Source organism: Triticum dicoccoides, chromosome 2A (assembly GCF_002162155.2).
Source record: "Triticum dicoccoides isolate Atlit2015 ecotype Zavitan chromosome 2A, WEW_v2.0, whole genome shotgun sequence".
In the NCBI taxonomy this organism is placed as follows: domain Eukaryota; kingdom Viridiplantae; phylum Streptophyta; class Magnoliopsida; order Poales; family Poaceae; genus Triticum; species Triticum dicoccoides.
Genome location: NC_041382.1, coordinates 620,126,223 through 620,198,311, shown reverse-complemented (window position 1 = coordinate 620,198,311; position 72,089 = coordinate 620,126,223). Strand labels below are relative to the sequence as shown.

Here is a 72,089-nt window from a genome sequence, read left to right as displayed (position 1 = left end):
TGCACCGGCGACGATGGCGTGGAGGAGGGGGTTGGAGCTGGATCGTCGACTACCACGTTCTCCATTGGGACGTCGTCGTCCTCTGGCTACCTGCGGGCCAGCCAGTCGGCAGCAATGGCTGCCATCTCCATTTGGTCCATTGTTCGCCCGTGCCGAAGAGCGCTGGAGCACGAGAAAACCATGGTGGGAGTGGTGTGGACACGAGAACGGCAACAGAGGCGGATGACTGCGGCTATGGCCGGTGCAGTAGTTTATATAGCAATGGTGGGTGGCAGAGGGACGGACGGGTGGCGCTGGAGTAGCCGCCTCGACAACCGTGTATCATTAATGTGGGCGGCAGACAGACAGACGGACGACACTTGTGTCGTTTGAACGCGGAGCAAACGCCTGCACCGGGAAGTGGCGCGGGTGGCACTGACCGTTTCACGCGGAAAGCACGCGCGGGCGAGGGAGGCGGTCCGGGTGGGCTAGGGCGGTCAGACTCGTGCTTGGCAACGGTCCGGTCCAGCAGCCGGACATGCTGGCTCACCAACGAGCTCACCGAGCTAAGCGACAACAATCAAACGATGGACGTGTCTTCCGACCAGAAGCCGCGCCACCACCCAAGCCGGTCCATGCCGTGTTCACCATAGAGCAGCTGCGGCCGCACTTCGACGCCCTAATGGCGGAAGAGCTACCAACGTAGGAGGACCTGTGCTGCAACCTCTGTCTCCTCAATGAGCACCGACTCGTAGAAAGAAGAATTGTCGTTCAACAAGCGAACGACAATGTCGTCGTGGACATGTGGCCATATGATCCTGGTTTCCTAAATGAGCAGTGGGCGCTGTATCAGACCATCCGTAGGACCCGCGAGGCCCTCTCCATCGTCCTTCGAGTTGTTGCGCTCGCTGTAGCGCTACTGTGCCGCGTTGTCAAGATGGTCAACGAACATGAGGAATCAGGAGGTGACTTTAATTGGAGAGGATGACAATGGGGACCCACCAGGGCCATAGCCGCACGTACGCAATTACCTCCTTATTATATACAACTGTTTTTTGCTTCCTCCTGGTTTCCTGACATCACAGTGCCACACCATTGTCAACCTATATAGTCAATAGACGAGAGAATTGCACAAGGAGCGACCGACAACTGGGGCCCAGCAGCTCGAACAGTATTTGTGTTTTTGAGGTGTGAGCAGAGTTTTTCTTGAGCGGTGTTTTTGTTGTTGTTCAGATGGGGAGGGTATCAACTGGGCGGGCTGTGGTCCGTTTAGCCCAGGCCTTGAGGTATAGCTGGGCTAGCCCAGCCCAGATATTAATTTTTTTCAAGCTGAATATGGTTAGCCTGGCTATAGTTTTTTTAGGAATACCCAGCCCATGTCAACTTGTTATTCCCCGCCCCGCTGGGCTGCAAATCTTTCCTAGGAGGGATGCATTAGGCTTAACAAGAAAATGGGCATTAAGAAATAATAATTGGGATGTAATTATAAAAACTAGGTTGTAACTCTAAAAAATGCACCAAACACGTAATTAGTTAAAAATATATTATTTTTGGATTTTCAAAATTTTAATTTCATTATTTGTTGCGCGCGCAATATTTTATTAGATTTTTACGTAATATAAATTTATTTTGAAATTATATTTAAGCTGACTAGATATTTCGGGATAAAAATATTTCTGATCCAATCAAAATGTGGGAAATTTTATTGAATTCCGTTTTGAGTAGTTGGTTGAAATTATTAATCGTTGTCCTAGCTAGAAAATGGGCTGTAATTTTAATAAACTATAAATGGGTTGTAGTAAATTCCATTAGAATTCAAAAATGGGTTGTGCATTCTTACAAATCGTAATGGGCTATATGTTCTCTGCCACACACTTGTGGGCCTACTAAGTTAACACGTACATAAGGCTTTGTCAACTTATAGTCAACACATGGTTCTAGCAGCAGTGGCTGTTGGATGTCCATCCAATGGATGTCGTGCTTCTTCTTCAATCTCGGATATTCTTGATTCAGCCGCCCAAACCACCGCTACTGCCTCCCGTGGCCAGTTAAGCTACCGCGCGGACTCACCGGCCCACCCTACTCCCATCGCCGTCCAAGCCATTCATCGACTCACCAACACCTCCTATTATTCTCCGGTGACGGCAGCCTCACACTGTAGCCGAACCAGTGAACCCTCGTACTCCCCTCCATGTGGGCATCCACCTGCCTTGTCTTCCCTGGCTCCACGTCGTTCCCTTCCTAGGCCTCGCCATCGTCCACCGCCTGGGTGCTGTCCACGCGGCATGGTTAATGTGGTCAACGAACGACAGCCATCGGAAGAGGACTCTACGCGGTGAGGCTGACAGATGGACCCACTAGCTACATCTTCACATGCAAGGAAGTGCATCCATATTACGGGCAAAAAAATTAATTCTTCTAGCTGACAGCTGGGACCCACCAGCTATATCTTTGCATGCAAGGAAGTGTGTCCATATTTTGGGCAAAAAAAAATTCTTCCCCCTGACAGCTAGGACCCACCAACTTTATCTTCGCACACAAGGAAGTGTGCCCTTATACTCCCTAATAGCTAGGATCCACCCGGTCGAAGCGTACGTAGCGTTTTCTGTCTGGTCGCGAACGTGTACGTACATACTGGTCGACCGGTCTCTCTACAACGATGAACCGTGGCCAAGCAAGCAGCGGCACGTGTAGTAGTAGAGTCCCCGACGTAGCAGTTCATGCAGTCCCTTCTAAACCGTGTAGACATATGTATAGCCAAATGCCAAAAAATACGACCACGTATGTACATACGGGCGGGGTCTCGAACGCCTACTCGCGCATACGTACGACCAGGGCTCGTGTACATGGAAAGGCAACGGATGGCAGCAACGGTGTCACGTTCATCGGGCAACCAACCGGCTGGGTTAGAATGGAGAAACAGCGTCATGTTCATCGGGAGGCAATAGACTGGGTCGAAATGCCTCCTGTTCAACGAGAGCCAACCGGCTTGGACGAAACAGCCGAAACGGGGTTTGGCCCACCGCAAAACGGAGGAAACGGACTTCTGTTGGAGCGCTACGGTTGAAACGGGGGTCCTATTCATCAGGAGGGGTGTGGCATACTGCAAAACGGAGGAAACGGACTTGTGTTGGAGCGCTACGGTCGAAATGGGGGTCCGGTTCAACAGAGACAGAGGAAACGGACTTGTGTTGGAGCGCTACAGTCAAAAAGGGGGTCCTGTTCATCGGAGGGGTGTAGTGGCGTATAGCAAAACGGGACTCCACGGACTACTGTTCACCCACCGTCGACTTCCTTCAGCCTCCACATGCACTGTTCATCCACCGCGTCTTCCTCTAGCCTCCACCAGCTACAGTTCATCCAGCCCTCCACCAGCTACTGTTCATCCACCCCTCCACTGGCTCGGCTGTGGCGGCCTCCTCTCAAGGTCCTGTTCATCCAGCGGCAATGACCTACTACTACTATACCACGGGATCCTATTCATCCAACCCCCACCGGAAACTGTTCATCCAACCCCAACCACGTATGTCTCGAGTCGTTCAACCAACCCCCACGTTCATTGTTCATCAAGAGGAAGCAGGTTCGATCGGCTTCAGTTAGCAGCAGTAGCGAGGGAGTCGCTCGGGTTCAGTTAACAGGATCGACCGCTCGGGTTCAGTAACGTAGCTAGTGCAATCGCTCGGGTTTAGTAAGCGAACGCCTCGCTCGGGTTCAGTTAGAGCCCAACGCCTCGCACACACGCGCGTATGTGTACGAGAGAAACGCGCAATCCCTCAGTGCATCGCTCGGCCCCGACCACCCACAGTAACCGGGAACTCCCCGAAATTTTCCTCACCCTCGCTTCTACTATGATTTTTTCCGTCAAGGACGGCCCAAAAGAATGTCATGTAGGTGCGTCTCCGGCCCACCCAGGATGAAAAACCCATTTTCTGTCATGATTTTTTGTCATAGAAGTAACAGCCCACCACATCTATGATGATACCGGGTTTTGTCATAATTATCATCATAGAAGTGTCATAAGCATGACAGGAAAAAAAATCGTTTGGCCCAAAATGTCACGGATGTGTCTTTTTTTTAGTGCCTACGGGTTCGAGAACTATGTAGACATGACCGAGACACCTCTCCGGTTAATAACCAATAGCGGAATCTGGATGCCCATATTGGCTACTACATATTCTACGAAGATCTTTATCGATTGAACTGTTATAACAACATACATAATTCCCTTTGTCCATCGGTATGTTACTTGCCTGAGATTCGGCCGTCTGTATCTTCATACCTAGTTCAATCTCGTTACTAGCAAGTCTCTTTACTCATTCCATAATACATCACCTCGTGACTAACTCCTTAGTCGTTTGCTTGCAAGCTTATGATGTGTATTACCGAGAGGGCCCAGAGATACCTCTCCGAAACTCAGAGTGACAAATCCTAATCTCGATCTATGCCAACTCAATAAACACCTTCAAAGGTACCTGTAGAGCATCTTTATAATCACCCAGTTACGTTTTGACGTTTGATAACACACAAGGCATTCCTCTGTATTCGGGAGTTGCATAATCTCATAGTCGAAGGAATATGTATTTGACATGAAGAAAGAAATAGCAATGAAACTGAACGATCATTATGCTAAGCTAACAGATGGGTCTTGTCCATCACATCATTCTCCTAATTATGTGATCCCGTTATCAAATGAAAACTCATGTCTATGGTTAGGAAACCTTAACCATCTTTGATCAACGAGCTAGTCTAGTAAAGGCTCACTAGGGACATGGTGTTTGTTTATGTATTCACACATGTATTAAGGTTTCCGATCAATACAATTCTAGCAAGAATAATATACCTTTATCATGAATAAGGAAATATAAAATAACAACTTTATTATTACCTCTAGGGCATATTTCCTTCAGTCTCCCACTTGCACAAGAGTCAATAATCTAGTTCTCGTCACCATGTGATTTAACACCCATAGTTCACATCGCCATGTAACCAACACCCAAAGAGTTTACTAGAGTCAATAATCTAGTTCACATCGCCATATGATTAACACCCAAAGAGCACTAAGGTGTGATCATGTTTTGCTTGTGAGAGAAGTTTAGTCAATGGGTCTGACACATTCAGATCTGTATGTATTTTGCAAATTTCTATGTCTACAACGCTCTGCATGGAGCTATTCTTAGCTAATTGCTCCCACTTTCAATGTGTATCCAGATTGATACTCATAGTCATCTGAATCGGTGTCAAAGCTTGCATCGACGTAACTCTTTACGACAAAGTCTTTATCACCTCCATAACCGAGAAAATATTTCCTTAGTTCTCTAAGGATAATTTTGACCACTGTCCAGTGATCTACTCCTGGATCACTATTGTACCCCCTTGCCAAACTCATGGCAAGGCGCAAAATAGGTCTGGTACATAGCATGGCATACTTTATAGAACCTATGACTGAGGCATAGGGAATGATTTTCATTTTCTCTCTATCTTCTGCCGTAGTCGGGCTTTGAGTCTTACTCAACTTCACACTTTGCAATACAGGCAAGAATCCTTTCTTTGACTGGTCCATTTTGAACTTCTTCAAAATCTTGTCAAGGTATGTGCTTTGTGAAAGTCCTATTAAGCATCTCGATCTATCCCTATAGATATTGAGTCCAATATATAAGTAGCTTCACCGAGGTCTTTCATTGAAAAATTCTTATTCAAGTATCCTTTTATTTTATCCAGAAATTCTATATCATTTCCAATCGATAATATTTCATCCACATATAATATCAGAAATGCTACAGAGCTCCCACTCACTTTCTTGTAAATACAGGCTTTACCGTAAGTCTGTATAAAACTATATGCTTTGATCACCTCATCAAAGCGTATATTCCAACTACGAGATGCTTGCACCAGTCCATAGATGGATCGCTGGAGCTTGCGCACTTTGTTAGCACCTTTAGGATTGACAAAACCTTTTGGTTGCATCATATACAACTCTTCTTTAAAAACTCCAATAAGGAATGCAGTTTTTACATCCATTTGCCAGATTTCATAAAATGCGGCAATTGCTAACATGATTCGTACAGACTTAAGCATCGCTACAGGTGAGAAGGTCTCATCGTAGTCAACCCCTTGAACTGGTCGAAAACCTTTCGCGACAAGTCATGCTTTGTAGATGGTGGCATTACCATCAGCGCCAGTCTTCTTCTTGAAGATCCATTTATTCTCAATGGCTTTCCGATCATCGAGAAGTCCACCAAAGTCCACACTTTGTTCTCATACATGCATCCTATCTCAGATTTCATGGCCTCAAGCCATTTATCGGAATCTAGGCTCATCATAGCTTCTTCATAGTTCGTAGGTTTGCCATGGTCTAGGAACATGACTTCCAGGACATGATTACCGTACCACTCTAGTGCGGAACGTGCTCTGTTCAACCTACGAGGTCCAGTGATAACTTGATCTGAAGTTTCATGATCATCATCATTAGCTTCCTCTCTAGTTGGTGTAGGCATCACGGGAATGGATTTCTCTGATGTGCTACTTTCCAAATTCAGAGAAGGAACAATTACCTCATCAAGTTATACTTTCCTCCCACTCACTTCTTTCGAGAGAAACTCCTTCTCTAGAAATGTTCCATTCTTGGCAACAAAAATCTTGCCTTCGGATCTGTGGCAGAAGGTGTACCCAATTGTTTCCTTAGGGTATCCTATGAAGACGCACTTTTTCGATTTGGGTTCGAGCTTATCGGACTGAAGCCTTTTGACATAAGTGTCACAACCCCAAACTTTAAGAAATGATAGCTTAGGTTTCTTCCCAAACCATAGTTCATACGGTGTCGTCTCAACAGATTTAGACGGTGCCCTATTTAACGTGAATGCAGTTGTATATAATGCATAACCCCAGAACGATAGTGGTAAATCGGTAAGAGACATCATAGATCACACCATATCAAATAAAGTACGGTTACAACGTTAGGACACACCATTATGATGTGGTGTTCCAGGTGAAAGATTGTGGATGTCGCCTAGAGGGGGGTGAATAGGCGCTCAAAAATAATTACGGTTTAGGCTTGAACAAATGTGGAATAAAACCTAGCGGTTAATTTGTCAAACACAAAACCTACAACAACTAGGCTCACCTATGTGCACCAACAACTTATGCTAAGCAATATAAACTACTAGGTGATAGCAAGATATATGACAAGAAACAATATGGCTATCACAAAGTAAAGTGCATAAGTAAAGAGCTCGGTTAAGAGATAACCGAGGCACACGGAGACGATGATGTATCCCGAAGTTCACACCCTTGCGGATGCTAATCTCCGTTTGGAGTGGTGTGGAGGCACAATGCTCCCCAAGAAGCCACTAGGGCCACCGTAATCTCCTCACGCCCTCGCACAATGCAAGATGCCATGATTCCACTAAGGGACCCTTGAGGGCGGTCACCGAACCCGTACAAATGGCAACCCTTGGGGGCGGTCACCGAACCCGTACACTTTGGCAACCCTTGGGGGCGGTCACCGGTACCCGTCAAATTGCTCGGGGTGATCTCCACAACCTAATTGGAGACCCCGATGCTTGCCCGGAGCTTTACACCACAATGATTGAGCTCCGAACACCACCAACCATCTAGGGCGCCCAAGCACCCAAGAGGAACAAGCTCAATGGTACCAAGCACCCAAGAGTAATAAGCTTCTCAACTTGTAACTTCCACGTACCACCATGGAGAACTCAAACCGATGCACCAAATGCAATGGCAAGGGCACACGGAGTGCCCAAGTCCTTCTCTCTCAAATCCCGCCGAAGCAACTAATGATAGGGAGGAAAATGAGAGGAAGAACAATAAGGAGAACACCAAGAACTCCAAGATCTAGATCCAAGGGGTTCCCCTCACATAGAGGAGAAAGTGATTGGTGGAAATGTGGATCTAGATCTCCTCTCTCTTTTCCCTTAAAAACTAGCAAGAATCCATGGAGGGATTGAGAGTTAGCAAGCTCGAAGAAGGTCAACAATGAGGGAAGAACACGAGCTCAAAGGATAAGGTTCATTGGGGAAGAAGACCCCCTTTTATAGGTGGGGAAAAACCAACCGTTATGCTCAGCGCCCGCACCGAGCGGTACTACCGCTCCAAGGAGCGGTACTACCGCTAGGGCAGTAGTAGCTCTTTGAAACACAACAGCGAGGAGGCAAAAAAGCCAGAAGAACCGTCAGAGCGGTAGTACCGCTTGACCTCACAGTACTACCGCTAGGGGTAGCGGTACTACTGCTAAGGGTAGCGGTACTACTGCTTGCGAGCGGTACTAAAAAATTACATCCGTGCCTACCACCGTTGGACTTGTGACGAGTTTTTGGTCCCGAGCGGAAGTAGCCACGGAAGTAGCCGCGGTAGTACTGCTCCAAGCGGTAGTAACAAATTACATCCGCTCCTGTCCGCGGTAGTACCGCTGCAGCCTTTTCAGAACACCAAAGTTGACACAACTTCTGCAAACGGACTCCGAATTCGAAGAAACCAAGTTTGTTGGAAAGCTAGCGACAAGGGCTAACACAATATTGATATAAATACCAATAAGAAGCAAATGAGAAAAGGCCCAAAATAAAATGGTAAGAACCCTTCCTCGGATAATACCGGTAAAACCTCCAACACCGAAAACATCATAGAAGACGCATGTAAACTCCGTTTTCGATGAACTCAAGCTTGTCATCAAGATGGCCATAAGCTCTAAGACTCACAAAGAGAACCAAACAAGAACCAAGAAACGTGATGCAAGGATGCAATGGTTTGAGCTCTTGACGAACGATACGATCAAGCTACTCACTTGAGAGCCCCCCTTGATAGTACGCAATCGATCCTATAACCCGGTCTCCCAACTACCACCATGAGACCAGTAAAATACAAAACCTATCAAGGGTGCACATGATCCACTTGAGCTAGATGAAGACGATCTTGTCCTCCTCAAGATGGACCACCTTTCTTGATTGCGTTGGGTCGATGGAGACTAGATGATTGCTCCCCCATACTCCACTATGGGTGAGCCACTCTTCGGCACATCTTCACAAGTCCATTGACACCACAATGGATGGCAAGCTTCAAGCACTAGATCTCTTCGTGCTTCTCCACTTGAACTTGCACACGGCAATCTTGATGACGATCACCACTTGATGTCATCCTTCCCATGGGTTGTATGATATCATCCTCTTGACGCAAGCCCATGGACACGTACCTAACCCCACATAGACTCTCACATAGACCATGGGTTAGTACACAAAGTGCAATGGACAATGCTTACCATACCATGGGATCACTTGATCCCTCTGGATACATCTTCTACTCTTTGTGAGTTGATCAACTTGATTCACTCTTGACTTAGTCTTGATCAATGTTGAATCTTTCCAACTCTCTTCGTTTGGATGATGTCTTCGAGGTAAACATGAATGATCACACAATCTTCTTCTTCAAGACATGATTGCAATAAGCTCAACACTCACATGACCAATCTTTGGATAATTCCTTAATAGCACCTTGGTCAACCCATAAACTCCTTGAAACCAACACATGGACTTCAAGAAATGCCTATGGAAAAATCCTTCAAATATAACTCAATGCAACCATTAGTCCATAGAGAATGTCATCAATTACCAAAACCACACATGGGGGCACCGCATGTACTTTCAATCTCCCCCATTTTGGTAACTGATGACAATCACTTTCAAGAGAGTTTATATAAGGAATTATGCATCACCATGCAATGCAACAACCAATAATGCATGCGTAGGAGATGCGTATGCTTAGGAACAAACCAAAGCCGGAAGAGACAACTCTCTAAACTTCTCCACAAAACTCTCTGAAACTTCTCCCCCATTGGCATCGATTGCCAAAATGGGCTAAAAGCTTAGAAGGCCAATATAAAATGTGTTCCTCCATAAATTGTGTATTTCTCAACAAGAGAGTGGAACGCAATACACATATCCAACGGTAAATACTTGGAGGAAGACAAACTATATTGAGGCCCAAAGATTGCAAAAGGAAGATATGCCACAAAGACATAATCAAAGAGAGAAACAAGAAATCAAAAGATACCAATTGAAGCAAGCTATCAAAAGATACCAATTGAACCAACTAGGCCAATGATCCTACGAGCCACATGAATAAAGGATATTATGATAAGAGCGGAGCAGTGTTCTAAAGAAACTAGAGAAGCTCCCCATGATTTGTGCACATCAAGAATTTTTGTATTTGGATACAAAGTGCACAAAATAGGATCATAGCTCCCCCAGAATCAATAGAAACTTACAACAAGTGAAAGAGAGCATATAGGAAACTAAGCCTAGTACTTGCAACAAACAAATGGTTGAGCAACAAGTAAGAGAGGCAACTTAAGAGTGGGCTCAACCAAAAAGATGTGTGTGAGTAAAGGCAATGCACTTGAGAAGACTAATGTACAGAAGAGCATTAAGCATCAATAAAGTCTTCAAAGAATGAGGCACACAGTGCAAGGCCTATCATTCCCACACACAACTAGCAAATGGGTTCACAAGCTTACTAATAAGCATAGAGAGAACCTATGCTTGTGACAACCCGCGGTGAAGATAGAAGATGAAAGGCGCATCAAGACGAGGGATGCCAATTAAGATGGCAAAAACCTTGTAAAGATAAGCATGAGGAAAATAATCTTCACCACACAAGAGCGCATCAAGATGCAACGATAGAAGACACGCACTCAAGGCAAAAGCTTTCACGGAGCCACCAAAGAAATACAAGGTGGACGTGAAAGAAAGGATATCATCTAGATATGCAACTTCTCTCAAGTGTATAAGATTCTAGGTAGACAAGATCATGATGATATATATATCTACAAAGAAGGATGTACACCCGAAATAGTTACAACACGAAGGAACAAGATATCCAAAAGGAAGTCATACATATACCAATAAGATATTTGCTTGAGAGCATAGCACATGGCTAGATATGGTCTTATTGTATATAAATGAATTCCAACCACACGAACATCAAAGACATCACAACTAGCAACAAGACATCATTGTTGGGATGCTGTGAGAAAGGAAACAAGTATCACAAGAAAGAATGGATAACATGCCATGATACAACCTACACAAGGTTGATGCAAGAAATGTGTGCATGAAGTATATGGAGATACTTGTTACCGAGATAACATTGGAAGGATGTAGTAGATACCAATTGAAGGTACAAAGTAGTTCATTGATCATCCTAGCTTGACTCCAATAAGCACATGGTGACAACACCTTCCTTGTGAGTGAGCCGAGCATCCAATGCATCTCCACTTGTTCCTAGAACAACAACACAAACTCATTGGGACCAAAGAGTTAGAGAACCAACAACACGTAGGACAAACTCCACATAAATATGTGCATATAGATATGAAAATGAATTTCATGCACATCTCATCCAATTTGAGACTTGGTGGAGTTCCCCCTATATATTGGGTCAAAGAAAGAAAACATGCCAAAGAAACTACAAGAAGTAAATATGCATGCTCAAGACTTTCAAGAACCGAGACCAAAAGACAAAGAAATACCAAGCGAAGAAAAGATACCAAATGAATAAATCATCACTTGGAGGATATCCATAAAAGATACATCAAGGAATGAGATATCCATTGATACACTCAAAAAGAAAGATGTCAAACTCCCAAAACAGAGAATGGTTCCAAACAAACCAAGCCCTCTACAAAGTTTCATGATGGCACAAAGCACCAAAAAGAAACGGCATGCCTTCCACAAACACACACTTGATAAGGATCACAAGATGAGTGTTTTATAGAGAATAGGATAGCTCCCCCAAGACTAGTGCATTATAGAGAATTTGCATTTGAATACAAAATGCACGATGTGGGATCACCACTTTCACTATATCTAGGAAACACTAGACAATGTCAAGAAATTAAGAAGATCCACAAGTGGTATGGAATACAATGGGAGTTGACACAATCCTAGGCAAGAGATAAAGAAAATAAAAGCAAAGGCCAATGTAAAGATGATCAATAATTTCTACCACACATAAGTGAGTACCAATTGTCAAAAGACAAGAAGTATTTGGAAATAATTCCCGGTGGTAGATAACAAGGATATCCGACATCATCTTCACACCAAACAAAAAGCAAATTGCAACTTGTAGAGCTAACATGCCACCTAGGAACAAGATAATTTACAATATCAATTCTAGGTGAAAATAGCTCAAATGTACCCTTTTTCTAGGCTAGTAATATACACATAGCATATTACTCCCCCATAATGTGATACCAACTAAAGATAAACAAGAGGCAAAATAACAATCCAACACGAGATAATTAATGGACAATATAGAATTTGAATTTCTCATGAGAAGACATACCACATAGCGACTAGATAATCTTGAAATATCGATACTAGATGGTATTACTCATGTACACACATATATAGGATTGTGAGGTGCACAAAGCACATCACTCCCCATAATGGGATATTCCATTAATCTCTCACAAGAGCCAACTAAGAAAAGAACAAGATGCAAAAGGCTCAATGCATGACACACACGTACATGATGTGCAAACCAACACACACATACTTGATTGCTCAAGATAATCAAGTTGGAAGCACAACATATACAAACACATGCAAGGAACAAAACCAAACATGCAAAGGGGTAAGTAACTATCAATGTAAACACTTTAAGCACGAGTTACCGCATGGAGAAACATTGGATATAAGATAGTAACTTGATAATTCGAATAACTTGGCTTGAGACAATTAGAATGATGAAGTCCCCTTAATTCTTCATAAAGTAGCCAAGTCTCCAATGCCCTCCAACAACACCTATTGATCAAGTTTGAGCTTGTTGGTCCCCAACCAAGTTGGGTCCTAAGAGGTTAGTCACAATAGGCTTGGCTACCCAAATGGTTCTCTTCTTGACACCACTTTGAGTACCAACAACTTTGGCAAACACATTGCCAACCTTATACTTCCCAAGAGAATAGATATAATCAATAATAATTGGGTTGGATAAGTTACCACTAGTACATGAAGAGGCGAGGTGACCTTTCTCACGACATAAGTAGCAACGTCTACTCTTCACTTTCTTCTCACTTGATTTCTCAACTTGAGAAGAATTAGCTTGAAGATTCTTGGGAAGAGGACTTTCTTCAACTTGTGGTTGAGCATGAGATCGAACTTGTGGCCGCTTCCCTTGTTGCTCGTCACTAATGGCCTTCTTATTCAATGGGCAAGATCTAACATGATGTCCTTCTACTTTGCACTTGAAGCAAACAATCTTGGCCGAATTCTTGACATGTTCTTGGTCCTTATTTTTGTTCATCTTGGACTTCTTCTTCTTCTTGGAGTTGAATCCAAGTCCACCTTTGTCATTGGGGGATTTTTGCACACTCAATATATTGTTGAGTGTGAATTTCCCTTCATGACTCTTTTCCAAGTATTTCTTCAAAGAAGTGACTTGGGACTTGAGCTCTTTGATTTCCTCTACATGGTTAGTCTCAACACAAGTACTAGAGGAAGTATAAGCTTCATTGTTAGAGTAACAAGGCAAGGAAAGAAATTCATCACAAGATGTACCAACATTGTGAGTAGATGAATTACAAGGACTAGCACATGGCAACATAGCATTTTGACTAGAAGTAGTGCTAGTATCCACATGAGGCTCGCTAGATGTTACCTTTGAAATCATGGCCTCATGAGATATCTTTAGCACATTATGGGATACTAGAAGATCATCATGAGAGCTTGAGATCTTTTCATGTCTTTCTTCCAATTTCCCATAGTTGCTAGATAGCAACTCAAGTTGAGCCCATAGCTCAACATTCTCCTTCAAAATGGATGCTTCACAAGTAATAGAGTTAGTAGCACAAGCATTATCATTAACAACAATAGGAGAGAACAACTTGGCAAGCTCTTTTAAATAAGAAGCTTCAAGTTAATCATGAGACTCGGTGAGTTTGATGAGCTCACCCTTGATGACCCGTGAGCCATTTTCGAGGTGCTCAAAATCCTCAAGGAGTCTAGCATGAGCAACTTCAAGCTTAGCATTTTTAGTTTCAAAAACATTGGCCACCTCAAGAGCTCTATCATGAGATTCCTTCACTCTGGATAATTCTAGAGCAAAAGTCTCCTCAAGAGATTCCTTGGTGGTTTGTTCAAGATCAAGAGCTTGAGAGAGGTCCGCAATCTCATTAGCGTAATCACGCTCGTGACCTTGCATTTTATCAATGGTGACCTCATGCTCCTCAAGACGAGATTCCAACACATCAATATAATTCTTGCCCTCAATAGCAATAGACATGATTTCCACGAAGTTGGAACGAGCAATTTTATTCTTATGAAGAGCTTTAAAAATCATTTCCCCCTTAATTTTTAAGGAGGCAACATTATCATTTTCTTCATCATTATCCTCATTAGTATTAGCATCAACATCATCATCAAGAGACATATTGGGGTTCAAGGTAGGAGATACCTTAGAAGCCTTGTCCACAAGGCAAACCGCAATAGATGATGATGTAGGATCCATTGAAGCACCATTTAAGAACACATCTTGTTCCATGGGGTGTTGAGTTTCCTCTACATTGTTAGCACAACAATTCGAGGAAATATATGCATTTTTATCATGGCAACAAGACATAGTAAACATATCATCATGAGATTTAGTCAAGCAATTTCTACATGATATGCAAGGACTATCAACACAAGCATGTGAAACATTTGGAGTGCTCAAAGTGTTAAAGCCCAAAGAAGGAGCATTGCAATAAGATAGAGATGAAGGATCATCCACAATAAGCATACTATCATCATTGCAATGACCGACACTACTCACCATATCATTACCTTGTGGCAAACCACATGTAGGTGAAGTAGAAGAAGTTGAGAAGACTATACAACCGGAGGTGAAGGGAGAACAATCATCCCCACAAATCTTGGACACACCATATTTATCTTGAAGCTTCGTCCACAACTCATGAGCATCCCAGAACGGCATGAGTTGAAATATAACTACATTGATCGAAGCATCGAAAAGCACATTAGAAGCTTGAGCATTGAGATAAGAGTTTTTCTCATCCTCTAAAGATAATCTTTGGGGATCCTTTGGAGGAGAAAAACCCATATCTACAATTCGCTCTAAATTTGGGTCCATGACCCTAAAGAGATTAAGCATGCGAATTACCCAAACATCAAAATTTGTGTCATTGAAACTAAGAGTGTCAGAGAATCCTAATCCCCTACTCGACATCTTTACTCTCTAGGTGGTTAAGCCTAACAAAGAGAGACGAGGCTCTGATACCAATTGAAAGATCGTGGATGTCGCCTAGAGGGGGGTTGAATAGGTGCTTTAAAATAATTATGGTTTAGGCTTGAACAAATGCGGAATAAACCTAGTGGTTAATTTGTCAAACACAAAACCTACAAAAACTAGGCTCACCTATGTGCACCAACAACTTATGCTAAGCAAGATAAACTACTAGGTGATAGCAAGATATATGACAAGAAACAATATGGCTATCACAAAGTAAAGTGCATAAGTAAAGAGCTCGGGTAAGAGATAACCGAGGCACGCGGAGACGACGATGTATCCCGAAGTTCTCACCCTTGCGGATGCTAATCTCCATTTGGAGCGGTGTGGAGGCACAATGCTCCCCAAGAAGCCACTAGGGCCACCGTAATCTCCACACGCCCTTGCACAATGCAAGATGTCATGATTCCACTAAGGGACCCTTGAGGGCGGTCACCGAACCCGTACAAATGGCAACCCTTGGGGGCAGTCACCGAACCCGTACACTTTGGCAACCCTTGCGGGCGGTCACCGGTACCCGTCAAATTGCTCGGGGCGATCTCCACAACCTAATTGGAGACCCTGATGCTTGCCCGGAGCTTTACACCACAATGATTGAGATCCGAACACCACCAACCGTCTAGGGCGCCCAAGCACCCAAGAGGAACAAACTCAAGGGTACCAAGCACCCAAGAGTAATAAGCTTCTCAACTTGTAACTTCCACGTATCACCGTGGAGAACTCAAACTGATGCACCAAATGCAATGGCAAGGGCACACGGAGTGCCCAAGTCCTTCTCTCTCAAATCCCACCGAAGCAACTAATGCTAGGGAGGAAAATGAGAGGAAGAACAAGAAGGAGAACACCAAGAACTCCAAGATCTAGATCCAAGGGGTTCCCCTCACATAGAGGAGAAAGTGATTGGTGGAAATGTGGATCTAGATCTCCTTTCTCTTTTCCCTCAAAAACTAGCAAGAATCCATGGAGGGATTGAGAGTTAGAAAGCTCGAAGAAGTTCAACAATGAGGGAAGAACACGAGCTCAAAGGATAAGGTTCATTGGGGAAGAAGACCCCCTTTTATAGGTGGGAAAAAACCAACCGTTATGCTCATAGCCCGCACCGAGCGGTACTACCGCTCCAAGGAGCGGTACTACCGCTAGGGCGGTAGTAGCCCTTTGAAACACAACAGCGAGGAGGCAAAAAAGCCAGAAGAACCGTCGGAGCGGTAGTACTGCTTGACCTCATGGTACTACCGCTAGGAGTAGCGGTACTAAAAATTACATCCGTGCCTACCACCGCTGGACTTGTGACGAGTTTTTGGTCCCGAGCGGAAGTAGCCACGGAAGTAGCCGCGGTAGTACTGCTCCAAGCGGTAGTACCGCTCCCAAGAGCGGTAGTAAAAAATTACATCCGCTCCTATCCGCGGTAGTACCGCTGCAGCCTTTTCAGAACACCAAAACTGACACAACTTTTGCAAATGGACTCCGAATTCGACGAAACCAAGTTTGTTGGAAAGCTAGCAACAAGGACTAACACAATCTTGATAGAAATACTAATCAGAAGCAAATGAGAAAAGGCCCAAAATAAAATGGTGAGAACCCTTCCTCGGATAAGACCGGTAAAACCTCCAACACCGAAAACATCATAGAAGACGCATGCAAACTCCGTTTTCGATGAACTCAAGCTTGTCATCAAGATGACCATAAGCTCTAAGACTCACAAATAGAACCAAACAAGAACCAAGAAACGTGATGCAAGGATGCAATGGTTTGATCTCTCGACAAACGATATGATCAAGCTACTCACTTGAGAGCCCCCCTTGATAGTACGGCAATTGATCCTATAACCCGGTCTCCCAACTACCACCATGAGACCGGTAAAATACAAAACCTATCAAGGGAAAACCTTTGCCTTGCACATGATCCACTTGAGCTAGATGATGACGATCTTGTCCTCCTCAAGATGGAACACCTTTCTTGATTGCGTTGGGTCGATGGAGACTAGATGATTGCTCCTCCATACTCCACTATGGGTGAGCCACTCTTCGGCACATCTTCACAAGTCCATTGACACCACAATGGATGGCAAGCTTCAAGCACTTGATCTCTTCGTGATTCTCCACTTGAACTTGCACACGACAATCTTGATGACGATCACCACTTGATGTCATCCTTCCCATGGGTTGTATGATATCATCCTCTTGACGCAAGCCCATGGAAACGTACCTAACCCCACATAGACTCTCACATAGACCATGGGTTAGTACACAAAGTGCAATGGACAATGCTTATCATACCATGGGATCACTTGATCCCTCTTGGTACATCTTCTACTCTTCGTGAGTTGATCAACTTGATTCACTCTTGACTTAGTCTTGATCAACCTTGAATCTTTCCAACTCTCTACGTTTGGATGATGTCTTGAAGGTAAACATGAATGATCACACAATCTTCTTCTTCGAGACATGCTTGTAATAAGCTCAACACTCACATGACCAATCTTTGGATAATTCCTTAATAGCACCTTGGTAAACCCATAAACTCCTTGAAACCAACACATGGACTTCAAGAAATGCCTATGGAAAAATCCTTCAAATATAAGTCAATGCAACCATTAGTCCATAGAAAATGTCATCAATTACCAAAACCACACATGGGGGCACCGCATGTCCTTTCACCAGGTGGCATGAGTGGTGAAACTATTCCACATTGTTTTACATGAAGGCCAAACTCATAACTCAAATATTCGCCTCTGCAATCAGATCGTAGAAACTTTATTTTCTTGTTATGATAATTCTCTACTTCACTCTGAAATTCTTTGAACTTTTCAAATGTTTCAGACTTGTGTTTCATTAAGTAAATATACCCATATGTACTTAAATCATCTATGAATGTAAGAAAACAACGATACCTGCCGCATGCCTCAACACTCATCGGACCACATGCATCGGTATGTATTATTTGCAATAAGTCATTAGCTCGCTCCATTTTTCTGGAGAACGGAGTTTTAGTCATCTTACCCATGAGGCATGGTTCGCAAGTATCAAATGATTCATAATCAAGTGATTCCAAAAGTCCATCAGCATGGAGTTTCTTCATGCGCTTTACACCAATATGACCTAAAGGGCAGTGCCACAAATATGTTGCACTATCATTATCAACTTGGCATCTTTTGGCATCAATATTATGAATATGTGTATCACTACGATCGAGATTCAATAAACCATTCACATTGGGTGTATGACCACAGAAGGTTTTATTCATGTAAACAGAACAACAATTATTCTCTAACTTAAATGATAAATGTATTGCAATAATCATGATCTAATCATATTCATGCTAAACGCAAACACCAAATAACATTTATTTAGGTTCAACACTAATCCCGAAGGTAGAGGGAGTGTGTGATGGTGATCATATCAACCTTGGAATCATTTCCAACACACATCATCGCCTTGCTTTTAACTGGTCTCTATAACTCCTGATTCGAGTTACTAATCTTAGCAACTGAACCGGTATCAAATACCTAGGGGTTACTTCGAACACTACTAAAATACACATCAATAATATATATATATCAAATATACCTTTGTTCACTTTGCCATGCTTCTTATCCGCCAAGTATTTGGGGTAGTTCCAATTCCAGTGACCATTTCCTTTGTAGTAGAGGCACTTAGTTTCAGGCTTGGGTCCAGCTTTGGGCTTCTTCATGGGAGTGGCAATTTACTTGCCATTCTTCTTGAAGTTCCCTTTCTTTCCCTCGCCCTTTTTCTTGAAACTAGTGGTCTTGTTAACCATCAACACTTGATGCTCCTTCTTGATTTCTACCTTCACCGATATCTGCATCGCGAAGAGCTTGAGAATCATTTTTGTCATCCCTTGCATATTATAATTCATCACGAAGTTCTAGTAGCTTGGTGACAGTGACTAGAGAAATATGTCAATCACTATCTTATCTAGAAAATTAACTCCCACTTGATTCAAGCGATTGTAGTACCCAGACATCCAGGTACATGCTCACTGGCTGAGCTATTCTCCTCCATCTTGTAGGAAAATTACTTGTCAGAGATCTTATACCTCTCGACACGGGCATGAATCTGAAATATCATTTTTTAGCTTCTTGGAACATCTCAGATGCTCCATGGCGTTCAAAATGTTTTTGAAGTCCCGGTTCTAAGCCGTAAAGTATGATCATATCTTACAATAACGTTTATCACATCATGTCTTGACCATATCACATCACAACATACCCTACAAAAACAAGTTAGACGTCCTCTACTTTGTTGTTGCCAGTTTTACGTGGCTGCTACGGGCTTCTAGCAAGAACCGTTCTTACCTATGCATAAAACCACAAAGGTGTTTCATCACATTTGCTACTTTAACCTTCTTCAAGGACCGGTTGCAGTCAAATTTGATTCAACTAAAGTAGGAGAAACAGACACCCGACAGCCATCTTTATGCAAAACTAGTTGCATGTCAATCGGTGGAACCGGTCTCATGTGCGTGGACATGTAAGGTTGGTCCGGGCCGCTTCATCCCACAATACCGTCGAATCAAAATAAGACATTGGTGGTAAGCATTATGATTATCACTGCGACAACTCTTTGTGTTCTACTCGTGCATATCATCTACGCATAGACCTGGCTCTGATACCACTGTTGAGAATCGTTGCATGAAAAACAAAAAAAATTATATGCAAATGCAATGATCTATGCATGGAGATGCATGGCAATGAGGGGAGTGTGTCTACGTACCCTCGTAGACCGTAAGCGGAAGCGTTTCACAACACGGTTGACGTAGTCGAACTTCTTCGCGCTTCAACCGATCAAGTACCAAACACACGGCACCTTCGCATTCTGCACATGTTCAACTCGGTGACATCCCTCGCCTTCTTGATCCAGCAAGATGTCGAGGTAGTAGATGAGTTCCATCAGCACGATGTCGTGTTGATGGTGATGGTGAAGTGATCTTTGCAGGGCTTCGCCTAAGCACTACGAAAATATGAGCGGGGGCAGTGGCGGAGCCAGCTCGGCCGGAGAGCCGGGGCAAAGTACACTACACTCTCGTCTATTGGTTGGTTGCCCCTACAAAACGATGTCTAGATCTCCATTTACTACTATTGTCTAAACTAGAATCAATGGCAGAGCCCGCACAGCTGCCCAGGGTAGCCAGGAGGTGACTCCGCCATTAACTGGGGGTGTAAATGGTGGACGGGGGGCGCCGCACACGGCTAGGCAATTGTCTAGGGTGTGCTCGGCGCCCCCTCCTTATATATATAGGTGAGAGGGAGAGGGGAGAGGCCAAGGGGCGTCCCAAGTAGGTCCAAATCCTACTTGGGCTCCTGCCCTTGGTCGTGCCCCCCTGCCATGTTTTTCGGAGGGGGATGGAAAGAGGGGGAAGAGGGAAGGAAGGGGGAATCATATTCCACTCTTTCCTTTCCCTTCTCCTCTTTCCTTCTCCTCCTAGGCCAGCTCATATGGGGGGCGCACCAGCCCCTTATGGCTGGTGTGTTTCCCCTCTTGGCCCATAAGGCACATATCTTTTGCCGGGGGTGCGTGGAACCCCTTCCGGTGACCCGATAAGTACCCGGTACCCCCGAAACACTTCCGGTGTCCGAATACCATCGTCCTATATATCAATCTTTACCTCTCGACCATTTCGAGACTCCTCATCATGTCTGTGATCTCATCTGGGACTCCAAACAACATTCAGTCACCAAATCACATAACTCATATACTACTATATCATCATCGAATGTTAAGCGTGTGGACCCTACGGATTTGAGAACTATGTAGACATGACCGAGACACCTCTCTGGTCAATAACCAATAGCGGAACCTGGATGCCCATATTGGCTCCTACATATTCTACGAAGACCTTTATCGGTCAAACCGTTATGACAACTTACGTAATTCCCTTTGTCCATCGGTATGTTACTTGCCTGAGATTCGATCGTTGGTATCTTCATACCTAGTTCAATCTCGTAACCGGCAAGTCTCTTTACTCGTTCTATAATACATCACCTTGTGACTAACTCCTTAGTCATTTGCTTGCAAGCTTATGATGTGTATTACCGAGAGGGCCCAAAGATACCTCTCCGAAACTCGAAGTGACAAATCCTAACCTCGATCTATGCCAACTCAATAAACACCTTCGAAGATACCTGTAGACCATATTTATAATCACCCAATTATGTTGTGACATTTGATAGCACACAAGGCAATCCTCCGGTATCCGGGAGTTGCATAATTTCATAGTCGAAGGAATATGTATTTGACATGAAGAAAGCAATAGCAATAAAACTGAATGATCATTATGCTAAGCTAACGGATGGGTCTTGTCCATCACATCGTTCTCCTAATGATGTGATCTCGTTATCAAATGACAACTCATGTCCATGGTTAGGAAACCTTAACCATCTTTGATCAACGAGCTAGTCTAGGAGAGGCTCACTAGGGACACGGTGTTTGTTTATGTATTCACACATGTATTAAGGTTTCCGATCAATACAATTCTAGCATGAATAATAAACCATTATCATGAATAAGGAAATATAAAATAAAAACTTTATTATTGCCTCTAGGGCATATTTCCTTCAGCATCTACAATCGTAATCGGCTAATTTGGGCCTCTATATGTCTATAGACACGTCCGAACGTGCCCGCTGACAGTGACCGGGCGAGCCTCATATATTATCATTTATTACAACCACAATTTCAATTTTCAAAACATCAAACACATGAAACACATGTGCGTCGAGCATCTTAACCAAACATAGTTCAATGCACGCAAATACAAATTGTTCTTTCTTAAGAATACATAATGCAAACATAAATATTGTTTATAGTGCATCATTGATTAAATAATAGCAAAGTTCACTGATTTTCAGTGTGGACCCAAATATGCTCACAAGATCATATAGAAGTTGCATATGCATGTGTTGATCTCATAGTTGTCGATGCATCTCCAGAAAGTTGGCAATGCTCTCTGCCTCTTGTTCCAGGAGGTAGACTTGAGTTCCGGGCTTCTCAAAATCATGTGTGTGTGCTGCCCCTTCACCCTTATCCTCAACAATCATGTTGTTCAAGATTACACAACATATGATGAGGTGCCAAGGTGTCTCCGCTTCCCACATCATCGCAGCTCCACGAACAATACGTAAGAACACATTTCTGCTCATTCGATAGCGAAGTCAAAAGAAACTTTTAGGGAATGTTGGGTCCGTCGTGAAGTAGTATGAGTAAAAAAGCCTTGCCACAGCAATCCTATCCCGGTGAATAACTCGCTGGCCAACCCTCAAGTTTAGGACGTGCTCATATTCCTTCTCCAACTCATGTTGGATGCTCATCATCATCATCATTTCAACATCCTCATCGTTCGAATCCGACGAGGCGATGAATGATACATCTCCAACATATCTATAATTTTTGATTGCTCCATGCTATATTATCTACTGTTTTGGACATTACTGGGCTTTATTATTCACTTCTATATTATTTTTGGGACTAACCTATTAACCGGAGGCCCAGCCCAGAATTGTTGTTTTTTGCCTGTTTTAGGGTTTCGAAGAAAAGGAATATCAAACGTAGTCCAAACGGAATGAAACCTTCGAGAACGTGATTTTCTCAACGAATAAGACCAGGGAGACTTGACCCTACGTCAAGAAACGAAACAGGAGGGCATGAGGTAGGGGGCGCGCCCACCTCCACCAGGCGCGCCCTCCACCCTTGTGGGCCCCCTCTTGCTCCACCGATGTACTCCTTCCTCCTATATATATCCACGTACCCCCAAACGATCAGATACGGAGACAAAACCCTAATTACACCGCCGTAACTTTCTGTATCCACGAGATCCCATCTTGGGGCCTATTTCGGAGCTCCGCCGGAGGGGGCATCGATCATGGAGGGCTTCTACATCAACACCATAGCCTCTCCCATGAAGTGTGAGTAGTTTACCTCAGACCTACGGGTCCATAGTTAGTAGCTAGATGGCTTCTTCTCTCTTTTTGGATCTCAGTACAATGTTCTCCCCCTCTCTTGTGGAGATCTATTCGATGTAATCTTCTTTTTGCGATGTGTTTGTTGAGATCGATGAATTGTGGGTTTATGATCAAGTCTATCTATGAATAATATTTGAATCTTCTCTGAATTCTTTTATGTATGATTGGTTATCTTTGCAAGTCTCTTTGAATTATCAGTTTGATTTGGCCTACTAGATTGATCTTTCTTGCAATGGGAGAAGTGCTTAGCTTTGGGTTCAATCTTGCGGTGTCCTTTCCCGGTGACAGTAAGGGCAGCAAGGCACGTATTGTATTGTTGCCATCGAGGATAACAAGATGGGGTTTTCTTCATAGTGCATGAGTCTATCCCTCTACATCATGTCATCTTGCTTAAGGCGTTACTCTATTTTTAACTTAATACTCTAGATGCATGCTGGATAGCGGTCGATGAGTGGAGTAATAGTAGTAGATGCAGGTAGGAGTCGGTCTACTTGTCTCGGACGTGATGCCTATATACATGATCATACCTAGATATTCTCATAACTATGCTCAATTCTGTCAATTGCTCAACAGTAATTTGTTCACCCACCGTAGAATACTTATGCTCTCGAGAGAAGCCACTAGTGAAACCTATGGCCCCCGGGTCTATCTTCATCATATTAATCTCCTACTACTTAGTTATTTCCTTGGCTATTTACTTTACCTTTATTTTACTTTGCATCTTTTATCATAAAAATACCAAAAATATTATCTTATCATATCTATCAGATATCACTCTCGTAAGTGGCCCTATAGGGATTGACAACCCCTATTTGCGTTGGTTGCGAGGATTTATTTGTTTTGTGCAGGTACGAGGGACTCGCACGTAGCCTCCTACTGGATTGATATCTTGGTTCTCAAAAACTGAGGGAAATACTTGCGCTACTTTGCTGCATCATCCCTTCCTCTTTGGGGAAAACCAACGCAGTGCTCAAGAGGTAGCAAGAAGGATTTCTGGCGCTATTGTCGGGGAGGTCTATGCAAAAGTCAACATACCAAGTACCCATCACATACCCTTATCTCCCACATTACATTATTTGCCATTTGCCTCTCGTTTTCCTCTCCCCCACTTCACCCTTGCCGTTTTATTCGCCCTCTCTCTCTATCCTCCCTCTCTATTTGCCTCTTTTTGCCCACTTGCTTTTTGTTTGCTTGTGTGTTAGTTTGTTTGCTTGTCGTTATGGCTAGTCCTTTACCTTCTGCCTCTATGTCTGAAATTGGGGAAACTATTGTTGATAATAATTCTGATGCTCCTACTAAAGAACCTACTATCTCACATATAAAAAGATTCCGTGTTGGTAGTGGTAATATTATTGGAAAAGGAGTTATTCAAGATTTCTTTACTTGTGTCGGCGCTTTACCTTCTATGGATAGTTCTATTCTTCATAGAACTAGTAGTCTTGTGGACGCTATTGCCATGCTTGTAGTTGAGCTCGAAAGACAATTCATGCACATGCATCCTTCTATACAAAGGATTTTCCTGGAATTTTCTAATATTAAGCATTCTTCTGTTAAGCGTGCCGCTACTATCTTTTTGGCTCATGAGTTAAGATTCATAATAAAAGAGGCCAAAGAAATATTTGCACATTATAGGGTGGACGCTTGACGTCCTCCCATAGAGGCTATCCTCTTTGATCAAGAAGAAATAATGCGCTTTCAATCTCTAGATTATGTTGATTTCAATGAAAATCTTAGAAAAAGGGTTCCTACCAATGTTTTAGTTGATAGAATTTCTAAACTTAATGATGATTTGGCTATTCAAAATAATGAAATAGGATATTCTCTTGAATATAGGCTCACAAAGTTCTGTCAAAAGAATGCTTATAATGATGAATTGGTTGTGCAATATGTAAAAAAACAGAAACTTTAGCGCTCTCAAGAACTGCTGTCATTTTTATTTGGAGAGTGCTATTTAGTTAATTCTTTTTGCAGATGATTAATAGATAAATTCCTCACGTCCATAAATTTATTTTAGAATTTTTGGTGTTCCAGATCTTGCACTAGCTACAGATTACTACAGACTGTTCTGTTTTTGACAAATTCTGTTTTTCATGTGTTGTTTGCTTATTTTGATGAATCTATGGCTAGTAAAATAGTTTATAAACCATAGAGAAATTGGAATACAGTAGGTATAACACCAATATAAATAAAGAATGAGTTCATTACAGTACCTTGAAGTGATCTTTTATTTTCTTTCGCTAACGGAGCTCACGAGATTTTCTACTTTAAGTTTTGTGTTGTGAAGTTTTCAAGTTTTGGATAAAGATTTGATGGATTATGGAACAAGAAGTGGCAAGAGCCTAAGCTTGGGGATTCCCATGGAACCCCCAAGATAATCTAAGTACACCTAAAAGCCAAAGCTTGGGGATGCCCCGGAAGGCATCCCCTCTTTCGTCTACTTCTATCGGTAACTTTACTTGGAGCTATATTTTTATTTACCACATGATATGTGTTTTGCTTGGAGCGTCTTGTATGATTTGAGTGTTTGCTTGTTAGTTTACTACAATAATCCTTGCTGTACACACATTTTGAGAGAGCCATACATGATTTGGAATTTGTTAGAATACTCTATGTGTTTCGCTTATATCTTTTGAGTTATATAATTTTGCTCTAGTACTTCACTTATATCTTTTAGAGCACGGTGGTGGAATTGTTTTATAGAAACTATTGATCTCTCATGCTTCACTTAGATTATTTTGAGAGTCTTAAATAGCATGGTAATTTGCTTAAAATCTTAATATGCTTGGTATACAAGATTAATAATAAAACTTTCTTATGAGTGTGTTGAATACTATGATAAGTTTGATACTTGATAATTGTTTTGAGATATAGATATGGTGATATTAAAGTCATGCTAGTTGAGTAGTTGTGAATTTGAGAAATACTTGTGTTGAAGTTTGTGATTCCCGTAGCATGCACGTATGGTGAACCGTTATGTGATGAAGTCGGAGCATGATTTATTTATTGATTGTCTTCCTTATGAGTGGCGGTCGGGGATGAGCGATGGTCTTTTCCTACCAATCTATCCCCCTAGGAGCATGCGTGTAATACTTTGCTTTGATAACTTGTAGATTTTTGCAATAAGTATATGAGTTCTTTATGACTAATGTTGAGTCCATGGATTATACGCACTCTCACCCTTCCACCTTTGCTAGCCTCTCTAATACCGCGCACCTTTCGCCGGTATCATACACCCACCATATACCTTCCTCAAAACAGCCACCATACCTACCTATTATGGCATTTCCATAGCCATTCCGAGATATATTGCCATGCAACTTTCCACCATTCCGTTTATTATGACACACTCCATCATTGTCATATTGCTTAGCATGATCATGTAGTCGACATCGTATTTGTGGCAAAGCCACCATTCATAATTCTTTCATACATATCACTCATGAGTCATTGCATATCCCGGTACACCTCCGGAGGCATTCACATAGAGTCATATTTTGTTCTAAGTATCGAGTTGTAATTGTTGAGTTGTAAGAAAAATATAAGTGTGATGATCATCATTATTAGAGCATTGTCCCAGTGAGGAAAGGATGATGGAGACTATGATTTCCCCACAAGTCGGGATGAGACTCCGGACGAAAAATAAAAGAAAAAACAGGGAGAAAGAAAAGAGGCCATAAAAAAGGAGAAAAGGCCCAAAGAAAAAAATGAGAGAAAAAGAGAGAAGGGACAATGTTACTATCCTTTTACCACACTTGTGCTTCAAAGTAGCACCATGATGAGAGTCTCTCATGTTATCACTTTCATATACTAGTGGGAATCTTTCATTATAGAACTTGGCTTGTATATTCCAATGATGAGCTTCCTCAAATTGCCCTAGGTCTTCATGAGCAAGCAAGTTGGATGCACAACCACTTAGTTTCTTTTTGAGATTTCATATACTTATAGCTCTAGTGCATCCGTTGCATGGCAATCCCTACTCACTCACATTGATATCTATTGATGGGCATCTCCATAGCCCGTTGATACGCCTAGTTGATGTGAGACTATCTTCCCCTTTTTGTCTTCTCCACAACCACCATTCTATTCCACCTATAGTGCTATATACATGGCTCACGCTCATGCGTGAAGATTGAAAAAGTTTTGAGAATGTCAAAAGTATGAAACAATTGCTTGGCTTGTCATCGGGGTTGTGCATGATTTAAATATTTTGTGTGGTGAAGATGAGCATAGCCAGACTATATGATTTTGTAGGGATAACTTTCTTTAGCCATGTTATTTTGAGAAGACATAATTGCTTTGTTAGTATGCTTGAAGTATTATTTTTTTTATGTCAATGTGAACTTTTGTCTTGAATCTTTCGGATCTGAATATTCATACCACAATTAAGAAGAATTACATTAGAATTATGCCAAGTAGCACTCCGCATCAAAAATTCTGTTTTTATCATTTACCTACTCGAGGACGAGCAGGAATTAAGCTTGGGGATGCTTGATATGTCTCCAACGTATCTATAATTTTTGATTGCTCCATGCTATATTATCTACTGTTTTGGACATTATTGGGCTTTATTATTCACTTTTATATTATTTTTGGGAGTAACCTATTAACCGGAGGCCCAGCCCAAAATTGTTGTTTTTTGCCTGTTTTAGGGTTTCGAAGAAAAGGAATATCAAACGGAGTCCAAACGGAATGAAACCTTTGGGAACGTGATTTTCTCAACGAATAAGACCAGGGAGACTTGGACCCTACGTCAAGAAACGAAATAGGAGGGCAGGTAGGGGGGCGTGCCTACCCCCACCAGGTGCGCCCTCCACCCTCGTGGGCCCCCTGTTGCTCCACTGATGTACTCCTTCCTCCTATATATATCCACGTACCCCCAAACGATCAGATACGGAGCCAAAACCCTAATTTCACCGCCGTAACTTTCTGTATCCACGAGATCCCATCTTGGGGCCTGTTTCGGAGCTCCGCCGGAGGGGGCATCGATCACGGAGGGCTTCTACATCAACACCATAGCTTCTCCAATGAAGTGTGAGTAGTTTACCTCAGACCTACGGGTCCATAGTTAGTAGCTAGATGGCTTCCTCTCTCTTTTTGGATCTCAATACAATGTTCTCCCCCTCTCTTGTGGAGATCTATTCGATGTAATCTTCTTTTTGCGGTGTGTTTGTTGAGACCGATGAATTGTGGGTTTATGATCAAGTCTATCTATGAATAATATTTGAATCTTCTCTGAATTCTTTTATGTATGATTGGTTATCTTTGCAAGTCTCTTTGAATTATCAGTTTGGTTTGGCCTACTAGATTGATCTTTCTTGCAATGGGAGAAGTGCTTAGCTTTGGGTTCAATCTTGCGGTGTCCTTTCCCGGTGACAGTAAGGACAGCAAGGCACGTATTGTATTGTTGCCATCGAGGATAACAATATGGGTTTTCTTCATAGTGCATGAGTCTATCCCTCTACATCATGTCATCTTGCTTAAGGCGTTACTCTGTTTTTAACTTAATACTCTAGATGCATGCTGGATAGCGGTCGATGAGTGGAGTAATAGTAGTAGATGCAGGCAGGAGTCGGTCTACTTGTCTCGGACGTGATGCCTATATACATGATCATACCTAGATATTCTCATAACTATGCTCAATTCTGTCAATTGCTCAACAGTAATTTGTTCACCCACCGTAGAATACTTATGCTCTCGAGAGAGGCCACTAGTGAAACCTATGGCCCCTGGGTCTATCTTCATCATATTAATCTCCTACTACTTAGTTATTTCCTTGGCTATTTACTTTACATTTATTTTACTTTGCATCTTTTATCATAAAAATACCAAAAATATTATCTTATCATATCTATCAGATCTCACTCTCGTAAGTGGCCCTATAGGGATTGACAACCCCTATTTGCGTTGGTTGCAAGGATTTATTTGTTTTGTGCAGGTACGAGGGACTCGCGCATAGCCTCCTACTGGATTGATACCTTGGTTCTCAAAAACTGAGGGAAATACTTGCGCTACTTTGCTGCATCATCCCTTCCTCTTCAGGGAAAACCAACGCGGTGCTCAAGAGGTAGCAATGAACTCGCTGAATATGAATTCATCAAGGTCGGGGTTCCAATAGCCATCATTCCTTGATGAATCCATTGGTGACCTTGAAATAATGACCAAAAGAACCAAAATCCGGCTCTGACATTTCATTGAACACGTAGAGCATGAGGTGTACATACGGGGGAGTTGGATGTACCGAGCTAGCGTCCAGTGGCAAGGACCTTGACCGGTTGTGGCCTGGTCGATAATAGTTTAGGTTGCGGTCTCCAGTGACCAAACCCTAGGTTATGGATGACAACGAAGCAATGATGGCGTGAAACTCATGTGGCGGGTATGTGGATGAGGGCCAATGGAGAAGAGGAGAGGGCTGGTCAGGCAAGGTGGGGGCAGATATGGGTGAATTGGCATGGGCCCTAGCGGTCAGCCCGACATGGCGAGTGCGTCTAGGCATCCCCATATCCGTCCCAAATATGGGTTGGGTATGTTGAGCGTCGGTCAGTCTGGGCGTTTGGGTCGAATATGAGGAGCCCCTTGGGTGGCAATTTTTTGTCCGAAAAACTGATCGGGCAACCTGCCGAGGAATTTGGGGTGGGTATGGGGTTCGGTGGTAGATGATCTAAGGGTTTAAAACTACTTGACTTAAGACAAATCTAATATTCAAAGTGAAAAATGAAGGGAGTACTCCCCTTTTCCTTTGTCCCAAGGAAAAAGTACATATACTTAATCTCTCAACTATTGTTGGAAGTCTAAGTTTGGTCTCTGAACTCCAATAAGAAATAGTTGATTCCTCAAATGTCAAACTCTTGCAGATTTGGTTATTTGGTATGTTGCTCCAGTGAAAGAGGTGTTCCTTGCTGTAGTCCCCATCTAACCTAGCCGCCATAGCCCCATCTAGCAAAAGGAGAATAGAGAGGCGGCCCAGCCACCAACATCATCGATGTTCCCTTACCTCCACCGGTTGCTTCGATAGCGGTAGGAGGGGGCACAGGATCTTGTCGTGCCTCTATTCAATAATGTAGTTTTTTTCATTCTAGGATTTTGTGTTCCCACAGCTTAGGCTTCGTCGATGGCATGACAAAAACGAATAAGTTTCCTACAGATATTTCTCCGATGCATCGACTCTTGTTGTTGGTGGTGTTGGATCTAGGAGGAAGTGCATGTGTCATCTGGATTCTTTTAGATTTGGGTGGATGCTTTGTGCTTCTTGGTTGTAGCATTGCGGTGATGGCTGATGTTTGTGGTCTTTTGGAGTTTCTGCATGCTCTCTGTGATGTTTTTTCTCAAGGGTGCACTTTGCTATGCAGATAGTGACCGCCGGCATCTTCTGGTTTACATCGATGACTTCTCGAAAACTGCTTGCTGCTAGATTTAAATAAGTTTTCTGCATTGAGACGAAGGCCCAAAGGGGACAACGAGTTTTAATCATGGCGTGCCACCGGTGGATGCAGAAGGAAGAAACTTTAGCACCCCAAATCCATGCATTTTTAATTTTCTAGGGCGTGTTTGGAAGGACGTGTGATGCTTAATATATGATCTTATACTTTTCCAAAAAAAACGTAAAATAGGTGTTGGTGATGAAATGTCGAGAGTTTCACACACGTGACAACCAATCAATATAGAAAAAACAATTCTAAGAATGAAATGCCAAGAGTTTCACCCCAATCGACTCTTGTTGGTGGTGGTGTTGGATCTAGGAGGAAGTGCATGTGTCATATGGATTCTTTTAGATTTGGGTGGATGCTTTGTGCTTCTTGGTCGTAGCATTGCGGTGATGGCTGATGTTCGTGGTCTTTTGGAGTATCTGCAGGCTCTCTCTGATGTTTTCTTCTCTAGGGTGCAATTTGCTTTCAGATAGTGACCGTCGGCATCTTCTGGTTTACATCGAGGACTTCTCGAAAACTGCTTGCTGCTAGATTTAAACAAGTTTTCTTTGTTGAGACGAAGGCCCAAAGGCAACAACGAGTTTTGATCATGGCGTGCCACCAGTGGATGCAGAAGGAAGAATACTTTAGCACCCCAAATCCATGCATTTTTAGTTTTCTAGGGCGTGTTTGGAAGGACATGTGATGCTCAATATATGATCTTATACTTTTCCGCAAAAAACGTAAAATAGGTGTTGGTAATGAAATGCCGAGAGTTTCACACACGCGACAACCAATCAACACAGAAAAAACAATTCTAAGAAATTTGGTGGTATAAATATAATATTTAACATTTAGGGGGAAGACCAAGGAAAGAAATAGGGTCGCTACAACAAAATAGCGTCGGGCTCAAAATACACTATTAGCAAAGTGTTCTACAGTAATTTATTTAGCGAGACAATTCTCAGCACGCTATAGCGCACTATTTTTTCAGTGGGAAGACATAAATATTCTATAAAAGCTACAAGAGTGTTTTGGGGATTTAAAAAATGCAAAACAATGAGAAATATACTGGAGTCCCATATAACTCAGCAAAAAATCAAGATATTTCTTCTTAGAATATTTACATTATAATATAATAAAGCCTTTCATTTCCAATAAAATTTCTTGAGTATTCCTAGTTTGTACATCTCGAAATATCTTTCTTCCAGTTGTATATTTCCCCCTTATGTTCAATTTAGCATAGAAAATCCGTTTTAGTAGATTTTAGTTTGTGCAAATAATTTCTTACATTTTATTGTGATTTTAATATGTTTCTCCCAAGGTGCTTGATTGGAAAATGATTCTTTTTCTCCTAATTTTCTCCATTTTGTTTCACATGCACGAAGCCACCCACACATCTTTACTATTTAAGGAGGGCCCAATGGTCGTGATGGTAGGTTTGCGTTTGTTCACTCGTCCTTCGTCACTACTTTCAAAATAACGTCGAGTATTAATCAAATCAAATCTTATAAAAAGCTCAACTAAATCAAAAACTTTTCTTACCTTTCCCTACCCATACCCAAATCAAATAATATATTACCAAAACGCCAATTAAATCAAAACATTGCTTGCCTTCCCTACCTATCATCAAATCTAATCTTACCAAAAGTGTAAGGTATTATCACCAAACTTTTGGCTAACAGGTTGCAAAAAGTTATTCTCGGGCTGATTCACAGAAACCAGTATGGTTTCCTTAATAACAGATGCATCCAAGACTGCCTAGCATGCTCATATGAATATCTACACCATTGCAACCAAACCAAGAAAGAAATTTTGTTACACAAACTAGACTTTGAGAAGGCATTTGACATGCTCAACCATGAGACCATTTTTGAGATACTCAAAGGTAAGGATTTGGACACAAATGGATTAGCTAGATCATGCAGATTTACAACACTTGCTACTCATCGGTTCTGCTCAATGGCGTTCCTGGCAAACAATTCCTTTGCAAAAGCGGAGTAAGACAAGGGAACCCCCTCTCCCCTTTGATATTTATTATTGCAGAATACCTCCTCCAATCCATGATTAATGAAGCTATGAACAACTCCCTAATTGAATCCCCTCTTATGCATGCATCATGTCCAGATTTCCCAATAATTCAATATGCAGATGACACTATGATGATAATTCTTGCTGAAGCCAACCAACTGCTACATATAAAAAAAATATTGTTGCATTTTGTCGACTACACTGGTTTAAAAGTAAATTACTCCAAGTCTACTATGAATGCTATTAACACCATTGATTCCAAGATGTTGGCCCTCTCTTCTCTTATGGGATGTCAAATTGGCTCTCTACCATTATCCTATTTAGGGATGCCACTGAGTCTACACAAGCCTAGAGTGATAGACTATTTCCTCTGCTCAAGAGAATTGAATCAAAATTACAGGTATGCTCCACTCTACTCTCGTATGGAGATAAGCATGTCGTGATCAAATCATTTTTCTCAAGTAAGCTTATTTTTTACTTGAGCATCCTATCTATGCCAATGACTGTTATCCAGCAAATCAATAAGTATCTGAAGCAATGCTTCTGGAGGAAATATGGCATCGAGGAGAAAGCTCCTGCTCTGATTGCATGGGAAAAGGCTTGCTTACCAAAATCTGATGGAGGTCTAGGTATACTTGATATTTCAACATACAACCAGGCCCTGCTCAGGAAGTTCCTACACAAATTTCTCAATAAGCAGGACCTCCCTTGGGTGAAGATTCTATGGGAAACCTACTATACTTTGCATACCCGAGGAGAGAGACTAATTGGATCATTTTGGTGGAAAGACATTCTCAAACTATTGCCCTCATTCCAGAGATTTGCAAAATGTAAAGCTGGCATTGGTGACACTATCAGACTCTGGAAAGATCGATGGAATCTTCTCCCCCTCCAACAGCAGTACCCTGAGCTCTTCTCCTTCACAATCAACTCAGACATCACATTCCACCAAGCTATCCATTCCGAGGACATGGAAAACCTTTTCCACGAACCACTGTCCATTGAAGGACATCAACAATTCATTGAAATTCAGGAAAACATCACCAATCTGCCTGCGGTTAACCACAAGGACTCTTGGACTTACACCTGGACCTCACCATCCTACTCCTCCATGAAGATGTACAATTGCTTGATAGGTCCCAACAACAACCACTTCATTTTCAAGCTCCTTTGGAAAGCCTCCACCATGCTTAGGCACAAAATCTTTTGCTGGCTGGTCCTCCATGACAGAGTCTATACCAGGAATCTTTTGAGAAGAAAATCTATGTTTCTAGAATCATATGAGTGTGTTCTATGCAATGACAAGGCTGAGGAAACATCTATGCACCTGTTTTGGGACCGCCCGTTCTCTTTGCATTGCTGGAATGAAATCATGCCCACTAGGAGAAGAGGGGTATCAAGTTTTGACGAGATATGTATGGCTATCTCAATTCTTCCAAAAGACCTGGCACTTGACATTATCATTATTGGGTGTTGGAGTCTTTGGTTTGTCCAAAATGATAAGATCTTCAAAGAAGCAGTTGCTCACCCCCTATGCTGGAAATTTCACATGTAGGAAGGACTCGCAGTGCCTCTGTTGAGAGCTAAGACGACCAAAGCAAACAAGATCAGGTCCTGGATTGAAAGCAACCTGTAATTTCATTTAATGTTTGATCGTGCTGGCATTGGTTAAGGCTTTTGTCTTCATATAACAGTTTTGTATATACCTTTTTTAATTAATGAAAATAAACCGTAGAACAATTGTTCTACGGTTCGTCGGTCGGAAAAAAAGTGTAAGGTGTATGTTAGGCATAATCGATGTTAAACCCGCTAAAATATGTATGCCTCCATTGGAATGCACGGACAATTAACTAGTCAACATTAAAACAAATTCACCAAGGAAAAGATAAGATCTGAACAATTTTGACACTTACTAAGATGATGGAGACCAACCTTAGATGATGGAGACTAAAATTAATGGGCAAGGAGAAGAGATAATTAAGAGTGATCTTCCTTCATACTTGTCAAGGGAATTTAAATGGAGTGTTTTTTTTGCTCATTTTGCCTTGGCGGAACCCCAAAAAATGACTTGATAGTCAGCGAACGTCAGATTTTTAAGCATTACAAAAGAATGTTTATTATGGTAAATTATGTTGTCGCGAGGGTGAAATTTTCCTTTAGCAAGCATAGCAAAATCCGTCATATTCTGTTTTTTGCTGCGATTTGCTGTGCTTATTAAATAAAATTGTCATCCCGCGACAACATAAATTGCCATAAACATTCATTTTGTCAATGCTTAAAAATCCAACGTCCGTTTTTTAACATTTACGCAAACAATCTTGCTAATATTCATGGGATCTTATATTAAGATCCGTACAAAATTTTCATTTTTGTTTTTCTATTTCTTTCTAGGATGTTATGTCACTTGACTGAGACTTTGTTAAATCTCAGTCAACTGAGACCTAGCAAAAAAAAAGGTTTCTCTTGGTGTATTCGGCACATAAATAAAGGATTCCTATCGTCACACAATCTCTCCAAAAATGGCTTGGCTCCAAACAAAACCCTAACCCAGCACTGTGCACAATAACAGGGGTACTGTTGGAGTAGGCCATGGGCTGTCAGCCAAAGCCTAAAGAAGACAATTGGTTGTCAGTTTGTTAATAGATGGCCTCGCATCGCAGCCGCACCGCTCTCCGATTGCTCCATTCGTCCATTAACTCCCCACCTTCATTATGCATGCATGCTTTGCCTTCCTCCTTTATAACTCCTGCCTTGCTACCCCTCCTCCCTCCCTCCTATAGCAGCAGCCAGCAGCTAAACACAAGCCTCACTTCACATCGCACCGCATCGCATCGACCGGCCTCTCCCTCCGAGGAGAGCTCCCGCGCGTCGCCGCCAGTGCGGGCGAGAGCCATGAGAGGGGGAGGAGGAGGAGGGGAGGACACGCGGAGGACGGCGGCCGGGCAGGCCATGGTGGAGCTGCAGGCCAACGGCGCGACCGCGACCGCGACGTCGGCCAGCGGCGCGATGGTGGTGGGGCTGAGCCCGCTGAGCGAGACGCTGTGGCGGGACAGCAAGGCGATGCCCGGGGCCGGCGCGGCGGCGCTCATCGGCGAGGTGTCGGCGAGGCTGACGTGGAAGGACCTGTCGGTCACCGTGGCGCTGGGCCCCGGCAAGACGCAGACCGTGCTGGACGAGCTCACCGGCTTCGCCGAGCCCGGGTCGCTGACCGCGCTCATGGGCCCGTCCGGCTCCGGCAAGTCCACGCTCCTCGACGCCCTCGCCGGCCGCCTCGCCGCCAACGCCTTCCTCTCCGGCAGCGTCCTGCTCAACGGCCGCAAGGCCAAGCTCTCCTTCGGCGCCGCGGTACGGCCAGCCACCTCGTCTCACTCTACTTGCCTCAGAACTTGTTTTACCTTCACTTGTTTTTATCCGGCAACGAGACCGCCATTTTTGGGCATTAGACTCGCCATGTTACTTTCATCCACCTCAGCCAGTGTTCATGCCATTTCCGAGCATGTGAAAGCTAGCTATCCACCTCTGCTAGCAGATGCCATGGCGCAGTGCGTTTGGATCGGTAGAACGGAGCCGTACGGCCGCGCTCAGCGGCCAATTAATTCTACACCGGCGCGTAGCCATCGACGCCATCGAAATCCACGGGGTACGCGCGCGACCGGCTCTTGATTCGGCCCGCTGGCTTCGCTTCGCAGCTGCCCCAGGCGAGTACATGCATATGGCGCCCTGCGCCAGTACCCCTACGCTAGTCTAGGAGTAGCAGCAGCTCTCCTACGGGCAGCCAGAGCGATAGCGTGCCGTGTCGAGTGGTTGGGCGGAGCAATTAATACGTCCTTCAGTTCTCTGATCCCGTTGCTGCTTTGCTTTCAATTCCATGCCCCTTCATACAGATCTCGTACGCAACGTTTTTCTTTGCTCTCCGTCGACCGATCTCGACGGCGAAATATCTTCCCTGCATGGTTCAAAGAGAAATGGAAAAGGGCCTGCTGCGACCTACTACCTCCTAAGTGACATAAATACAGACAGTTGTGTAGTAATTTGTTATTGTGGCGCTGTTCCGAACTTATGATGATCGATGTGCTGGTTTACACTTCAGTTTGGGCATCTTTTTCTACTAGAACTACTACTTAGTTTACGGCAGTAGATTCTAGCTTGTGGCCAGTAGTAAAACTGGGTGATTAGTTTTTGCCAGCATGAGACGAAAAACAGTGGCCCTCTGTATATGTGCTCCATACGAGTAGTTCATGAGCTTTGGCGTAGCCGACTTCGAGTACCACTACTTTGGATGCAACGAAACCACCAGAATACTACTTTTCGGACCAATCCTCGTAGAAGAATGCTATAGGTGATGATGTTGTGGTGTATGCATGCGTACGCAGGCGTACGTGACGCAGGACGACAACCTGATCGGGACGCTGACGGTGCGGGAGACGATCGGCTACTCGGCGCTGCTGCGGCTGCCGGACAAGATGCCGCGCGACGACAAGCGCGCGCTGGTGGAGGGCACCATCGTGGAGATGGGGCTCCAGGACTGCGCCGACACCGTCATCGGCAACTGGCACCTCCGGGGCGTCAGCGGCGGCGAGAAGCGCCGGGTCAGCATCGCCCTGGAGCTCCTCATGCGGCCCCGCCTCCTCTTCCTCGACGAGCCCACCAGCGGCCTCGACAGGTACGTGGTATTCAGTAGCAGTGCCTGTGTGGTTGTGTTGTTGGAGAAGGAATTGAATTGACGGCTCTGGTTGCGCGGGCAGCTCCTCGGCCTTCTTCGTGACGCAGACGCTGAGGGGCCTGGCGAGGGACGGCAGGACAGTGATTGCGTCCATCCACCAGCCCAGCAGCGAGGTCTTCGAGCTCTTCGACATGCTCTTCCTGCTCTCCGGGGGCAAAAACGTCTACTTCGGACAGGCAGCGCAAGCATGTGAGGTAATCAATTCCTCCACGGTCCAGTATCCGTTTTTCACAGTAACTTCCTTCCTGCTGCACATGTAATGGCGTCAGTAATCAATCACTTCACAGCGAGTAGTACCCCTGCTTCTTCTGCATCGCATATGTTATGTGATCGCTCACCTGCACTTGTTTCCTCGCACGCGCAGTTCTTCGCTGAAGTTGGGTTCCCATGCCCGCCTCTGAGAAATCCCTCGGATCATTTCCTGAGGTGCGTTAACTCCGACTTCGACAAGGTCAAGGCCACCCTGAAAGGCTCGATGAAAGCAAGGGTAAGATAACCCGACGATTCATGTGCCAACATGTTTTCTCATGCAAGTGGCCTAATTTTCATAAACTTTGCAGATCGAAAGGTCTGATGATCCTCTGGATAAGATAACCACATCAGAGGCCATCAGGAAACTCGTCTCTGCCTACAACAGGTCACAGTACTACTACGCTGCTAGGGAGAAAGTTAATGACATCGCGCGAATCGTACGTCCTCTCGGAGCCCCTAAATGCAACATATATGGTTCCCTGTCCTTTATATTTTGCGCATCCGGACAGGCAATGACCAAATGAAATCCATGTGTTGTTTGCTGCAGAAAGGAACGGTGATGGATTCAAGGGGCAGCCAGGCCAGCTTCTTGATGCAGGCGTGTACACTTACCAGGCGTTCATTCATCAACATGTCCCGCGACTTTGGGTACTACTGGCTCAGGCTCTTGATCTACCTCCTTGTGACTGTATGCATCGGCACCATCTACCTGGATGTCGGCACCAAATACACATCCATCCTGGTAAGTGTTGAATAATCGATCAGTGGTTATCTGGATCAAAATGCCATGAATCTGTAATAAAAAGTAGACACTTAAGCAAGGACATCATGTTCCTTCATGAAAAGTGTTCTTTGTGAGCAATGAGCCAATGACATTACCTGCCTCTTCTTCACAGGCCAGGGCAGCATGTGCAGCATTCGTCTTTGGATTCGTCACCTTCATGTCCATTGGAGGATTCCCTTCATTTGTGGAAGAAATGAAGGTGAAGCTCCAGAACTTTATCATTCCATACGGGAATCGGAACTGCTATGTACAATTTGCTCACCTGCTTCTTGACTTGTTAACAGGTTTTCCAGCGGGAACGGTTGAATGGGCACTACGGTGTTGCAGCATTTGTCATTGCCAACACCATCTCTGCTCTGCCATTCCTGGTCCTGATATGCTTCATGTCAGGGACAGTATGCTACTTCATGGTGCGCCTTCATCCTGGTTTCACACACTACATCTTCTTCGTCTTGAACCTCTACGCCAGCGTCACTGTGGTTGAGAGTTTGATGATGGCCATTGCAAGTGTCATACCCAATTTCCTCATGGGCATCATCATAGGAGCTGGAATTCAGGTACATTTTGGCCCAAATTTTCATTTGGTATCCTCTACTCCTATTAACATGTCTGTTCAGACAGCAAATGTGCTTTGCTGCCTGTTTGTTGAAATTACAGTTCCTATGGTAGCCAGTAAATGGACATGATAATTACAACTTAGTAGCTTTGAATCTAGTGCAGTTCTCTTCACAGGTAGGGATTAATGCACCTTGCTAAATTAAAGGAAAAAATAACGAAGCCTGTTGTTTCTCTTTGATACAATTTCTAAGCTTGTAGGCGTAAGATGTGTTTATGAATGAGAGAACTCCAAACTTCCAAAATGTTCTCTAGAACTAGAATACATCACAAGGCTTCGATAAAAATGTGGTAGTACTTCAATAACGAAGCATTGTTACTATGCACTAAAAAGTAGTACTGACCAGAATAGAAGTATAACTTCAGCAAATATAAAAGATGGCACGAGATCTTCCAAAGATCATTATGGTCTAGGAAATAGATACTGCAGACATAGGCCCTGTTTGGTTCGGCTGTGAATTTCTAAAAGCAGCTGTGAAAAATCTGATGTGAAAGAGATGTAGGTCATTTGGCAAACCAGCTGATACAGCTTTTTCAGATTTTGGCCCGCAGCGGAATCAGATTTTGGAAAGCACATCCTGGGCTGCTTCCGCTTTTGGTTCAGATTTTGGCAGCGGATTTCTGGAATCGGATTCTGCTGGGTTCACCCTTTGGTTCAGATTCTGCTGCGCGGCAGCGGAATCCGTCGATAAAAGTTGAACCAAACAGGGCCATAGACTGTCCTATTATTTAGCTACTATGTTATGTTACCGAGTTGCAAAAGAAACGTAGATGTGCATCCCTGGAAGCTTTTCTACCTGAGAGCTCCACATGAAGAAATTGCCTCACAATTTTTCTTGGACAGGGAATATTCATGCTTGTCTCCGGATACTTCAGACTTCCGTATGACATCCCGAAGATCTTCTGGAGATACCCCATGCAGTACATCAGCTTCCATTACTGGGCACTACAGGTAAATTTGAGGTTGCTACAGACCACGGAAGCATGGTGGTTTCCAGTATGAAATTTGACATCAAACTCTTATCCGTGTACAGGGCCAATGCCAGAATGACATGGACGGTCTCCTATTCGACAACCAATACCCAGACCAGCCGAAGATCCCTGGGGACTTCATACTGAAGTACATCTTCCAGATCAACGTGCACCGGTCGAAGTGGATCGACCTGTCGGTCATCTTCAGCATGATCTTCATCTACCGCCTGCTGTTCTTCATCATGATCAAGGTGAACGAGGACGTGATGCCCTGGATCCGGGGCTACATCGCGAGGAAGAGGCTTCAGAAGAAGGTGCCTGCCATCGGCAAGACGCCTTCCCTGAGAGGCTATGTTGTGGATCCAGAGCTTGGTCCTAACGAAGGCTAGAAAGATAAGCTGGGGGTTGCTGGGTAGCACAAATAGGAGGGTTTCCTACCGGTTCTTGGCGTAATATGTATCTATGATCAGAGAAACTGGTAATTTTTATACGTTTTGGAAGTGAAGCTCGTTTGAGTAGAGGTACATACATACATGTAATGCGTTCAAAAAATGGCATCAGCGATGCATGCAGAGTGACACATACTTGGACGTTCACAGTTCATTGCTGTCTTGGAAGGGCAGCAAAACAGGCAGGAATGGTTGGGGGCACTAATTGGCACACATGGCCGCACTGCATGAGCACAGTGATTCTGCTCGCTTGCAGATTTACTTACTGAGACGACAGTACTGAAGTTACAGTAAAGATCCATTTGCGGTGGACGGCATATCAATGCCATAATTGCGGCTAGATAGATTGACAGGTTTACAAAACATTCCACATGGATTGACAGGTTCTCTCTAAACAGTCCACATGGGGTCATTCAAGTTGTGTTTGTAAATATCTGGCCTTCCTTTTCAAAACTACACTACCCAGTGCTGACCAACAATAATAGTGACTGATACTACAAGTCACTAAAAAATAATAGTAAATGCAGCGCAGTGAGTGGCACCACGAACTAAAGATTTAAAGCCACCCTGTGGACGCGTGTAGTACTGCATACAGCGTGTACAGGAAGACCTTTGGTGCTAAACTGCAACATGCAGGACGATTTAGGCTGGTCCCCTTATGCCAGGTTCGAAGTCGGTATATGCCCCGGCGATTCGAAGGTGCATCCAGGAGCGAACAGGGTGAAAAAACAAATGATTTTCAACACAAGAAAAAAAATTTAGACATGTCCGTGTCATTCACATGAATGTAAACTTTCATGGAGAATAGACAAACCTTGTGGTTTGTGTGAAAGAAAACACATTTGATGCTTAAAAAATGGCTTTTTAGAGAACTTGCTTTTGTTTGTTTTAGCGAGGCCCAAACATTTCTTTTCTTCAGAAACTTTCAACGCACATAAAATACATTGTTTAAAAAAATATTGTTGCCGAATTTACTATTCACCCCAGGAGCCCACGTGTGTGCCCCTGGTATCACATCTCCACTAACAATTGTCGCTTTCATCTAAATAAAATGGTCCCTCTCTTTGTTTCCTCTAAAATGTCCCAGATCCGTTTTGGCATGCATACATCAGAGGGAATTCTAACAGAGTATATTTTGCACTTCCAAACAGTCAAAAGGGGTTAGTAATACTCCATAGACGATCAATCTTAATTGGAAGTGTGGGTCAGATAGTCATTATGACGTTAAATGCCATGGATAGTATGATTGCAGTGGCATCTGGTGGTGTGTTTACTGTGTTTTCCCTGAATGAGACCATGTTTTCTTTTTACGATACTTGCTGAATTCATCTAGAACAGGTGTTGTAACTTCTAAAATATCTTCATCCTTAGAAGTTACTCCCTCTGTAAAGAAATATAAGAGCGTTTAGATCACTACTTTAGCGATCTAAACGCTCTTATATTTCTTTACGGAGGGAGTAGAATGAATGAGCAGACCTTCCACCCAATTCAAAAACAAATGGCATGGTGATAGAAGCAACGAGAGGAGTAAATAAGCAACAGAGAAGATGTCATGTGCGATGCAGGGAAACGTTATGGGTGAGACATACATGTGCATGTGCTCGTAAGAAAATCTGCCAGCAGGATATAAACATTGGAGAAACTGGTGGTTTCATTTAAGAGGGACCTGGAGGTTTGATGAAGCGCAGTTAGTCCAAATAGATCCCATGGAACGAAAAGCTAGATTCGCATATCTTGCTTAAGAGCCATACCAGAAATCTGAATCCATATATAAAGGATGGCCTAATTTCGTGGCCAGCTGGGTTTTCTTGGGCGTTATGCACTTTCTATCTGGTGGTGTCCTAATTTTATTCAAAGCATACCTAAATTTAGTGAGAATTGCTTCGAACACTTCTATCATAAGAGTCACTTTTCTTAGCAGTTGCCTTGGTAGAGATAATCCTTCAGAGCAGCACGGAATATAACTAGGAATAGTAGTACTGATGTAGACAAAAAACATCAAATAATTTATATTGAAGTGGAAAGGGGGTGCATGCAACTGCAAGTGATAATCTGGAACAAAGAAACTAGCACAACATTTTTGTAGATCAAAACGATTCAGGTATTTTTCAGGGTCGATATTGAGGTACCCACACCCGAATGTCACCAACGCAAGACATCAAGTTAATATATATGAAAGCCACAAACAAGTCATAAAACTAAAGGCACACCAGCTAGATAATGTTACCTAACCTAATCTACTGATACTAAAAGCAAGTAAGTACCATGCTGTGATATAGTTTACTTTAGCTGGTGCCAGGGTCAAGGACTGGAAGCCTACAGTAAAAGCTAATGGATTTGTCCGTCAACCGTGTTCCTGGAATGAAGTACTGGAATATCACTGTCAAGCAAGCACCATTGGGAGCAATACCTATACAAAAAATCAAGGCAATAGTTAATATAAATTTAGATTATTTTTCAACAGGTTTAAAGAGGCGGCTGAAAAACAAACCATAGAAGGTACAATCTGGCTTGGCCAAATGACATTGTAGGCTCTTAACTAGGTGCTTCATACTCACTTGCTGCAAGAAAATAGAATAACAGACACCTGTGAACATCTGACATGAAAAGAATAAAATGATGAATAAATAAATGGAGCTTAGGAGCAATACCACTGACAGTGCTTCGCCTCTCTCAACCGCCATTTCCATACGAATGGTAGCACTCACATTTTGATCAACAACAGGTGCATTTGCTGAAATAGAAAACATCGTTATACAAAAGTGAAGTGATTTGAGCACTAATGACACCTACTTTGGAATTTAAGGAAGCTAATGCTGAATACTGATTACAACTCCCAGCGGCCATAGTTTACCACGAGCACCAAGAATCCGAAGCCTTTTGAATTCTGAACCAACGGTAACAAGAGAAGTTGAAACTTGTAGATGGAGATCACCATATTGGGTAACAGTTACAGACAGCAGATCACCAATGTTTTTTAGACGATCCACCAGGTTCTGTAACTGTTGCAGATCTGGAACCTGGACCAGAGTCTGCAGAAAGATAAATTTCTTCTAATAAGCAGCTGACAGTAGAAAGATAACACCAAGCGAGTATGGAAAAAGCATAGAACATCAGTAAGATAAATTTCTTCTCACAATCATCTAAGTTGAAGATACATTTAAGATGAAAAGCAGTACAGACATCTGAGTAGATACAGATATTTCAGCGACGAAAAATACTTAGCATTAAAAAGAACATCTGAACTGCGAGAACTAATAAGAACTGTTCAATAGGCATCATTGCTATTTTTACATTTTATACTTCTGTAATCATTTGTTGACTATTGTTAGTATAAATCCAGTTTCTTGCTCGCAGATAGATCATTTTAGTAATTTCCGAAAGGTAATAACATTGCAAGACAGGAATATCCACATCAATCAAAATGAACTAGACGTCTAGATCAGTGCTTCAAATAATGAGACACAATCAAATTTTACTGTCTAAAAACTAAACATCTTTACTAGCAGTAAATTATGTGAAATCATTCACAGATTCATATTTTTTATATTTCTACATTTGAGATTTTAATTATTTGTTGATTATTATTAAATGGATATATTGTGCTGTATCTTGGTGGAACATGGATATCTTGAGGATTTTTTGGTACAACAATTTAAGAGTGGTTCTGTGCTTCACATTTACATTGATTGGACCTTTAAAACAGCTTCAAATAATGAGACGCGAATACATGATCAAACTTCATCATGTTAAAGCTAAAATTATGTTTACTACTGGCAAATTATGTGAATACCAAGTTCACGGGTTCAACAAACAAAATGTGGTTCGGAGGATGGATCCAGGCCATTACTAGTTCTATGACTCAGCCTGTATGAATTGGTACCTAATTTTGTTTCTGCAGTCCAGCATCACAACTAAGCCATCAGAAGTTTCATAGCCACAACCTGCTTCCATTTGATTAATTCGTTTCGCATTTGGACAGCTAGAGTACATTATGTTGTGAAAACATTCAATCGGGTATACAAATAGGAGAATTTTTTTACTGATGAATGATAAGAAACTGGAAAATGCCATGTGAGAGCACCACACCTCAGGAAGCTCTTGGGCGGCGTCAAGCGCATCCTGCAAGCGCGCAACATCGGAGCGTGACAGTGGCTTCGAGATGGGGACGTCCTGCACGACGGCGGAGCGAGCGCCCTTGGTCTCGAACGTGAGGAACGGGGCAGCAGAACGGGACCCGGGGGTCTGCTTGTTGACGAGCTTGACCTGAATCGCCGCGGGGGCGTCCCCGTCAGCCGGCGACTGCGCGTGGACGGCGAGCGCGCTACGGATGGCGCGATGGAGCAGCGCGACGTCGACGGAGAAGGCGACGCGGTTGCCGTCCCGCGACGACACGTTGTACTCGCGGAAGAGGAGGTCCTTGGCGAACTGCGCGACGCACTGCGGCCCGTCGCCTTCGGGCCCCGTGGAGCCGAGGAGGTTGTGGAGGAGCATGGCGTGCGTGGGGGTGAGGTAGACGTGGCACACGCGGCCCACCTTGTCGATGGCCGGGAGGAACCCTGCGGGAACGGAATTGCGGGGCGCGCGTGAGGTGTTCGGCGAATTGCGACGGGGGGAGGGAGGGGAATCGAGGAGTGCGCTGCACTGGGGCTTACGCTTGTCGAGCAGGGAGATGCCGTCGTCGGTGAAGGAGGCCTTGAACTTCATGGTGGCTTGCGCGCGCTCCTCGATGGACGCGGCGGCGGATTCCGGCCTTCGTCTCCTCGGCTGGCGGCGAGGGACTGGCGGTGGGGGTGCGCCGCGCAGCCGTGTCTTCGACTCTTCTGGTTTTTTGGCGCTCCTTTGGGATGCTTCCCGCGTAGCAGGGCCTTACACTTTCGGCTCGCCTCTTCTAGAAAACTGTGGGCCTTGTGCCTTCGTACTTTTTCAACAAAGTGGGCTGGGCTATGCTATTCAGAGATGGGTTTAATTCCGAGGGAAATTTTACAGCGGACCTGAGTTGAGAATAGCTTGTCTCAAGGCGTCTGCTCCGTGTCAAACCGGCGTCTGCTCCGTGTGCGTGATTCCCCTAGGGTTTCTCTAGGGTTCCACCTCTTCCTCTGGCGATCTAGCCAGAGTCCACGTTAAACCTCGGTAGATCACCGGCTTTTTTCCGGTACTCACCGAGATCTACCTCTGCACGTCGTGCGCAGGCGATTGCATGGCGGATTCAACATCTCAGGAGACGGGGGGTGCGGAGGAAGTTCTGGCGGCGGTGGATGTGGTGCATACGATGGAGGATGAGATTGGATCTGGAAGAGGAAGGCGGGGACGAGGGAGTAGGGAGGAGGATGCATCGAAGGGAAGGGAAGGAGAGGAGCGGGACTCGCAGAAGGGGGACTTGCCGGACGGAGAGGAAGAGGAGTATGGCGACCTTCGCGATCAGGATCTTGAGGGTCAGTTTGCAGGGATGAGGCTGCATGGGAAGGAGGAAGAAGACCTTGATTTCTCGGAAGAAGTAGATGATCTGATTAAGGATGTACGCTGGCTCGCCTTGTTCCGTGTTCATACCACAAAGCCGTTTAGTCACGCGGAGCTTTTGTCTCAGATGCGCAATGCGTGGTCGGCGGCGCAAGGGGTCACCTTCAACATTAAGGGGCCAAACCTGTTTCTTGTTCAGTGTCACTGCCTAGGGGATTGGAGGAAAATAATGGAGGGAGGTCCATGGTTATTCAGACGGGCTCCGGGTGGTGATCGAAGAATATGATGGTTTTTCAGATGTGAAGGATTATAGTCTGAACATGATTCCAGTGTGGGCTCGTGTGAAGGGCTTACCAGACGGTTTAACAAGGAGGAAAGAGCTGGCCGAAAAAGTTGCTGCAAAGGTGGGTGACCCTCCGTTCACGGTGATTGTAAACAAAGGAAGAATCAATCCAGCAAGTACATTACGTGCTCGTGTTTTTGTGAATGTAGACACACTGTTGGTCCGTTTCGTGCACATCACTTTGAAAGAACGCAGAAAGTATAGTGTCTACTATGAAAAACTTCCGGATTTTTGCTTCGCATGTGGCTTGATGGGGCATCTGGCAGACGAGTGTGGAGATGGAGTGCATGATCCCAGAACCTTTGAGTGGGGAGAATGGCTGTTGTGGGAGCCTGAGATTCCTACAGGTCAGCCCTTTGGTGGTAGGGGGAGAGGAGATGGTACAGGAAGAGGAAGGGGGAGAGAGCCTGGCAGGGGAGACCGTGGGGGCAGAGGTGGTAGAGGGACGACGGTGGTTAGAGACGGAGGGGTAGCACAAGAAGATAACTCGCAGCCGGTGCAACAAATGGACTTGGATGTTGAAAGAGGAGCTCGTAAGCGACTGGTTAATGCCGATGGATCTCTCACTATAAGGGGGCAGCCGATATCAAACCTTCCTGGTAGAGTTGCTGGCACGGCTATGTTGCTGGAGGGTGCGACTCCAAGCTCAAGTAATAATGCCTCGGCTTCTACACCAGAGAAGAATCCAGTGGTAAAGAGGAGGAAGCAGCAAGGTGATGAGGGAGAGAACATGGTTCTACCTACGGAGGCGGCCTCCCTCGAGGAGGGCCGCCGAGCCTGATGAGGACCTTGTGTTGGAACTGCCGTGGGATTGGCGATCCAGCGACAGTTCATGAGCTCCGCGATCTCGTGGGGGCTAGTGCGCCGTCGGTTCTATGCATTGTGGAGACTCAATTAGCAAAGAATCGAGTGGAAGGTTTGGCGGCTTCGTTAGGTTTTCAAAGTAGTTTTGCAGTAGCTAGTAGTGGCCGGAGTGGAGGCTTATATATTTTTTGGAAGTCTGTTGTTAATCTGATAATAAAGAATTTTTCTCAGTATCACATTGACTCGTGGGTAATGGAGCCAGGCAATGTTCAATGGCGCCTCACATGTTTCTATGGAGAGGCCAATAGAAGTTTAAGATACAAAACTTGGGACACGATGAAGAAATTGAGAGGAGAAAGTACCTTGTCGTGGCTTTGCATAGGAGATTTCAATGAGATACTCAGACAGGAGGAGCAAATGGGCCCTAATCCACGTGATAGTGCTCAAATGGCCGGGTTCAGAGAGGCCGTGGATCTGTGCGGACTGGCTGATATTGGGTACAGGGGATAGACTGGACCTTTGAGAAGCGAGTTGCAGGAGGTCAGTTCTGTAGAGTTCGGTTAGACCGGGCTTTGGCCACGCCAAGGTGGTCGAATGTTTTCCCTTTTGCAACTGTTGAGCACTTAACAGCAGCTAAAAGCGACCACAGTCCAGTTTTGCTAATGAACAATCTGGAAGCGGGAAATCTCCGTATTGCGAAGAAGCCTTTCTGGTACGAGTGTGCATGGGAAACCGATGGTCGGTTCAGAGAGGTAGTCGAGACAGCCTGGAATGACAATGGCCCGGCCTCATCAGTTTCGGAGTTGGCTAACAAACTACAATTGGTTTCCACCTCATTGTCGCGGTGGGGGAGGAGCACCTTTGGTTCGGTTCGTCAGGAGCGGCGCTTGCTACGCAGTCAACTTGCTGCGCTACGTGCTGATCCGTTGAGGACAGGACCGAGCGAGGAGGAGAGAAGAATTGAGGACCGAATGGTTGAACTAGCTTATAGGGAGGAGATTATGGCGAGGCAGCGGTCACGCATCACATGGCTGTCCGAGGGAGACAACAATACATAGTTCTTTCAGAGGAAAGCAAATGCTCGCCGAGCTAAAAACAGAATTTCAGTGTTAAACCATGGTGATGGGTCGGCATCACAGTCCCAGAGGAACTGTCCAACATGGCGACAGAATTCTACTCCAACTTATATACATCTGAAGGAACTATAGGGATGGAAGAAGTGTTATCCCATATCCCAACGAAGGTGGATGGCAATATGAATGGCAGACTCAATGAAAGGTACACCAAGGAGGAGGTGAAACATGCCTTGTATCAGATGTTCCCGACAAAGGCGCCGGGTCCCGATGGTTTTCCGGCGCACTTCTTTCAGAAACATTGGGATTTGTGTGGAGATGAGGTCACAAGGATGATTATAAGATTGCTTGATGGAGTCGATTTACCGGAGGAGATAAACAACACGTTCATTGTTCTAATTCCCAAGATAGCCAGTCCAAAAGTTCTAGGACAGTTTTGACCGATAAGTCTTTGTAACGTGGTCTACAAGATCGCATCAAAGGTCTTAGCAAACCGGTTGAAAACTATTCTCCCCGAAATCATTTTCGAAGAGCAGTCGGCTTTTGTTCCTGGACGCCTCATTACGGACAATTTTATTACAGCCTATGAATGTTTACACTATATGAAAACAAGGAGGGTGAAAGGAAATAGATATTGTGCTCTCAAGCTTGATATGATGAAGGCATATGATCGTTTGGAATGGTCCTATGTAAGAGCATTTATGATTAAGATGGATTTCAGCCTTAGGTTCACCGAGACAGTTATGAGGTTTGTCACTTCAGTTTCCTTTTCAGTCTTATTCAACGGTGGTAGTTTGGATGCTTTCATGCCATCGCAGGGTCTGAGGCAAGGAGACCCAATCTCGCCATATTTGTTCTTGTTCGCTGCTGAAGGGCTATCGTGCTTGTTAAAGGCCCAAGGAGGAATTCGGGGGATCACCGTGGCAGAAACCGCCCCCTCGGTGAACCATCTCCTCTTCGCCGATGACAGTCTACTTTTCTTTGAGGCAAGTGAGACAGCTGCGGTAAGGGTGGAAGCTCTTTTAATGACTTATTGCAATGCATCTGGACAGAGGATCAATGCGGATAAATCTTCTATATACTTTAGTAAAGGGGTGTTTGATGCTTCTCGTACTTCCATCAAGCATATCCCTGCTGTCCATAATGAATCGCTATCGGAAAAATACTTGGGCTTGCCGACGGATGTGGGGAGGGCGAAAGAAGGGTCGTTTAAATACCTCAAGGACAGAATTTGGAACAAGGTTCAAGGTTGGATGGAGAAGTGCCTATCAGCGGGAGGGAAGGAAGTTCTAATTAAGTCTGTGGCTCAATCTATACCTACTTACTCTGCGTCATGTTTCAAACTACCCAGGGGCTTATGTGATCACATCAATAGCATAATTTGGAAGTTTTGGTGGGGAAGCAAAAACGGCCAGAGGAAAACTGCATGGGTGTCATGGCAGACCATGTCGAAACCTAAGTTCATGGGTGGTCTAGGTTTTAGAGATGTTGAGCTCTTCAACCTAGCTCTACTCGCACGACAAGCATGGAGACTGTTGATGGATTCGGATATGCTAAGTGCTCGTGTACTTAAGGCTCGGTATTATCCGAACTGTGACTTGTTGGAAGCTACCCTGGGTGTTGCACGGTCCGAGGTTTGGCGCTCTATCCTCGAGGGAAGGGACGTGCTAGCGCAAGGACTAATCAAGAGAATCGGATCCGGGTTGCAGACTAGTATCTGGGGTGAGAATTGGTTGCCGAGGGACTATCAGCTTAGACCAATTTGTGCTCGCTTGACCAACCCACCAGCTTTGGTTTCAGACCTCATTGATCCTATCACTAGGGTGTGGAACAGCAAACCCTCATGGAGCACTTTATTGCACCTGATGTTGAGGTCATACAAAGTATACCGCTTAGCACTCGGACACAAGACGACTTCTGGTCATGGCATTACGACTAGAGAGGAGTGTTCTCTGTACGCTCGGCATACAGGATGATCGCCGCGGTCAAAGCCCAAAGGGAGGACTGGTTGGATCACCGATTGGGTCACTCGAACATTGCAGCTGATAAGAAATCTTGGACTCAGCTATGGAAGGTGAAAGTTCCCTCTAAAATTCGAGTCTTCGTGTGGAGGCTGGCACACACCTCGATTCCAACAGGTTCAGTGCGGCACGAAAGGAAGATGGCTGATAGTTCAGCATGCTCTATCTGTGGCACTGACGACGATACTTGGCGACACTCCCTATTGAGCTGTCGCGTGGCCAGGTGCGTATGGGCTTTGGGGGATGAGGAGCTACTTGAGCATGTGATATCAAATCAGAATGCCGATGCGAAGCTATGGTTGTTTTGGTTGTTTGAAACTACAAACCAACAAGATCTCACCAGAGTTCTCGTCACAATGTGGGCGATATGGTGGGCTCACCGGAAAGCTATTCATGAGAACGAGTTCCAGAGTCCGTTGTCAACCATGACTTTCATCAAGAGATTCCTGGAGGATTTAGAGATCGCATATACCAAAGCACCGACTGTGCAGCGGGGCCGCCACTCGGAGCCGAAGCCACGAGTTTGGTTGCCACCAACAAGAGAAGAAGCAGCAAAAATAAATTGTGATGGAGCCATCTCTACCCTTGGGGAGAAAGGAGCAGCGGCTGTTGTGTGCCGGGACAGGTCATGAAAATTTCTAGGGGCATCAGCTGTGGTTTTTGACGGCTTGATAGACCCGCCAAGTTTAGAGGCGCAAGCGTGTAGCGAGGCCCTTGCCCTTGCACGTGACCTGAATTTGCAGAATATTGAGATCGCGTCGGACTGTCTAGAGGTGATTACCAACATCACCAGAGAAGCTTCGCCAGTTTATGCGCCTATATTGCATGAAATCAATATTTCCAAGAACCTTTTTACTTCTGTTAGTTTTCTTTTCGAAAGTAGGCAGAATAATTTTGAGGCCCACTCGGTAGCAAAAGGAGCTGCGTCTCTGCCGGTGGGTCGCTATGTGTGGCTAGGGGTATTACCAGACATTGCTTGTATTCCAGACTTGATGATTCTTGAATAAAACCCGTAGTTACCTTCAAAAAAAAGCTTGTCTAAAAAAAACCTGAGTTGAATAGCGAGTCTAAAAAACAAAACTGAGCTGAATAGCTGAGAAAAGGTGATGCGGAGTTTCGCAGCCCGAGCTGAAATGAGCTCGGGTGAACAGTAAAATTTTAAAAAATCTATTTTAAAAAAATATTAACAAAAGTTCTAAGATCTTGCAAAATTTTATCATGAAATCACATTTGTGGAAGGCATGGAAAAAAAAAAGATCGATACTCTGAAAATGCTACTTTCAAGAGCATGTCGGAGCACTGATTTTTTTTTTTGCCACGACTTCCACAAACCTGATTTCATGATGAAATTTTGCAAGCTTTTATAAGTTTTGTCAATGTTTCCCACAAAACAATTCAGATGTTTCTGTTTTTTTTACTGTTCACCCAAGCTCATTGAGCTCGGGCTGAGAAGGTTACTTTCTGAGAAAAGGGAGCTTTGTCCCCATACGTGTTATGCCGCCTTCCCAAGCCTTCTGGACAGCTGATCGGCTGACCACCGCAGCCTTGTTTTTGCATGACTCGTTGTTAGACGTTGTCGAACAAGTTGTCCGGCTAGTTTGTTTGACAAATTTCGATTGCTGATTTTTCTTTTGATGAGTTTGGCTGATAAAAAGCAAATGCAACAGGAAAGTTAGGTGAACAATTTTTTGTTACTCTTCTGCCCCTCATAAGTAGGATTAGTTGAATATGATTGTATATCGAAATGATAATTGCCGTTCCTTTGTACTGCTCAGTTCGGCGTCCAGGGCCACTATATATTTTTGTGTCTTCTATATCATCGTATGGTCGGACTCAACGCTCTCTTTCAGTTCCTTGATTGATGCCTTCAGAGCTTCGTTCTCCTTCGCGCTTTCATGAGAGACATTAACTTTCTTTGACCTTTTGCACCCCTCGCACAAAAAAACAGATGCAACGAAGGGATCGGGTGAACATCTGATGGATGCTTTGTCAGAATTATCTGCAAAATATGACTCCAACGAGAAAAAAATACGTGGATGGTAATCCTACTATCTATAAAGCAAAACTAGTTGCGAAAGGATTTTCGCAGGTTGAGGGAGTCAATTATGATGAAACTTTCTCACCGGTAGCCATGCTGGAGTCTGTGCGGATTATGAGGGCAATTCTTGCATATTTCGACCGCGAGATATGACAGATGGATGTCAAAATTGCTTTCCTAAATGAAAAGCTCAAAGAGGATGTACATATGATACAACACGAAAGTTTTGTCGATCCTAAGGATGCCAAAAAAGTGTGCGAGCTTCAAGATATATTTATGGTTTGAAGCAAGCATCAAGGAGCTAGAATTAATGTTTTGATTAAGTGGTTAAATAGTTTGACTTCATTAAAATGAAGAAGAAGCTTGTGTATACACGAAGTTTAGTGGGAGCTCTATAGCATTTTTAATCTTATATGTAGATCACACATTGTTGATTGGAAATTATGTAAAGTTTCTTAGCACTCATTGAAGAGTGTGTTTTCAATGAAAGACTTAGGCGGAGCAACTTATATATTGGGCGTTAAGATCTATAGAAATAGATTAAAAAGTCTGCTCCCTCCGTCTAGGTGAGTAAGTCATCTTAGGTTGTGCACCATCACCAAGGAGGAGAGAAAACGAAAGACCTTAATGTTTATTTACTAATTAATATCATTGCATGCAATGAACTAACCACTGCAATGTCGTGTTTGATAGTATCAAGTCATTAAAAGCATGCACGCACCTCGTCTCTTATTGGTTGATATATGAAGAAACAAAAAAATGAGGTAGAATTTAATGCACCGTGCCTAAGTGTTTTGGATTATTTGGTATTCGTAAGATGACTTACACACCTAGATGGAGGGAGTACTTGCGCTAAGCCAGAGCATGTTGCTACCTCTTAAGCACTGCGTTGGTTTTTCCCGAAGAGGAAGGGATGATGCAGCAAAGTAGCGTAAGTATTTCCCTCAGTTTTTGAGAACCAAGGTATCAATCCAGTAGGAGGCTACGCGCGAGTCCCTCGCACCTGCACAAAACAAATAAATCCTCGCAACCAACGCAAATAGCGGTTGTCAATCCCTATAGGGCCACTTACGAGAGTGAGATCTGATAGATATGATAAGATAATATTTTTGGTATTTTATGATAAAAGATGCAAAGTAAAATAAAGGCAAAGTAAATAGCAAAGGAAATAACTAAGTAGTAGGAGATCAATATGATAAAGATAGACCCGGGGGCCATAGGTTTCACTAGTGGCTTCTCTCGAGAGCATAAGTATTCTACGGTGGGTGAACAAATTACTGTTGAGCAATTGACAGAATTGAACATAGTTATGAGAATATCTAGGTATGATCATGTATATAGGCATCACGTCCGAGACAAGTAGACCGACTCCTACCTGCATCTACTACTATTACTCCACTCATCGACCGTTATCCAGCATGCATCTAGAGTATTAAGTTAAAAACAGAGTAACGCATTAAGCAAGATGACATGATGTAGAGGGATAGACTCATGCAATATGAAGAAAACCCCATCTTGTTATCCTCGATGGCAACAATACAATACGTGCCTTGCTGTCCTTACTGTCACCGGGAAAGGACACCGCAAGATTGAACCTAAAGCTAAGCACTTCTCCCATTGCAAGAAAGATCAATCTAGTAGGCCAAACCAAACTGATAATTCGAAGAGACTTGCAAAGATAACCAATCATACATAAAAGAATTTAGAGAAGATTCAAATATTATTCATAGATAGACTTGATCATAAACCCACGATTCATCGGTCTCAACAAACACACCGCAAAAAGAAGATTACATCGAATAGATCTCCACAAGAGAGGGGGAGCACATTGTATTGAGATCCAAAAAGAGAGAAGAAGCCATCTAGCTACTAACTATGGACCCGTAGGTCTGGGGTAAACTACTCATACTTCATCGGAGGGGCTATGGTATTGATGTAGAAGCCCTCCATGATTGATGCCCCCTCCGGCGGAGCTCCGAAACAGGCTCCAAGATGGGATCTCGTGGATACATAAAGTTACGGCGATAGAATTAGGGTTTTGGCTCATGTTCTGATCGTTTGGGGGTACGTGGATATATATAGGAAGAAGGAGTACGTCGGTGGAGCAATAGGGGGCCCACGAGGGTGGAGGGCGCGCCTGGTGGGGGTGGGTGCGCTCCCCTACCTCGTGGCCTCCTCTTTTATTTCTTAACGTAGGTAGGCCTGGGCATTCGGTTTAAACCGAAAATTCGTTTAATGCCATTCGGTTTTTTTCTAATTCGGTTATTAAAAATGCTAACCGAAAATGATAGCATAAAATAGTAAACCGAATTTTCGGTTAACCGAAAAAATCGGTTCGGTTTACGGTTTACACCGAAAGACTACTGCATGTCTCGTGTCCTCACCATACCACACTCCACCTTCTTATAGCCGAGCTATTTGTCCTCTTCTCCCCTACCACACTCCACCTTCTTATAAAAGAGACTTCCCCTGTTGTCTGCCGCTACACGGTTCATGAAGAAGACTATAAAATACGTGTATGTTGGGCTTTGGACTTGGCCTTTGGACTTTGCATGGAGGCCGACAAAAAGTCACGTCTCCCTTTTGCATGCTGCTAGCGAGTACGCACGTGGGCTGCTAGCTTGGTCCTTAGCGAAGCGAGCCCTATTGTTTTTTTGAAGTTTTTCTTGAGGCCTATTTAGCATCGGCCACGCGGGGAATCCAGAGTCGTGGGTAACGTGACGTGCGTGTGCGCGTGCGCCGTTCGTTCTGCTGGAATCCAGGAGTGTCAGTATATTTTGGTTTCATTCGGTTAAACCGAGGCAAACACCAAACTGACCGAACTTTGTTCGGTTTTTAGAATCAATCACCGAATTTGTCTGTAGCAGTGATAAAAACCGAAAATTTTGGTTTTTCCGGTTTCGGTATCGGTTCGGTGTTCGGTTTGTCGGTTTTTATGCCCACCCCTAGACGTAGGGTCCAAGTCTCTCGGGTCTTGTTCGTTGAGAAAATCATGTTCCCGAAGGTTTCATTCCGTTTGGACTCCGTTGATATTTCTTTTCTTCGAAACCCTAAAACAGGCAAAAAACAACAATTCTGGGCTGGGCCTCCGGTTAATAGGTTAGTCCCAAAAATAATATAAAAGTGGATAATAAAGCCCAATAATGTCCAAAACAGTAGATAATATAGCATGGAGCAATCAAAAATTATAAAAACATTGGAGACGTATCAAGCATCCCCAAGCTTAATTCATGCTCGTCCTCGAGTAGGTAAATGATAAAAACAGAATTTTTGATGCGGAGTGCTACTTGGTATAATTTTAATGTAATTCTTCTTAATTGTGGTATGAATATTCAGATCCGAAAGATTCAAGACAAAAGTTCATTTTGACATAAAAATAATAATACTTCAAGCATACTAACAAAGCAATTATGTCTTCTCAAAATAACATGGCCAAAGAAAGTTCATCCCTACAAAATCATATGGTTTAGTCATGTTTCATTTTCGTCACACAAGAATGCTCTCATCATGCACAACTCCGATGACAAGCCAAGCAATTGTTTCATACTTTAGTAATCTCAAACCTATAAACTTTCACGCAATATATGAGCGCGAGCCATGTACATAGCACTATAGGTGGAATAGAATATAATGAGGGGGGTTATGTGGAGAAGACAAAAGAGGAGGAAGTCTCACATCAATGAGGCTAATCAATGGGCTATGAAGATGCCCACCGATTGATGTTAATGCAAGGAGTAGGGATTGCCATGCAACGGATGCACTAGAGCTATAAATGTATGAAAGATCAACAAAAGAAACTAGTGGGTGTGCATCCAACTTGCTTGCTCACGTCGACCTAGGGCACTTGAGGAGGCCCATTGTTGGAATATACAAGCCAAGTTCTATAATGAAAATTCCCACTAGTATATGAAAGTAACAAAACAAGAGACTCTCTAACATGAAGATTATGGTGCTACTTTGAAGCACAAGTGTGACAAAGGATAGTAACATTGTCCCTTCTCTCTTTTCCTCTCATTTTTATGGCTTTTCTCTCTCTTTTTATGGCCTTTCTCTTTTTTTTATTCCTCACTTGGGACAATGCTCTAGAAAATGATGATCATCACACTTCTATTTATTTACAACTCAATGATTACAACTCGATACTAGAACAAAGTATGACTCTATATGAATGCCTCTGGCGGTGTACCAGGATATGCAATGGACCAAGAGTGACATGTATGAAAGGATTATGAACGGTGGCTTTGCCACAAATACTATGTCAACTACATGATCATGTTAAGCAATATGATAATGATGAATGTGTCATGATGAACGGAATGGTGGAAAGTTGCATGGCAATATATCTCGGAATGGCTATGGAAATGCCATAATAGGTAGGTATGGTGGCTGTTTTGAGGAAGATATAAGGAGGTTTATGTGTGAAAGAGCGTATCATATCACGGGGTTTGGATGCACCGGCGAAGTTTGCGCCAACTCTCAATGTGAGAAAGGGCAATGCACAATACCGAAGAGGCTAGCAAGGATCGAAGGGTGAGAGTGTGTATAATCCATGGACTCAACATTAGTCATAAAGAACTCACATACTTATTGCAAAAATCTACAAGTCATCAAAAACCTCGGTACTACGCGCATGCTCCTAGGGGGATAGATTGGTAGGAAAAGACCATCGCTCGTCCCCGACCGCCACTCATAAGGAAGACAATCAAAGAACACCTCATGTTTCAAATTTGTTGCATAACATTTACCATACGTGCATGCTACGGGATTTGCAAACTTCAACACAAGCATTTCTCAATTTCACAACTACTCAACTAGCACGACTTTGATATTATTACCTCCATATATCAAAATAATCATCAAGCATCAAACTTCTCTTAGTATTCAAAACACTCTTAAGAAAATTTTACTAATCTTGAATACCTAGCATATTAGGATTTTAAGCAAATTACCATGCTATTAAGACTCTCAAAATAATCTAAGTGAAGCATGAGAGAACAATAGTTTCTATAAAACAAATCCACCACCGTGCTCTAAAAGATATAAGTGAAGTACTAGAGCAAAATTATATAATTCAAAAGATATAAGCGTAGCACATAGAGTATTCTAACAAATTCAAAATCATGTATGGCTCTCTCAAAAGGTGTGTACAGCAAGGATGATTGTGGTAAACTAACAAGCAAAGACTCAAATCATACAAGACACTCCAAGCAAAACACATATCATGTGGCGAATAAAAATATAGCTTCAAGTAAAGTTACCGATAGAAGTAGACGAAAGAGGGGATGCCTTCCGGGGCATCCCCAAGCTTTGGCTTTTTAGGTGTCCTTAGATTATCTTGGGGGTTTCATGGGCATCCCCAAGCTTAGGCTCTTGCCACTCCTTGTTCCATAATCCATCAAATCGTTACCCAAAACTCGAAAACTTCACAACACAAAACTTAAAGTAGAAAATCTCGTGAGCTCTGTTAGCAAAAGAAAATAAAAGATCACTTCAAGGTACTGTGATGAACTCATTCTTTATTTATATTGGTGTTATACATACTGTATTCCAACTTCTCTATGGTTTATAAACTATTTTACTAGCCATAGATTCATCAAAATAAGCAAATAACACACGAAAAGCAGAATCTGTCAAAAACAGACCAGTCTGTAGTAATATGTAGCTAGCGCAAGATATGGAACCCAAAAAATTCCAAAATAAATTGCTGGACGTGAAGAATTTATCTATTAATCATCTTCGAAAAGAATTAACTAAATAGCACTCTCCAAATAAAAATTACAGCAGTTCTCGTGAGCGCTAAAGTTTCTGTTTCTTTTTCAGCAAGTTCAACAAGACTTTCCCCAAGTCTTCCCAACGGTTCTACTTGGCACAAACACTAATTAAACACAAAAAAACACAACCAAAACAGAGGTTAGATAAATTATTTATTACTAAACAGGATCAAAAAGCAAGGAATAAAAATAAAATTGGGTTGCCTCCCAACAAGCGCTATCGTTTAACGCCCCTAGCTAGGCATAACAAGCAAGAATAGATCTAGGTATTGCCATAATAGTAAGATAAATTATTAAAACTCATTTCATATTCTCTATGTTTGGTAGGAAGTTTTCTTTGAGGCAAGCAAAAGTAATCAAAAGGGCTAAATTTAATGGGATAAAAGTCCCCAAGATCAACCTTGGGAGGTATAGGTTCCTCCTTTGGTCCTTCATATTGCACAACCAATTCATCATTATAAGCATTCTTTTGACAAAACTTTGTGAGCCTATATTCAAGAGAATATCCTAGTTCATTATTTCGAATAGCCAAATCATCATTAAGTTCAGAAATTCTATCAACTAAAACATTGGTAGGTACCCTTTTTCTAAGATTTTCATTGAAAGCAACATAATCTAGAGATTGAAAGCGCATTATTTCTTCTTGATCAAAGAGGATAGCCTCTATGGGAGGACGGCAAGCGTCCACCCTATAATGTGCAAAGATTTCTTTGGCCTCTTTTATTATGAATCTAAACTCATGAGCCAAAAAGATAGTAACGACACGCTTAACAGAAGAATGCTCAATATTAGAAAATTCTAGGAAAATCCTTTGTATAGAAGGATGCATGTGCATGAATTGTCTTTCAAGCTCAACTACAAGCATGGCAATAGCGTCTGCAAGACTACTAGTTCTATGAAGAATAGAACTACCCATAGAAGGCAAAGCACTGACACAAGTAAAGAAATCTTGAATAACTCCTTTTCCAACAATATTACCACTACCAACACGGAATCTTTTTATATGTGAGATAGTGGGTTCTTTAGTAGGAGCATCAGAATTATTATCGACAATAGTTTCCCCAATTTCAGACATAGAGGCAGAAGGTAAAGGACTAACCATAACGACAAGCAAACAAACTAACACACAAGCAAACAAAAAGCAAGCGAACGAAAAGAGGCAAATAGAGAGGAAGGATAGAGAGAGAAAGAGGGCGAATGAAACGGCAAGGGTGAAGTGGGGGAGAGGAAAATGAGAGGCAAATGGCAAATAATGTAATGCGGGAGATAAGGGTATGTGATGGGTACTTGGTATGTTGACTTTTGCGTAAACCTCCCCGATAACGGCGCCAAAAATCCTTCTTGCTACCTCTTGAGCACTGCGTTGGTTTTCCCCGAAGAGGAAGGGATGATGCAGCAAAGTAGCGTAAGTATTTCCCTCAGTTTTTGAGAACCAAGGTATCAATCCAGTAGGAGGCTACGCGCGAGTCCCTCGCACCTGCACAAAACAAATAAATCCTCGCAACCAACGCAAATAGCGGTTGTCAATCCCTATAGGCCCACTTACGAGAGTGAGATCTGATAGATATGATAAGATAAGATTTTTGGTATTTTTATGATAAAAGATGCAAAGTAAAATAAAGGCAAAGTAAATAGCAAAGGAAATAACTAAGTAGTAGGAGATCAATATGATAAAGATAGACCCGGGGGCCATAGGTTTCACTAGTGGTTTCTCTCAAAAGCATAAGTATTCTATGGTGGGTGAACAAATTACTGTTGAGCAATTGACAAAATTGAGCATATTTATGAGAATATCTAGGTATGATCATGTATATAGGCATCACGTCCGAGACAAGTAGACCGACTCCTGCCTGCATCTACTACTATTACTCCACTCATCGACCGCTATCCAGCATGCATCTAAAGTATTAAGTTAAAAACAGAGTAACGCCTTAAGCAAGATGACATGATGTAGAGGGGTAGACTCATGCAATATGAAGAAAACCCCATCTTGTTATCCTCGATGGCAACAATACAATACGTGCCTTGCTGACCTTACTGTCACCGAGAAAGGACACCGCAAGATTGAACCCAAAGCTAAGCACTTCTCCCATTGCAAGAAAGATCAATCTAGTAGGCCAAACCAAACTGATAATTCGAAGAGACTTGCAAAGATAACCAATCATACATAAAAGAATTCAGAGAAGATTCAAATATTATTCATAGATAGACTTGATCATAAACCCACGATTCATCGGTCTCAACAAACATACCGCAAAAATAAGATTACATCGAATAGATCTCCACAAGAGAGGGGGAGAACATTGTATTGAGATCCAAAAAGGGAGAAGAAGCCATCTAGCTACTAACTATGGACCCGTAGGTCTGAGGTAAACTACTCACACTTCATCGGAGGGGCTATGGTGTTCATGTAGAAACCCTCCGTGATAGATGCCCCCTCCGGTGGAGCTCCGGAACAGGCCCCAAGATGGGATCTCGTGGATACAGAAAGTTACGGCGGTGGAATTAGGGTTTTGGCTCCTGTTCTGATCGTTTGGGGGTACGTGGATATATATAGGAAGAAGGAGTACGTCGGTGGAGCAACAGGGGGCCCACGAGGGTGGAGGGCGCGCCTGGTGGGGGTGGGCGCGCCCCCTACCTCGTGGCCTCCTCTTTTCTTTCTTGATGTTGGGTCCAAGTCTCTCGGGTCTTGTTCGTTGAGAAAATCACGTTCCCGAAGGTTTCATTCCGTTTGGACTTCGTTTGATATTCCTTTTCTTCGAAACCCTAAAACAGGCAAAAAACAGCAATTCTGGGCTAGGCCTCCGGTTAATAGGTTAGTCCCAAAAATAATATAAAAGTGGATAATAAAGCCCAATAATGTCCAAAACAGTAGATAATATAGCATGGAGCAATAAAAAATTATAGATACGTTGGAGACGTATCACATGCACATTGACAAGGTTTTAAAGAGATTTAAAATGCAAGGTTTTCTCCAATGTCATATGGCACGACACTTAGTAGAAATCAATGTTCCAAGACAGTTGATGAGCGTGTGCAGATGAGTGGAGTTCCATATGCCTTACCAATTGGATCCATCACGTATACTATGACATATACAAGACCATGTTTCTTATGCGCTAAGTGTTAGCAACAGGTATGATGTCGCTTGAAGCTTCTGTATTTCCCCAAAGAGGAAGGGATGATGCAGCACAGCGGCAGTAGATATTTCCCTCAGATATGAAACCAAGGTTATCGAACCAGTAGGAGAACCAAGCAACACAACATAAACAACCCTTGCACACAGATAACAAATCCTTGCAACCCGACGTGTTAAAGGGGTTGTCAATCCCTTTCGGGTAACGGTGCCAGAAATTGGTGTGTTGACGGAAAAAAGTTGTAATAGATTGGATAAATAGATCGCAAAGTATTTTTGGGTTTTTGGATTAATAGATCTGAAAATAAATGCAAATAAAAGTAGATCTCAAAGGCAAATAATATGAGAAAGAGACCCCGGGGCGTATATTTCACTAGTGGCTTCTCTCGTGAACAATAGCAAAGCGGTGGGTGAACAAATTACTGTGGGCAATTGATAGAACTTCAAATACTCATGACGATATCCAGGTAATGATCATTATGTAGGCATCACGTCCAAAATTAGTAGACCGACTCCTGCCTGCATCTACTACTATTACTCCACACATCGACCGCTATCCAGCATGCATCTAGTGTATTAAGTTCATGGAGAAACGAAGTAATGCAATAAGAATGATGACATGATGTAGACAAGGTCTATCTATGTAGAGATAGACCCCATCATTTTATCCTTAGTAGCAACGGTACATACGTGTCGGTTCCCTTTCTGTCACTGGGATCAAGCACCATAAGATCAAACCCACTACAAAGCACCTCTCCCCATTGCAAGATAAATAGATCAGGTTGGCCAAACAAAACCCAAATATCGGAGAAGAAATACGAGGTTATAAGAGATCATGCATAAAAGAGATCAAAGAAACTCAAATACTTTCATGGATATAAAAACATAGATCTGATCATAAACTCAAAGTTCATCGATCCCAACAAACACACCGCAAAAAGAGTTACATCATATGGATCTCCAAGAGACCATTGTATTGAGAATCGAGAGAGAGAGAGAGAGAGAGGAAGCCATCTAGCTACTAACTACGGACCCGAAGGTCTACAAAGAACTACTCACGCATCATCAGAGATGCACCAATGGAGGTGGTGAACCCCATCCGAGATGGTGTTTAGATTGGATCTGGTGGTTCTGGACTCTACGGCGGCTGGATCAATATTCCGTCGACTCCCCTAGGGTTTCTGGAATATTGGGGTATTTATAGAGCAAAGAGGCGGTCCGGGGGGCACCCGAGGTGGGCACAACCCACCAGGGCGCGCCTGGGCCTCCTGGCGCGCCGTGGTGGGTTGTGCCTCCCTCGGGGCACCCCCAGGTGTAGCCAGGGCCTGTTGTGTTCCTTCTGGCCCATGAAAATTCTCCATAAAGTTTCGTTGCATTTGGACTCCGTTTGATATTGATTTTCCGCGATGTAAAAAACATGGAAAAACAACAACTGGCACTTGGCACTATGTCAATAGATTAGTACCAAAAATGATATAAAATGACTATAAAATGATTATAAAACATCCAATTTTGATAATATAACAGCATGGAACAATAAAAAATTATAGATATGTTGAAGACGTATCAGCATCCCCAAGCTTAACTCCTACTCGTCCTCGAGTAGGGAAGTGATAAAAACAGAATTTTTGATGTGGAATGTTGCCTAACATGTCATATCATATTTCTTTCTTTATAGCATGGACATCTGGACTTTTATATTGTTCAAAGCAATAGTCTAGTTTTGACATGATAATTTAAATACTCAAGCATATCAACAAGCAACCATGTCTTTCAAATTTCAATGCTAAAATAAGCTATCTCTAGCCCATCATGCTCAACCATTGATCCATTCATGAAACACACTCGCATATTAGCTATGTCCAATACTCAAGTACGAACATATTGCTTCCTAGTTGGTGCTTTTGTAAGAGAAGATGGAGACTCAAATTCAAAATAAGAATTGCATAAAGTAAAAGATAGGCCCTTTGCAGAGGGAAGTAGGGATTTGTAGAGGTGCCAGAGCTCAAAGAGAAAAACTTAGAGATAAAAACATTTTGGGAGGTGTATCCATCCCACCAACGAAAACGACTTAGAGTTCCCAGTACTTTCCATGCTTAGATATATCATAGGCGGTTCCCAAACAGAAAATAGAGTTTATTCCTTTTTCCACCATACTTTCACTTTCCATGGCTAACCGTATCCATGGGTGCCCTCCATACCAACACTTTCCAAGGAATCTATTATTTGACAACATAAAGTAAATTCTTTTTTTTCATTTTGGGACTAGGCATCCCTAATACCTTTGCCTTACTCTCGTGCAATGACAAGTGAATAAACACTCATCTTGAGAATAACACATCTAGCATGGAAAATATTAGCCACCCTCACCGCTCCGCGAGCAAAACAAACACACAAAAGAGAAGTTTATTTTGAAAATTAGAGATGGCACATGCAAATTTGCTTAGAACGGCAAAAAATACTGCATATAGGTAGATATAGTGGACTCATGTGGCAAAACTGGTTTAAAGGTTTTTGGATGCACAAGTAGTGATCATACTTAGTGCAAAATGAAGGCTAGCAAAAGATTGAGAAACGACCAACCAAGAAATGAATAATCTTATAAGCGAGCATTAAGCATAACTAACACTGAATAATGCACCACAAGTAGGATATAATTTCATTGCATAACTATTGACTTTCGTGCTTGCATAGGGAATCACAAACCTTAACACCAATATTCTCACTAAAGCATAATTACTCATCAAGATGACTCACATATCACATCATCGTATCTCAAAAAACTATTACTAAGAATCAAGTTTATTTTGTCCAATGATCTTCATGAAAGTTTTTATTATATCCTTCTTGGATATCTATCACTTTGGGACTAATTTTAATGTGTTGCTTTTGACAAGCTCAAACAAATATAAGTGAAGATCATGAGCATAATATTTCTTTCTCTCAAATTAATTTAAGTGAAGCAAGAGAGAATTTCTTGAAAATTTTACTAACTCTCAAATAAATGTAAGTGAAGCAAGAGAGAATTTCTTCAAAGAATACTAAAGCACACCATGCTCAAAAAGATATAAGTGAAGCACTAGAGCAAGTCCATAGCTCATAAAAATTTAAGTGAAGCATAGAAAGCAATTCTAACAAGTCATGAAATAATTTTGGCTCTCTCAAATAGGTGTGTCCTGCAAGGGATCAAGACTTAAAACACAAAATAAAACAAGCAAAGACTCATATCATACAAGACGCTCCAAGCAAAACACATAGTATGTGACGAATAAAAATATAGTTTCGAGTAAAATACTGATGGTCGTTAGAAGAAAGAGGGGATGCCACTCGGGGGCATCCCCAAGCTTAGTTGGTTGCTCATTTTTGGATAATAGCTTGGGATGTCAGGGCATCCCCAAGCTTAGGCTCCTCTACTCCTTATTCCTTCATCCATCGTAAGATAACCCAAAACTTGAAAACTTCAATCACACAAAACTCAACAAAACCTTCGTGAGATCCGTTAGTATCAGAATAATAAATCACTACTATAAGTGTTGTATCAAACCAATTCATATTTTGTTCTTGCATTATATCTACTGTATTCCAACTTTTCTATGGCAAAAACTCATCAAAGAAAACCATAGAGCCATCAAAATAAGCACACAACACAAAGAAAATAGAATCTGTCAAAATAGAACAGTCTGTAGCAATCTGACTATTCCGAATACTTCTGTAACTCCAATTCTTTTGAAAAATTAGGACGACCTGAGAAAATTTTATGTTAATCTATTGCAAGTGGAATAGGTATTTTATCGCTCTCTGATAAAAATGATAATTATTTTCGTGAGCGCAAAAGTTTCTGTTTTTTCAGCAAGATCAAACAACTATCACCCAAGAAGATTCTGAAGGCTTTACTTGGCACAAACACTAATTAAAACATAAAAAACACAATCATAACAGTATCATAATTGTGCTAACACTCAAAAACAGGAAATAAAAAGCAAAAATAAATTTTATTCATTGGGTTGCCTCCCGACAAGCGCTATAGTTTTACGCCCTTAGCTAGGCATAAATCAAGGATCTAAGTTTTGTCATCTTTGGTTCGAGATCCATAAGAAGTACTCATGATTGATTCATATGGTGGCCTAATTCTTGTTCTAGGAAAGTGTTCCATACCCTTCCTCAAAGGAAATTGGAACTTAATATTGCCTTATTTCATATCAATCACGGCACCAATAGTGCGTAAAAATGGTCTACCAAGAATAATTGGACAAGACGGATTGCAATCAATATCAAGAACAATAAAATCTATGGGCACATAATTTATATTTACAAGAATAAGAATATCAATAATTCTTCACATAGGCTTTTTAATAGTAGAATCCGCCAAATGCAAATTTAAAGAACACGATTCAAGATCGGTAAGACCAAACACATCACATAAAGATTTTGGAATAGTAGAAACACTAGCACCCAAGTCACACAAAGCAAAGAACTCATAATTTTTAATCTTGACTTTGATAGTTGGTTCCTATTCATCATGCAATTTTCTAGGAATTGAAACTTCTAATTCCAATTTTTCTTCAAAAGCTTTCATCATAGCATCAACAATATGTTTAATAAAAGCTTTATTTTGTTCATAATCACGGGGTGAATTTATCATGCATTGCAACAAAGAAATACAATCAATCAAAGAGCAACTATCATAATTAAAGTCTTTGTAATCCAAAAGAGTGGGTACATCACTAGCTAAAGTTTTGACCTCTTCAAACCCACTTTTATCAATTTTCTCAACAAGATTTTCACCCTCCGAAATATTGGGACACCTTCTACCTAAAGTTGACTCTTCTCCAGTCCCTTTTTCATCAATATTAATTTTACTAAACAAGGATTCAAAGAAACACCAATCTTTTAAGATCTTCATCACTTTTACGAAAGAAATCACTAGAAAACACTTTTTCTAAAAATTCTCTTTTAGCTCTAAGCATAGTGGTTCTTTTATTACTTTCATCCATAGAAACATAAAGAGCTTTAATTGATTCATCAACCTTAGGCACAAAAAATTTCATCTTGAGATTTTCCACATTATGAGCAATTCTATCAACGCTTCTAGACAAATCATCAATCTTACTCAACTTTTATTCTATGGAAGTGTTGAAAACTTTTTGTGTATTGGTAAATTCTTTAATATTATTCTCAAAATCAGAGGTGTTCCTACTATCATTATAAGATTGATTTCCATAGGAATTACCATAATTATTAGAGGAATTACTAGGAAAAGGCCTAGGATTAAAATTACCTCTATAAGCATTGTTGTTGAAATTATTTTGAAAGATAAAATTCACATCTATGGCATCACTATTTTGCTCAATCAAAGTAGACAAAGGCATATCATTAAAATCAATAGGAGCGCTTATACTAGCATCCAATTTCACAAGAGCATCAACTTTTTCACTCAAAGAAGAAATTTCTTCAACAGAATTAACTTTTTACTAGTAGGAGATATTTTGATATGCCATTGCGAATAATTTGCCATAATATTATCAAGCAATTTGGTGGATTCATCCAAATTAATTTCCATAAAAGTACCACCCGCGGTGGAATCTAAAAGATTACGAGAAACAAAACTCAACCCCGCATAATTTTTTTATATGATCATCCAAAGATTTAACCCATGAGTTGGGCAATTCCTTAGCATCATTTTCATCCTTTCCCAAGATTGTGCAACATGCTCATGTTCAAGTTGCTTGAAATTCATGACTGGGTTCTAGGGGAAATAATTATTATGGGCGGAAAATACTTAGTGATAAAAGCATCTTTGCACTTATTGCAAGAATCAATACTATTGCGAGGCAAAGAAGAGAACCAATTTTTGCAGAATCACGCAAAGAAAACGGAAATAATTTCATCTTGACCACATCATTGTCCACATCTTTTTTCTTTTGCATATCACATAATTCCACGAGGGTATTAAGATGGGACGCGGCATCCTCATTAGGAGTACCGGAAAATTGGTCTTTCATAACAAGATTCAGCAAAGCAGTATTAATATCACAAGTCTCCGCACTAGTGGCGTGAGGAGCAAGCGGAGTGCCAATAAAATCATTGTTGTTGGTATTTGAGAAATCACATAACTTGGTGTTCTCTTGAGTTATGATGACCACACAACAAGATTGCACTCAAAAACAGATCCGACAAGAAAACGGCGAACAGAAAAAGAGAGGAGAATAAAACAACAATTTTTTATGAAGTGGGAGAGAGGAAAATGAGAGGCAAATGGAAAATACTGTAAATTGCTAGGATATGAGATTTGTGATTAGGAACCTGGTATATGTTGAAGATCATCCCCGGCAACGGCGCCAGAAATTCCTTTTGATGTCGCTTGAAGCTACGTCAGTATTTCCCTAAAGAGGAAGGGATGATGTAGCACAGCGGCGGTAGGTATTTCCCTCAGATATGAAACCAAGGTTATCGAACCAGTAGGAGAACCAAGCAACACAGCATAAACAGCCCCTGCACACAGATAACAAATCATCGCAACTCGACGTGTTAAAGGGGTTGCCAATCCCTTTCGGGTAACGGTGCCAGAAATTGGTGCATGACGGGAAAAAGTTGTAATATATTGGATAAATAGATCGCAAATAAAATAAAGTGAAGCAAATTATTTTTGGGTTTATGGATTAATAGATCTGACAATAAATGCAAATAAAAGTAGATCGCAAAGGCAAATAATATGAGAAAGAGATCCGGGGGCTGTAGATTTTACTAGTGGCTTCTCTCGAGAAAAATAGCAAAGCGGTGGGTGAACAAATTACTGTTGGGCAACTGATAGAACTTCAAATACTCATGACGATATCCAGGCAATGATCATTACATAGGCATCACGTCCAAGATTAGTAGACCGACTCCTGCTTGCATCTACTACTATTACTCCACACATCGACCGCTATCCAGCATGCATCTAGTGTATTAAGTTCATGGAGAAACGAAGTAATGCAATAAGAACGATGACATTATGTAGACAAGATCTATCTATGTAGAGATAGACCCCCATCATTTTATCCTTAGTAGAAACGATACATACGTGTCGGTTCCCTTTCTGTCACTGGGATCACACTACTAGGAAAAGGCCTACTAGTGGCGCACCTGTTTTGCCTACTAATGGCGTACTACAGGTGCGCCACTAGTATCACGCCATTAGTATTTTTTACTAATGGCGCACCTGTAGTGCACCATTAGTATCTGGTATACTAATGGCGCACCATGCAGTGCGCCATTAGTATAGTCCACGGTGCGCCATTAGTATGCCTCCCAGCGGGCCATATTTACCCATGTGCTTTGGCATACTAATGACGCACTAGTGGATGATGCACCATTAGAGTCCTTTTTGCAGTGCGCCATTAGTGTGCTGAGTGGTGCGCCACTAGCATGAATATTAGGGATTTTTTCTTTTCTGATATTTGCACAGGTTACAAAACATATTACTGCACATAATATAGAAAGCACAATATATAAATAGCAGATTTATCGAATACAATAGAAGATTAGTCTCCGAATACAATTCATCATATTAGTCTCCGAGTTTAAAATACCGAACAAAGTTAGAACATTACAAGTCTCGAAACCGCGAGTAGCGAGTTTGTCTTCACATTACAAGTAGATATCGATCATCTGAACTACCATCACATAGAAGAGAGCTGCGGTCATCACGATGAGCATCATCGCGATGAAACTGGTTTTCATCTGCTTCCTCCAACGCTCCCTCCTCTCTCCTGCTAGATAGCACGCGTATCTAACTTCCGCCTCCGCCCTAGTGGTGTACCCTTTGTAACTGTTACCGCTGAAACGGTGAACCTGTCTCCGACACTCCTCCCAGTCGTCGTAGACTCCAGGAACCTTACCCTTGTACACGACATACGACGACATCTCTATGCACTAGCCAAACAAAACGTTAGTAACAATTCACGGACAATACATAAGCAATATATAAGTATGCAACAAAAGGATCGAAAGAGAAAAGCAACACATTAATAGCACGATTCATGGTCCTACTAATAAATAGCATCGATTACATATAAGTTGAACGACTGTCCAAACCAAAGAGACATACAAGTTCATTAAAGTTTAATTACAACATGAGCCAATCGATGTTTCAGAACTACACATAGCATCACTACTTTCGACTCGACTCAGGGACAGGAGCGTGGATGAAGCCGTCGTCTCTCGTGATGGTCATGAAATCGCGGGCGTTGTCAGTCTGCATTTGTAGCGTTGTGTCTATCTCACTGTTGGACGGTTGATATCTGAGGTAGAACTGCCCCGAGGTGTGAAGGACATCTTGATGGATGATTTCCGCAAACTCCGACTAGATGCAAAAGAATTCTTGTCTAATGTCCGCGTCCTGGATTGCCGACAATCTTGCGGCCTAATCTTTGAGATTATTTGGTAGCAGAAGGTGATTATGGTCCCGTACGATCGCCCGCATGTGATGGATGGCATAGTAGGCATCCTTATAACCGCCAGGAGGCTGCTTGACGCAGGGGAACATCGTAGTGTGGGCGAACACGTGCTTGTCGTACCTACGAACTGTCCTGGTGAAGGTGCCTCCAGATCTGGCGTAGCCGGGGAGAACATCATCAAGAAATTTCTTGATATTTGTGTAGTCTTTCTTCGAGTGACGGTCCGAGTCGAAATACGTGGCCATGGAATATTTCGGGCTTAAGAGGATGAGTGTGCAATGTGTGTCACTGCACAAAACATGGAATGGTAGAAAAAAAGAATGATCGAAATCTAAGAAATCATATGTTACGGGGCGGTGAGGGGATGACTTACTCGGGAAAGTAAGGCACGAGGAAGTTATCCTTATCTGGGTTTGCCAGAATGACGCCTTCGAGGTAAGAACTCGCGACTTGCCGGTCCCCAACGCTGCCCAAGATCTTGGCACGCATGTAGAAGGGGTCTACTATCATGATGTCCGGGGTCTTGTCTCTAATGATCCACGTCTCCATACTCAGCGAAAATAGCCGAACGAAGGTGTAGTGCCACGGATGAAGGTTAAACATAGAGAAGATGTCATCAAACTGCAGGACGATCGTACCCCGATGGCATTATCCACAAAGCCCTTGCCCTCTGGCACCTTGGCCACGAAAACTGGGTATGCCACATCATTCTCGGAGAGACGCCGCTTCTCCAAAAAGAACACTATCATGCAGACTCTGCATAGCAGCGGTTGTAGCATTGAGCAGATTAGTCGGTAGCATCGGCCTACCCGCCACATGCACCCTCCTCGAGATATCCTTAGTTGAAGGTGGACCATCCTGAGCACGGATCGTACTCGGTGTCGGCTGGCTGGCACCCTTGTTACTCTTCCTTTTCCTTCCCTTCTTCTTCTACTGTAATGGGATCGAGTTCTACTCACAGACCGCCTTCTTGAGTGTGTTGGGGCTGATAATATTTGGCACCTCGGCTATCTGAGGCTCGGTGAAGGTGGTAGCTGGAGGCGTCTCCTGAGAACTGAACGCCAGACGACGCCTGTTGCAATTTGGTTTCTCCTCGGTACCAACATGATCGCAGTCATCTTTTTCAGGGTTGGGTTCTTGAGAAGGAGGCCCGAAGAATTCATCACCGTACCCATGTTCGGCAAAGTACTTATCGATGTTGGTAAATGTACCGTCGTCATTCTCGTTGTCGTCCGAATCCTGTGCCATATGCATGTTCGGATCCTGTGCCATAGGGATGTCCGGCATGTCCGGTAGTGTTGCGGCGGTCTTGCCATGGCTTGGCGCCGGCACGACTGGCGGTGTTGTCTGTGGGGTGGTGTCCCTCGCCCCCAAACGAATCTGGCTCTTCGGCCAAAGCAGGGGCCAACTTATGCAGGCGCTGACGGTCATCACATCATCTTCGTCGGCCCCAGCGGGTCGAATCGGAGGTAACAACTCATCGCAGCCTAGCAGCACCCGAACCAGTTCAACCCTATACACGGTGGGTGGCATCGGATTACCGTGGAACACGGGGTTGCCCGGTTGAACAATTCTGCCCTTGGCGACATCGATCAACTCGCCGCCCACGAAGTGCAGGAGAGTGCATGGAACGTCGGCGGCGCCCTGCGAAAACATGTAGGGCATCAGGGATGCCCAGTCAAAGGCAAGGAGATGAAGTCATCGGTCAAGAGGCTTAATTAGTTACCGTGATGGCGTCGAGCTCGGCTAATATCGAGGCACCGCCAACGACGGGCGTGCAACTGACGGAGGGGCTGCTTGCTGCCGAGGTGCCGACTGGTGTACACCTAGGTGCATTAAGCTCCAATGCCCATGCCGGCGTCAGAGGCACCAATACCACCTCTGCCGGAGACACCAATGGCACCGCATGCGCATTGTGCGAGTTGCTGGCCGTGAAGCTGGGAACCGGGGGCGGCCCTTGTTGGCCGCCTGCAATCCACATCGTCAGCCCCTGAATCAGGGTAGGCACAATGGCGGTTGATAACCCACAAGTATAGGGGATCGCAATAGCTTTCGAGGGTAGAGTATTCAACCCAAATTTATTGATTCGACACAAGGGGAGCCAAAGAATATTCTCAAGTATTAGCAGCTGAGTTGTCAATTCAACCACACCTGGAAACTTAGTATCTGCAGCAAAGTGTTTAGTAGCAAAGTAATATGATAGTGGTGGTAGCGGCAACAAAAGTAAAGACAGCAAAAATAATATTTTTGGTATTTTGTAGTGATTGTAACAGTAGCAGCAGGAAAGTAAATAAGCGTAAACCAGTATATGGAAAACTCGTAGGCACCGGATCAGTGATGGATAATTATGTCGGATGCGGTTCATCATGTATCAGTCATAACATAGGGTGACACAGAACTAGCTCCAATCCATCAATGTAATGTAGGCATGTATTCCGTATATAGTCATACGTGCTTATGGAAAAGAACTTGCATGACATCTTTTGCCCTACCCTCCCGTGGCAGCGGGGTCCTATTGGAAACTTAGG

At 43.1% G+C, this 72,089-nt stretch overlaps 2 protein-coding genes across 2 annotated transcripts; one reads left to right on the top strand and one right to left on the bottom strand.

The window, feature by feature from the left end:
• The first annotated feature begins 35,416 nt into the window (after positions 1–35,416).
• Positions 35,417–40,624, top strand: LOC119355790 (ABC transporter G family member 11-like). Its single transcript, XM_037622666.1, has 10 exons — positions 35,417–36,027; positions 37,056–37,345; positions 37,428–37,599; positions 37,770–37,892; positions 37,966–38,094; positions 38,205–38,399; positions 38,554–38,640; positions 38,726–38,998; positions 39,901–40,008; positions 40,091–40,624. Exons 1-10 carry the CDS (start codon positions 35,575–35,577, stop codon positions 40,415–40,417), a joined length of 2,157 nt encoding a protein of 718 aa, XP_037478563.1. The 5' UTR covers positions 35,417–35,574; the 3' UTR covers positions 40,418–40,624.
• Positions 40,625–42,462: 1,838 nt separating this feature from the next.
• Positions 42,463–45,184, bottom strand: LOC119359711. Its single transcript, XM_037625814.1, has 6 exons — positions 45,133–45,184; positions 44,567–45,036; positions 43,332–43,509; positions 43,129–43,211; positions 42,969–43,038; positions 42,463–42,887 (listed from the first exon to the last, which is right to left on the bottom strand). Exons 1-6 carry the CDS (start codon positions 45,182–45,184, stop codon positions 42,763–42,765), a joined length of 978 nt encoding a protein of 325 aa, XP_037481711.1. The 3' UTR covers positions 42,463–42,762.
• Between the last annotated feature and the right edge of the window lie 26,905 nt (positions 45,185–72,089).

What these genes read in the sequence shown, in the direction of transcription:
- LOC119355790 (XM_037622666.1), top strand. Translation starts at nt 35,575, where the DNA reads ATGAGAGGGGGAGGAGGAGGAGGGGAGGACACGCGGAGGACGGCGGCC. An exon ending in CATTTGTGGAAGAAATGAAG is followed by an intron (nt 38,641 to 38,725) that starts GTGAAGCTCCAG and finishes ACTTGTTAACAG; the next exon opens with GTTTTCCAGCGGGAACGGTT. An exon ending in TCATAGGAGCTGGAATTCAG is followed by an intron (nt 38,999 to 39,900) that starts GTACATTTTGGC and finishes TTTCTTGGACAG; the next exon opens with GGAATATTCATGCTTGTCTC.
- LOC119359711 (XM_037625814.1), bottom strand. Translation starts at nt 45,184, where the DNA reads ATGAAGTTCAAGGCCTCCTTCACCGACGACGGCATCTCCCTGCTCGAC. An exon ending in GAGGCGAAGCACTGTCAGTG is followed by an intron (nt 43,039 to 43,128) that starts GTATTGCTCCTA and finishes ATTTTCTTGCAG; the next exon opens with CAAGTGAGTATGAAGCACCT. An exon ending in GCCAGATTGTACCTTCTATG is followed by an intron (nt 42,888 to 42,968) that starts GTTTGTTTTTCA and finishes TTTTTTGTATAG; the next exon opens with GTATTGCTCCCAATGGTGCT.